General features: G+C 40.1%; 1 protein-coding gene across 1 annotated transcript; it reads right to left on the minus strand.

The window, feature by feature from the left end:
* Positions 1–6,377: 6,377 nt before the first annotated feature.
* Positions 6,378–33,716, minus strand: si:ch211-272n13.3 (ankyrin repeat domain-containing protein 26). Its single transcript, XM_061076817.1, has 43 exons — positions 33,315–33,716; positions 32,941–32,973; positions 32,356–32,644; positions 30,958–31,072; positions 30,680–30,853; positions 30,251–30,357; positions 29,589–29,726; positions 29,181–29,341; positions 28,546–28,582; positions 28,393–28,462; positions 28,263–28,314; positions 27,977–28,173; positions 25,210–25,390; positions 24,520–24,581; positions 24,336–24,435; positions 23,443–23,501; positions 23,294–23,363; positions 23,154–23,198; positions 22,164–22,412; positions 21,961–22,068; positions 21,816–21,886; positions 19,330–19,439; positions 18,573–18,788; positions 17,983–18,010; positions 17,743–17,884; positions 17,425–17,638; positions 17,118–17,301; positions 16,693–16,839; positions 16,017–16,479; positions 14,938–15,443; positions 14,680–14,832; positions 14,352–14,527; positions 13,688–13,781; positions 13,468–13,494; positions 13,008–13,085; positions 12,720–12,854; positions 12,321–12,433; positions 11,901–12,036; positions 11,504–11,794; positions 11,068–11,303; positions 9,882–10,125; positions 7,375–7,420; positions 6,378–7,289 (listed from the first exon to the last, which is right to left on the minus strand). Exons 3-43 carry the CDS (start codon positions 32,553–32,555, stop codon positions 7,159–7,161), a joined length of 6,066 nt encoding a protein of 2,021 aa, XP_060932800.1. The 5' UTR covers positions 32,556–32,644; positions 32,941–32,973; positions 33,315–33,716; the 3' UTR covers positions 6,378–7,158.
* Positions 33,717–72,089: the final 38,373 nt, after the last annotated feature.

Below are 72,089 nucleotides of genomic sequence, written 5' to 3' on the forward strand. Positions count from 1 at the left end.
ATGGTTGTTGGTCATCTAATTGGCCACTGTGTCAATTCATGGGCCCTGATTTAGAAACATCCTAGATTAACCACTGCAATCAAATGATTTTCCTGTAACCACCATAGAGAATCTGTCTGTTTGTTCAAGCTGAGCCATAAAAAAAAGTTTCCATGGGAGACTTTCAAACTGCTGCACTTTCTTCCAGTTTTATCAAAGCGCCTGGTGGACGACTCGTTGTTTATCATTGTGTTCATGTTGTTATCTCTATGAAGTGGTGCATTAAATCAATACAGTAGCCACACGTAATGCATCCTTTTTCATCTACACGCAGACATTAGCATAAGTTGTGTGCGGGGGGTGCATAATTTGAGCGGCTTAGCAGAAAAACGCCGGACCCCACTCCCCGGGGAATTCTGCCATCTCCGTTTCATTTACTTTCTTGAGTAAACAGGATAAAACAGCTCGATTTGCATGAGCTCACTGACGCTGTGCTCTGTGTGAGGATGAAAACCCGAGCCGAGCACCGGTGAGGATCGCGAGAGACGCACAATAACACACCGCCGGGGTTAATGTATGCAATTTCATGGGCACCTAATTTGGGTAGTGGAGCAATTATCTTGTGACAGCTTCTTCGCAGTTGTTGCTCATCACCAGCCGCCTCTGTGGCCCTTTTTATTTTCCCTGGAGGCTGGAACAAACCTCGGTGATTAAGTTAACACAATCACACTTGATCACCGCGGCACAGTGCTTTCTCTTTTAACTTCTGCCTGGCACAACATGCAAACATGTGAGAGATTAATTTAGGGTTAATAGAGTTGTTAATGTCTGACAGGCTTTTAGAACAAACGGCAGCTTCTTTTCGTGACCTCCAGAATTTGCAGCTAAATCTCTTTCCTGTCTCGTTGCTGCCGCCCCAGACACCTGCGTTCACCTGCTGCTGGCGTGCCTGTGGTGCCGGTGCTCCGTGCTGCTCCTGGTCCTGTTGGAGGCCTGCTCCTCCTGCCTCCACGCCCTCTGCTCCTCCTGCTGCCACGCCTGCGCCCGCTGCTGCTCGGCCATCCAGGAGGCGCCAGTAGAGGAGCTCAACTGCAACGCCCACTGCCACTCGGTCATGTTCCAGTCCTGCTGTGAGCCCACGGAGTGCCTGGAGTTTTGCATCGAGTGCTGCGAGATCTGCCATCGCAACTAGGAGACAGCTGCACCACCCGACCTGAGGACTGGAGTTTCTAAGCTACTTGTGGGAATCAACGAGGGATTGGTCCGAACACAATGAGACATCGTCAACATCATTGCTTGTTGTGACTCTCAAGTTGGGAACTGCACAAACAGCCATTCTTTGTGATTACGAATGTTTCTACTAATACTTTTACTATTTTTACACCACTTGCTGCTAAATACTTTCTTAAAACGTGTTCCAATCTACGTGATAAAGGGGAATTTGACTTCAATTCCTCAGATTGATCTTCAGTGAAGGGAATGTTCCTATTGGGACAACACAATAAGTTAGATTGTTTCTTAAAGACTTTTATCTTATTTGTTGAAATCTTCTTCACATCCCAGTAGCCAACAATGAATGAAGTAGTCTGAATCCCAAGCCGGACCGTGATAATCATGACAAACCATGTGATTGGTTCCAGATTAATTGGCGTATACCTGTCTGTCACTAACCACTCACTGCCTGTGCTCTCACTGCGTATGACCGGGGTCTTCAGCCTGAGAGACATACAGTCTTTGTGAATGTAAAAATTCAAGTAAAACAGATCAAAATCCGTAGTAAAGTGAGTTCCTGTCCTCCACAGGAAAGGAAACATGGTGCCTGAAGCTCCTGGTCAATAGTCAGACTTCTGAGGTATCATGATTTCATTTAAGGAGCTAAAACCAAGTGTTTCAGACAAAGGCTGAAAATAGGAGCTGCATCAGTGGAAACTATAGGAAAGTGTTTTCCGAACGTTGCAAGATGTCATACTTATCAATAGAAAATACACTTGCTCCCATGTGAGTGCCCATGGGTGAGCTGGTTGTAAAATGAGTTGTGATCCAGTGCATGTTGGCACATTGCTACATTCAGGCAGAGGAACAAGTTGTGCTTTCAATGAACAGTCTTATTTATTCAAAGGTCACATGATTAAGTTAGTAATATGACCACACTCTGGTTGTTGCACATAGATGATCTGCTCACGAGTAAAGTGAAACTGTTCCCTCTGCAGAGAAATGTTCTCTCTTAAAACCTAAACAATCCTTAGAATAAAAACCATTACAACCCTTACAATAGTTATCTTGGAGGATCCAACCACAGCTGGCATTTGATTGGTTTAATCCCTCTTATGCCTGAAACACCATCATGATTAGTCAAGTAACTCGATGCAACCGGTTGGAACCTATAGCTAATAACGGCTGATCTGCTGCTGACATTGATTTTGTCAGTGCTACAGAACTGACAAGAGAAGGAAGAAATTGAAAAAAATTCAAGAACCTTTTGAAATATTGAAATCCATTTACCAGGATAATTTATTCTGTTTGTTAAACACCTATGGATTGATCGGGTGGATAAAAGTCAGTGAGGGACTTTATCAGACTGTTTTTTCTTTAATAAAAAAGTACGAATCACATAAAAAAGACCCACAAGCATGAATAATGTGCACAGTTTTAAAGCTTCAGGCCTTATTCCACAGAAACACAGTTTGTTTGTTCCTTGTTACGTTAAACGACTCTGACCCAGACCCAGACGACTCAGCCTCTTTGCTGCTATTTGTTTGGGATCTTATGTCGTAAGATTGCTGGTTTGACTTCTCCCCGCTCGGCTCTTTGCAGCTGAGGAACAGGCCGACAAAAAACTTGTCAGCTCTCTCTTGAATCCCTTTTCATAATTTGTCATATAAAGCACTTAGAACATAAAAGCAGGCGCAGTCTCTCCAGATCTCGGAAGATTGAAGCGAGCTCCTTTGAAGTCGTCATGTGAGGCGACAGCAGAGAGGCAGAGTAAACAGCCAAAAATAAAGCAAAGCGTCGATAAAGACAACGCTGTCAATCTGTCCGGACGAGCCAAGAGGCTCATTTAAATCACGTTAGAGCGAGTAAATCGAATTTAAGTGTCTCTTTTGCCCACAACACATTAGGATTGTGCTCGTGACAAGAAACAGCGCTGATGTCGGATTTAGAGCGTGGCGAGCGCACACCAACAAATAATAAACAGCCAGGTTTGTTCCACTTGTCCCCCTCAATTTGTTCTACCCTCTACCCACACCTGATGTCTACCTCCACGCAGCATAAACAGAGAGAACACACATTGCTACATATGTCTCAGCCACACAGTCATTCACTGTCTGAGGCTGGATGAAGTTATTTACCTTAAGGTTTTGATACAAATTTCGCATGATTCCAGATTATACCCAAAGAAAAATGGAAGAAAACAAAACAATCTATTTATTTGTTATTTCTGTAGGTGATTAGACAACCCACAAACAAGTGATAATTAAACAATATATATCAAGTTATTTTATGGAATAAAAAAATTTGGACTGATGATGGTCTTGGGTTGGACAGACAAAACGACCGATATTAAATCTTCTTCAGCAAATTTTGATGAGAACTTTTCCCTATTTTTCATACGCTAAATAATTAGTTGAAAAATCAATAAAATAACTGGCACAGTAATGAATCATAATCATATGATACTATAACAAATAATAATAAAAATTCATAACATATATATATAAAGCGGTATTGACTAATTAAATAACTAAAAGAAGTAAATCAAGTCCACTAGTTACCTCTGCCAAAGAGGTGGTCTTCCTCTGTTTGTTTGTTTGATAGTTAGCAGGATTTCCATCAACTACAAGACAGATTTCCATGAAACTTGGTGGAAGGATGCGGTATCGCTCAGGGAAGAAGCCATTAAATCTTGGTGCAGATCAAGGATTTTTCTTTCATGTTCTTTAACATTGTAAGATGGGGCGTTTTGGATGACATTTTTATGAGAAAAACCAAGCACATTTAGGGAACTGATATCAAAGAGTGTGACACTTGCTGCAGCTTGATGCAGGAGGTTGTTGGGCCTTGGTGAAGGTCTGTGATCTACTGAGTGACATTCTAGAGTTGTCTTTGGAATATATAAGTGAAGACTTTCTCCATCAAAGCTTTATTTCCTTTGAAACCATATTCAACTGAAAGGGCACTCGGACATTACAAGTAAGTTAGTTAGACCCCAGTTGAACCTTTTATAGAAAATGGTCTAGACCTGCTCTAAATGAAAACTGCCATTCGAAAACTTAGCTAAGATAACAAAATCAGCTTTAATTTGGCACAATATAGATGAAGCTGATTTGACGAGGTTTAAAAAGACACATTTTAATTAAAGTGAACTGTTATATCAATAAATAATAAGTAAATAGATACAATAATGAGGAATAGAAAGAGGTATTTTTGTTTTAGGTCAAGTTTCAGGTTATTGATATGGTTTTACAAATGTTTGACTTTTCTTGTATTGTTATTTCGTGTCACCCTTTCATTTGGGTGTAAAGTGCATTTGCACATGTATCTTTGTATAAGATTTACAAACAAAATTCAGCCAAGGGAGCCTCGAGGTTGAGAACTGACACCTTGTTTTCGTGAACAGTTGTTGGACTGCTTCTCTGAGATAACAACACTGGGCATTACAGATGTGGGACGACCCAGCGAGGAACGGTTGGTTTTAAACCTGAGCTGCTTTTAAAAAAACAACCCTTTCAACACTTTTTTTTTCAGAATCTGTCTATTTGTATTCTCGCCTTCCTCCAAAGCTTCATGACAACGGTTGTAACCTCCTCAATCAAAGCAAGGTTTATGTGTAGCGCATGATGAGGCATCTATTGGAAAAAAGGGGAAATAATAACACCTAATAGTCAGTCTGTCAGATGTGCCCATCTGCTGTAAAGGAAACAAAAATAAATGTAACCAGATTTGAATATCTAACATTTGAGGCTGACGCCGGGAGGACGGATCAAAGGGAAGAAAGACACAGAGGAGGGGGGGGCAAATCATAAACACATTGTCTCATTTTAATAAGTGAGGGGAATGGTTTCTAAACCAGCGCATACAATCAAGTTTAACGTGTTTGGGAGTGTGAGAGGAGGAGGAAGAGGAGGAGGAGGAGGAGGAGGGTGGGTGGGTGTGTGTGCAAGTGTGTAAAGTGAAGTACATCAAAACATGGCTAATGAGGGTTGGGTTAAAAATGGGTGTGCATGAAATATTGATGTTCAAGCTGCATTTTTATCTTGAATATACGACACCTGGAATCTAGAGACGCTCTGCAGAACAGAATAAGGAGCAAATCAAGCACAACAGAGTTCAGGATTAAAGATACTGTGTAAAGTTATACACCAAATATAATAGTAAAATGCAAATGTGTAGGTTTGTGCGTGTTTAAACTATATAGTGTGTTGGTTACCACTCAGTCAGATACAAGGTATCAATTAAAAACAAGTGTAAATGCTTTTGATAGAAGCAGATTGGAAAAAGAGAAAGAAGTGGGAATGTACTTAATATTTCAGTATATGTACTATTTGTATACATATGTAGTGTTTGTGTCCAACATGCAATATTATTTTATCTCAGTAATTTAATGCCACATTTAATCTGATATCTGGACAAATCAATGTATTATTAATGTGCATTGTTTGTTGTTGCGTCTAGCAAGGAGGTTATGTTTTCACCCCTGTCCATATGTTTGTTTGGTTATTGGCAGGATAAAGCAAAAACTACTGGACAAACTTACCAAACAACTTTTCCCCCATTTTCCGAGGTAATAATTCATGAATCCTGAAGCAAAAAAATCTGGCACATTAAGGAAACTTATATCTAGAAGTGTGTGAAATCTGGTGCAGCTGGATTGGATCTAAGCGGACTCTTGGTGGAGGTATGAGCTCTACCGAGTGTCATCTATTTTTATGACATGAAGTCAAACTGCATTAGTCACATTTCCAGCAACATCTCACACAAGCAAACAACTGAAGTCTTCTTGGTTTCATTTGCACCACCGGCTGTTCACGTGCTTACGTGAAATGTACGATTGATATACATTTGCCCCCGGTAGCTGGCTAATGTTAGCTGGATAGTGTAATCTGATATTTCCCATTAATGACAATTGACCCCTTCATTTATGAAAAATACTTACATGTAATGTAATATTATTATTATTATTTAATGTAATATGTCATTTGGCATCCACATATTTTCTTGTTGGGGGGGTACCAAGGAAGAAAAAACCGTGTTTTCAGGTTCAATAACATTCTGAGATTAGCCGAGCATAGGAGTTACTACTTTACTAGTTTAGTGACGGATTCACCAAATGTAACCCAGGTGATTTGTCTTCTTGTTTTGTTTCCACTCCATATCCAAACATCAACGTCTCACTCAAGTTCAGGGTTTTTCCTGTTTTATTTATAACGTTAGAGTCTTCTGTAATGTACAGGCGTCATAAATGTTCATCAATATGTATAGTCTTACAATATTCAGGGATGAAAATGAGTGCATTTCCCTTTTGATAGCCCTGAAAACAGACCAAGCAAAAGTTGAAATGACAAGTGTACAAACGGAGTCACCCTGTTTCAATAACTGGAGAGTTTTCCAGCTCGTCTGATTCAAGTATATCACGGTCATAAAAAAAAAAAAAAGAATAAATAAGAGAATCATCAACACCATGCGCCAACAAATCTAATAACACCAAGACAGATATTGCACCATTTGATGGCACGTATCAAATGTAATATCTTGGTAAAAGAAAATTCATGATGCATACATCAAATACTTATAAATTTGAATTTAGCAACAGCAATATTCACAAACAAAAATCCAAACCACGGCTCTGTATATACAGTATCTTTTCTGCTAATCCAAACAAAACAGCAACAGATGAATCAGAATTAGTCAGAAGGAACAAATACTTTCAAGGTTCTCTCTAATTGTACCCATCAATAATGCAACACACATATATTTCATATACATGTATATATATATATATATATGACTCATGCCCTTCCTGAGTGGTTAAGTGCAATGTGCATTCTTTTTGATTTCTTTCATAAAAGAGGATACAAGGATGGATTGTTATAGTTGCGTGACGAGGCTGTGGCTCTGGCATTAAAGATGCGGCTTCAATGGCTGATATAAGAAGACTTTGAGCAGCTGTGATGTGTGTGTTCAGATCATGTTGTTCTTCTTCAGTACCTCCAAGTACTGCTGTGTGGCCCTGCTGAAGGGGTCCAGCTCCCCCCTCGAGACGGAGCTCACCGGGGACAACTGTGCAGAGGCGACGTCCAGCTCTGCTGTGGCTGAGGACGAGAGAGAGATGACGCCATGAGGCAGGAGCTACAGGTCACATCTCTGATAGCATTTCATCCATGAGACTTTACTCACCGTTGTTTAATTCCTTTGAGATGTTTCTGTCCAACTCACTCTGCATCTGGAAAAAAAGAAAGTTGCAGTTTGAACTGAAAACTGAAAAAAACATGCCTTCAAAATAAATATTCCACAAATCCAAAAAGATGCAGGGAGGATTCTTCATTACCAAACACAACACATGGTAAATGAAAACATTACTGCAGGGAAATCTGAATTATGGTATGCAACACAGCGGGACACGCCAAGCATGCAGGCTCTGCCTCAGTGTAGGATTATTATTTCATGTTGCCTTTAAATCTCACTGCAGGTTCAGTCCACGGTCAACTCAAGTCATCTGCCTCCAGTAATTACACACATGTATAGATAGAGAGCTAGAGACATATTCATACTGAAGATGAATGCTTTTCGGTGAATATAAGAATCTCACATTAAAGTGTTGATGTTGAGATTAACTTCTTTAGTTATGCATAATTTAAGTGTTTTATATATTAACTGATATTTGTTATCAATCTGTTTTCTTATCAGAACTAACCCTGACCCTTCACATTTCCTTTGCCAAATGTCAATGCCTGGATAATAATACATTTGAATTATGTGTGTGAAAACATGTCATGCCTCTCCTACATGCTTGCACAGTACAGTAGTGCATGTTTAATATGTTACTCTCCTGTTTCGTGTTAGAAGACAAATAACCGAATAGATTTAACTCTAGCTAGTTATTCATTTGATCTCAGCTGGTTGTTTTCTCCTGAAAAATCAGAACACACGCTTGTAAGAAGATGATTAAAGGAGACATATTAAGCTTTTTCAGTTTCTTTCCTTGAGTGTGTTATGTCATTTTCTTTGTGAATGTAAAAGTTCTGTAAAGTAAAAAAGACCAAAATCCGTGGTTAAGTGAGTTCCTGTCCTCCACAGAAAACACTGAGCCTGAAGCTCCTGGTCAATAGTCAGGTATGATGATTTCATTTCAGGAGCTAAAACCAAGTGTTTCCAACAGAGGCTGAAAAGAGGAGCTGCATCAATGGATACTATAAGGAACGGGTTTTCCCAACATTAAAGCATTTAAACCTTTTCAAGTAATAAGACAAAATTATGAAACTAAATGAGCATAATAAGTCTCCTCTAAATGAATCTGACTTGATTTATTTAAATAAAATACATACAGGAATGTGGGGCGTACTTAATAACTTAATACAACTGGCTGTGTTTGAACTTCACTGCTAAAATCAGCTTCAGAAGACAGCATGAAGAAAACCAACTGAAAGACTTAAAGAGGGTTTTTATAAGAAGTAAATGCAGAAGAAGTAAGAAGAAATACGAGTATTAGGCCCATATGAAGGAATAATGAGAATAACGTCATATTATTAGAATTAAGTTGTAATTCAGACGAAAGTCGCAATTTCAACAGAATAAAGTTGTCATTTAGAGAGAAAAATGTCATAATATTATTATTATATATATATATATATATATTATAAAACGATATAATACATTTATAATACATTTTAAAAATGTCAATTATGATACCAACTACAAAATACACAATCCAATGTTCCTGCAGGTTTCAGTGGTGAAACATTTTGTTGACTGTTATTGTTGAATTCTCAATTTATAGATTTGGCAAATTTGACTTATTTTTGTAATTTGGCGGATATGTAAGAGATGATAACTTCTTTATGCCGGCTTTGACATTTGCCATTTTAATTTTAAAAGGATTGACCACCAGGACTCAGCTCTGCATCAATAATTTGTTATAATTCTAACATTTGTTGAGTAGTTGTCATTATTTGACAAATAAATACATGCATCTAATTGCAGTAGTGGGAAAGCTCATGTGTTTAACATCTGTATTTTCCACTGTGTAAATCCTGAACGTTATTGTTTACACACACAGGGCAAATAATAAGAAGCTGATTCTGATTAAATGGGAGCAGAGGTTTAAATGGGAGGCCACCAGCACGGTGAAGGCAACAGCAGCCGGTCAGACACTGAGCTCAACACATCTACACACCTGGTTATGAGCCTGGCTGAAGAGAGGAGAGATGAGAGACAGACTTTTGAGCTAGAAGCTAGAAGAGTGAGAAATAGAAGACAGGTTAGAAGTAGAGTCCCGCTACATGAAGCCTTGAGACAGAGCGAAGAAGAAACAAAGTGTAGGAGGAAGAAAATAAGGTCAGGGATTAGAAATCATTTGGGTTTTGAAGGTGTTTTTGTAGAGGGAAGCTGGGCATTAAGAGACTTTAGAAAGCCACCTCATCAATTTCAAACCTGTTTTCTCACAATGTGAAATATTTGATGTGTAAAGTCTCACAGAATAAAACGTCTCTGCGGTGATGAAAACATAACAACACACCAACTGGTCTATAAAAAGCAACATCTTTGAATAACACGTCACCAGTTACACAGGAAAAACACTGACAACCATGATGCTGTGGAAATGAGAATGGCCCGAAATAAAGGAATGAAATATATACTTCAGTGAGCGAGCGAGAGAGAGAGTCGGGATTCATGACTGTACAGACCTTGGCCAGATAGTCCTCCACCCTGCTGTTCTGTGCATCAGTCACAGGGCTGAGGAGGGACAGGCCCAGGCCCAGGCTTCTGTTCAGGGACCCCAGTGTGGCCCCGTAGTTTGCCGGTGAACCCAAAGTGCCCACGTCCAGCGAGGGACTTCCTAGGCTACCGTTTGCCAAGCTGCTGGTGATGAGAGAGCGGCTGCGCTCGTTCAGCAGCTTGGAATTGGCTTCAGTGAGCCGACTGTTGGCCCTGCAGACAAAAAACACAGCGAAGGTTAATCGTGGATACAAATCAGGTTTGATGCCTTTGTCTAATTTTAATACAATAATGCATAATACAATTAGATTTGTTACTTTATCCAAAGGACAAATAGCACAAGCGACTCTTGGACAAGAGGCAACAGCAGTGGTTTTTACAAGATGATTTGTATAAAATCAGACAACTCCAATAGAGCTCAACAGCCTGGTTCCAAAAATCTGATTCATTTTCTGAATAGAGATTTGAATCATCAGCCAAGCTACAAGATTGTGAAGAAATGTTAAATGTTCCTGTGGAAGCCACAAGTTTGGATGATGTCGAACTGTTAAACGACAGATGTTTTTATTCACAGTTTCAAGGAGCAGTTCTACACTACCTGCAATCTGGAAGTTTCAAAGTGACGTCTCTGATTGGTGGAGCTTGCCATGTAAACGTTAACCACAACTACTAAAATCACTAGGTATACAATGGTATAGATCAGTGTTACATTACATTTACTACAGAGCAACCATGAAGTCACTTCCATGTTAATGTCTTTTATAAGGGAAAGAGTCCGAACAGGTGAAAAACAATTTAACATTAAATTCAAGAAGAAGCAATGGGAGGCATGGTACCTTAACACTTTTGTGACAGCCGTGTACCTTTTCCTTTTTCCAATATTATTTTTTCTGTGAATCAAATGTTTTCTGATCATGATTTATCTCGTAGCTCGTCGGCCTGGTTCCAGGCTTAAAAACGCTTTTTATAAAGATAAACTGAAATGGCAATGGAGTAAAATGAATGAGAAAAACTTCCTTCAGGAAACAGAGCCGTTTCTCAACTGAGCAGTCACTGTCAAACATTACTTATATTACAAAAAAATCAGTGATGGATATCAGATTTTGAATACTGCCGGACCTTCTTGTCCCTGTGGTGAGAACAAGCTGGTCTCACCTCTCTAGTTTGGCAGCCAGGGACTTGCTGAGGCGCAGCTCCTCGGAGTAGAGCTGGCGGTATCGCTCGAGCTCGTTGCGCGTGGACTCTTTTTGATTAAGGCTGTCTTGATGGGTGTTGCGGGCGCGGCCCAGTTCCCCATCCAGCTCCCGGATCTTCTGCTCCAGCTGAGAGCGCAGGTTAACCTCATTGGCCGATTTAATCTGATCTAATGCTTCTTGGGATGCTGCCTGGGACTGGGAGATAAAAAAACCACAATCATATTCAATCAGAGGTATACGATCATATAGTCGCTTCAGTAGCAACAACAAATAAGTTATTCAGTAAATTATCGTGTCTCTTATTACACATGGTTTCTATTGTATACACTATTTGTCATTACTAAATTTACTTAAGATTAGGGTAATTACCACATTTTCCCAGTTAGAATTGTTACCTGCAGGAAGAGGTTGACCTGCTCCAGTTTCTGTTGGATCTCTTGCCGGGCCCTCTCCTCCGCGTCACGGCGGTACTGCTCCACCTGGCTCTGCTCCATGTGAGCCGTTTCCATTTGTCGCCTCAGGTCCAGCACCTCCTCCTCGAGCTGCCTCTTGCTCTTCTCCAGCTGGTCGGTGCTGTGGCTGAAGCTCTTCAGGGAGGCCAGCTGATCCTTGAGCTCCCCGTTCACCGTCTCCAGGTGGCTGCGACGAGACGCTTCCTTCTCCAGCTGCCCCTGCAGATCGTCCACCTGGGAGAGGAAATGTTTGAGGTCAAAGGCTGAGGTATAATACTACACCTCAGTGTCTCTGCTACCCAGTGGTATTATTTGAAATCACAGTTTCAGGCAGTCAAACCTTATCTCTCATTCGTCCACCCTCCGCCTGGCTGTGTCTGCCCAGCTCCATCCTTATGCTGCTCATAGGAGAAGCAAAGTCTGCTCCACCGCTGTCCCTCAGTTTCTTCTTAGCAGTCTTTAATAGTGTACGCAACCTTAAACACATTTATGCACAAATACTATAAGTAATCAACAAAGTGAGCACAACAAAAACAAAAACACAAGACAAACACCAGAAATGAATAGTAATTTAGTTTAACATAATAAAAAATAAAAAAACATGTTCTCTTACACCAGATACAGACATTGGTGCACCACAGCCACATAAGCCAGGAAAGACTGCACTCTACTGGATCCTACTTTATGTCTAAATGGAAGGAGAAGGCGCTGCCATGGGTGAGGAGAGCCAGAGGAGGAGGAGGAGGAGGGTAGGAGTCACCTGTACATTTCTTTTTGAAGCTCAGTGTTTCTCTTCATCTCTTGGTCCAGACGAGTGTCTACGGCCTTCTTCTGCTCTGCTATCTTTTTGGCTTTCTTCTTCTCTATTTCCATCTGGAACATCAAGATCAGGAGGGATGGTTATATGATGTTAACGACTCATATTACAACTACTAATAAAAATTATTAGCAGTACAATAATTTAACTAAAGCCCCTTTTGTATTGTTCAAATAACACACTGTTATCTGGCTTTTGTTTGCAATGGGAATTAGAGGGAATACAGACCAACTCCTCCACTGGCAATGGGACAGGGGTCAATTGCCTATCTAAGCATGGTTATGCATGTTACAACACCTACGTACACCCAATAATTTTGGTCTTAAAGAGATTAATGATCACCTGAGTGTTCAGTTCTCCTTTTTCTTTTTCAAGCTCTGCCAGGCGCAGTCCTAATTTAGAACGACTCTTCAGCTCCTCCTCCCACAAGACCTGAGAGTCCTGGGCTGTGTGAGACAGAACACTTTGCTTCTGGACCTAACAAAGAGAAAGACAAGAAGTTTAATTATTATAAATACAGTTGTGAATATCTATATAAAAAAGAGGAAGTTCCAGTCAGATTGTTACTGTGATCAAATTTCAGATTGATCAGTTAGTCAAACATCCTACTGTTCTTTCAGTGCCACCAACCTCTCTATTGAGTTGATCTTCCAAAGTCATCTTACTGCTTTGGAGGTTTGTGACCAAATCCTCCAAATGACCTCTGACCTACAAAAATAAAGTAAGTCATTGTGCAAAGATAATAATTAAAGGTGGTGGGTTTTTGATACAAGAGACATATAAGAGAACATTTTTAGATGGAAGGAATTAAAGTGGATCATGCAGGAGGACATGAAAAGGAGGGAAAGACCCCACATACCAAGATCAGGCTTAGAGGACACATTTTAATGTCACCAAGAAAACCCCAAAACCTACACCAAGCTATTACTACTGCTAGAAGTTTGGATTCCTGGTCGAACAGCTTGTCCAAAAAGCCCACACCAAAAAGTGCTTTTCATTTTACTGCTACATAAAGAATGATTTTATATTTAACATTTATAAAAGAGGTAAATCCACACAGAGTTACTAAGTCTACATCCAAAATACCAACCCCTTCTCCAGGTGAGCAGTCAGATAGCTGGAAAAGATTGGATACCTTAAAATATGATAAAAGACTTGAGACTTTTAAAATCATAACATGTTTCACTAAGTATGAGAATACTGAGATATTGTAAGATGTTTTTGGTCAAACAGAAGTAGACATGGTACCGTGAGGATCCTGTTTAAAATATGGATGTCCATGTTACTGGGTTATGTATTCAGTCACTCACCATGACAGCTTCCTGAGCCCCTTTCTGAAGAACTCCAATTTTGTTAGACTGCTGCTTTGCTGCCGCCTCCAGTCTGGCATTGTCTATCTCTAGCCTAATGGGACATTACATAGAAAACACACATCCGTAAACTGTACATCAAAGTTTGTATACTCCTGACTAAAAAGGCTTTACACATATTAGCTCATGTGATTCTTTTGTTTTATGGTGTTAGTGTAGTTTATATTATTGATTTCTTGAATTTAACTGAAAAAATACAAATAAATAGATTAATCTTTCTCTGAAGTAAGTGTGTGTGGGTCTAGAATCTACGGAGTGAGGACCTTTTGAAAAGTGAGGACCTTTTTAGCCGGTCCGCACTTTGTGACCCCCCTTTAATGGACTGTTTGAGGGTTAAGACTTTTTAGTTTTTTTTTCTTTAGATCTTTCAAGTCTGAAGAAGGGGTCCCCAGCTACGTTTGGCTGCAGCACTGTTTACCCCTGAAACTCCAAATGTGTTTTGTGGACTCCATTACTTCACCTACCCCTCCATCAGCATAGTGGTGAGTAGATAAACCGTGAACCCTTTAAGGTTAGGGTAAGGGGCTGGCTATGCCAATGAGTTTCCTAAGATAGATGTACAAATGTGTGTATGTGTGCGCAAACGGCATATATTTGCAAAAACCTCTGCACAGCTTCCTCCAGCTGTTTGATGGTGGTATCAGAGGCTGCTGAGGCCGACAGCGCCTCCTGGAGTTTCTGAGCAGCAGTGGTGAGCTCCTTTTCCCTTTCATCGAGGCCGCTCTTCAGACTGTTAATACGTTTCTCAGCCTGCACGTGGTGGTCTTCACTCTCCTCCAACTACAGACAAAAACAAAAGAAAGCAGACCATCACAAATACTGATAACTAACTATTTATTTTAGGGGTTTACTTAACACTTTTTAACACTTGCTGGTATCAGAGATATAGTGACTCTACGTTGCCACAAGGTGTCACTGCTCCTTTCCTTTACCTTTCTCTTTAGCCTGTCAATGTCTTTTAGGAGCCGAGTCTTCTCCTCCTCGAGGTCATTGCGATAGCGCGTGTTGACCTCCAGAGAGGCTTCGCTCATCGACAGCCTCTTGAGTGAGTCGGCGAGCTCCTGCTGCAGCTGCCTGAGGTTTGTCTGTGTTCAGGCAGAATCCAGAGAAAGCAAAGATTTATTAGATGTACAGGGAGATCCTCTACTGGCTAGTTAGTTAATTGTATTACCCTTCAGTCTTTAACTTACCTCTCTTTCATTCTTCTCTTCCTCCAACTTATAGATCTGATCTCGGAGATCAGCAGCCTTACTGGCCAGCTCCTTATTTCTCTCCTCCACTAGTTGTACCCTCTCCTCGCTGTCAGAGCGCAGCTTGGACAAAATGTCGCTGAAGCGCTCTTGGGCATCTGTCACAGCACGGTCCTTTGCGACACCTTTGTTCTGGGCCTCCTCTATCTGTTGCCGCATTAACATACCCTCACTTTGGGCTTGGGCTAGCCGCTCCTGTGTGGCCTCTTGGCGAGCTGTGGAGCGGCTCGCCAACTCCCTCTCGGACTGGAGAGACGCTTCTAGCTCCTTGGCACGTGCAGTCGCCTGGTCCTTCTCCCGCTGTAGGACATCCAGCAATAGGCCCTTCTCCGTCAGCTGCAGAGTGACCCGATGCACTTCATTCTCCAAGCTGTTCGTAGAAGCCTCTGCCTTTCCCAGCTTCTGGGACAAGCAGCTGACCGTCTCACGCTGAGAGGATGCTTCAACTGTGGAGAACATTTATTAGGAGTCATTTAAAAGCTCTGACTTATAAAAGATTGCAAACAAAAATATCACACACAGCCAAATAATCCAACAGACCATCAGGCTCATTCTGCAGCCAGTTGCCTGCTTGCATCAAATACTATGAATGAAAAACAACAATGGTAAAGCTAAGAGAAGAGATTTGTTTTCATAAAGAGGTGGAACTGTTATTGACAGTAAATGTTTACAACATTTTGCCAAACTTCTCCATTGTAGGTGCTTGAAAACTCTGGAGTAGCCTTATGGTTATGGCCGTCATGGTAGAGAGTGATACTTCCTTTATGTAGTTACACTCCAAATGGGTTTGATTTAAATACAGTAAAGAATATGCCAAGAGTGGCAACCATAGCAATAGTTGACTACGTCAAATCTGTTTCTCAGTGGCAAATAGGTAACTTTTAAATTTGATCTTCCTTCAAATGGATCATAAAGGAATGAAGCACATTATATAATTTAACACACTTTGGATTTATGAGTGTTATTAGTTATTAGAACGTTTAGTACGGCATTACCCAGCCATCTAATCTGTCACTAACCTGTGAGTTTGTCTTTCAGACGCAGATTTTCCTCTTTCTCCCGGAGCAGAGTTTTCTCTGTGTCTGCGTGAGCTGCCAGGCAACGCTCAGCCTCCTTTACTGCCCCGGCCAGTCGGGTACGAGTAGACTCCAACTCTACATCCAGAGTTTCCCGAGTCTGCCGCTCATTTTCCAGGCGGGTTGTGATCATAGCTAACTCAGACTTCAGGGTGGTCACTTGGTTATTGCAGTTGTAGACAGTTTGGGTCAGGGCGTCCCTGTTTAGTTTGAGATCTCGTCGAAAATCTTCTAGCTGCTCCTTGAGAGCTTCGTTGTCCTCCAAAATGTGGCTCTCTTTGAGATTGCTGTTGGCCTGCGACCGCTCCAGGTCAGTTCTAAGGTTGGTCAGCTGCTCCTGGAAGGTCGCGTTCTGCTGAAGCAGCTCCCTCTCCCTGTCACTGGCTTCAGTGAGCTGAGACAAGGCCTGTTATTGACAATAGCAGAAAAGCATGTCAATTTTGCCTCGAGTTGGCTAGGTTCTCTTTAAACTTTTGTCTTCAAAATACATTATTTATCCCCGGAATTTTAAAGATACTAATATGAATCTTCTATCTTCAACACAACACTGTATCACTGTTATTTTACGATATACAGGATGTTACAAATTGATGTATAACACGATGAGTACCATGATTACCTCGTTGCTTTTGCGTCTATTTCTCTTGTTCTCCTCCTCTATCTCCTGCTGTTTATGCAGATGACTGTCGAGCAGGTTCTTCTGCAGCATCCTTGCACTGCGCTCCTGAGCCAGCAGTCTCTGGGTCTCACTGTGGTCCTCTTCAAGCTACATACAACATAACCCATGGAAGAATCACATATACTGTATGGACAACAAACAACACTTGCACAAGATAACATACTCCAAAGCATCATGGTGTATTCTAAATAAATGATGTAAGGAGTATTACTTAATGTACAAAATACATACTGATTGTATGAACTGATCTATGAAAGTATCTTAAGTCAACTCAAGATGGGCTCTTCTAACATTCATACTGATTGCTATCAAAATGACACAAACCAATATTATTGCAGTGAAAACAGAAAAATGTCACACTGAACCTGTTTCATGTTGTTGACCAGTGTTCTCATCTCCAGCTCCAGGTTCCTGAGAGTCAGCTCTACCTTCTGTCTCTCCTGAACCTCTAACTGATGCAGCTCCTCCGTCCTCCTCAGCTTATCTCTGGTTGTGTTGTACATCATGGTGGCATTGCGGCGATTTTCCTGCTCCTGTTTCAGCTGAAACCTGTCGCACGCAAAATACAAACAGGCATAAGAGTTACAACAAGAACTGTAGGTGCGATGCAGAAAATATGAGGAGAGACCAGGACAATGTTTCAAACTTTGGAGGAAAGGAAGTAATTCTCACTTGAGGTTTGTGACTTCAGTTTGCAGTTCCAACTGATTTCGCTCCAAGGCAGATTTAAAATCTTTAACTTCCTCGAGGGCGCTCTTCAACTCGGCTCTCTCCATTTCCAGCTGGCTCACCTTCTCTGCCAGGTATCCATGGCGACTCCTTGCCTTTTGGATGGAGCGCTCATATTCGTGGAAAATGTTCTGCAGCTTCACCATGCTCCTCGAGTCTGTGATATGATATATTGAAGTTTTTTAAGGAATCTTTAAATACTTTATCTCTTTAAAAAGGCACAACCATTAGAATTTGATTGTATTTGACCTGATTCAGTACCTAAAGTAGCTGAGTCAAGCTTCTGAATGAGGACAGATGCATGACGATAGCCTGAAGTGGGAGAGTCGATGTCGTCAGTGGCTGTGTCTGACGACTGAGTGAGCTCATCAAAGTCTTCAGCCAACTCCTCTTCTTCTGTGTTCTGAATATGAAAACAAAACATGGACTTAATGTTCCGTTTCTTTGTATTGTGTACATATGTTTAAAAAATGCAGTTACTAGGTAGAATTGGAGTTTTACCTCATTTTTTGGTTTTCTGCTGGTTAACCTTAGTCCATGAAACACAGTGAAGAGATACAGGGGTTAATTTGGAAAAGTAATGTGCATTTTAAGAGCTGGATTAAGAAGCTGCTGGAAGAGTAATGGTATAATGCAGTATACAGTTCCTTTTTTAGAAAATCAGTGGTTAGTCATGCAGTTATGTAGGAAGATAGTCAAAATCAATTAAGATTGCAGCCTAATCATCACCCACCACCGACATTGTAAAGGTCTGTTCAGACTGAATGCAAAGCCAATTTCTATCGGATATATATATAATATCTGTAGTAGTGCAGACCAGGTCTGGACCACTAGAGCGTGATGTAACTTACCAAAAACTTTGTTTTCTCCAGTCTCTTATTTTTTATATTTTCTCTATTAATTCATTTAATCAGGTTTTGAAAGGTTTCAAATGAGCATTAACGATTTGTTTGCATCGAGTCACTTCTTTCCATTGACCTTCGAAGCACTGGTGTCAGTACATTTCACCTTGACTTCAGCCTGAACTCTCATTACAGGTTAGTGACAAAGAAGTGAAACTGGTACACAGACGTGGCATACTGCATATATACCTTCCTTCATCGTCCGACACGTCACTTAAAGTGCTATCGTCAAACACAGAGAGAGGATCTCCGTTAACATGGGTGTTGGTCTGAGGGGCTCTGCTGCGCCGGGCCCCTCTGACCAGCTCCAGCTTTAAGGTCTCTTCTACAGCCTGTCCCTCCTGTTTGTTGCTACTGTGGCTCTGCTGGAGCAGGAGATGTGATTGCTGTGGTGCCTCATTGGTGCTAAAAAGAGCAATAAACCTGATAATCAGTGAGTTGTGGCACTTATAAGTATTGCTGATAAAATGTCATGAAATATGGTTTAACCCAGTAAGACCTAGGGTGTCAGATAAAAACGCACTAACATTTCAGCATTAATTAAGCATTAATGTGCCATTGAAGAATAAGTTAGAGAGATCACACACATGCCCCTTTTATACAGAGATCCCTTTATATTGGTATTAGAAGACCCCTTGTTGAGCTTCTTTACACCGAACCATGCAACCATATAATGCCGCCCTAGTGAGTGATTGTAGATAGAATAGTGGCTTCCTGGAATCAGAGGTGTTATGTGTAAAACATAATGAGACCGTGAACAAAATGAGTAATAACCTAAAAGATTAAATCAGATTTTTAAATTTGATAGAGTTGTGGAAGTTTTGTTTATGAAATTATAAGGGGGATACATTTAACATCAGGGCTAACAAATGTACAATAGGAAGAAAAAACTGCAGGCTGCTGTTCCTGCTGAATTGCTCCAGTTATTCTCAACAGGGATCCTAACCTGCTCTCCGGTTTCTCAGTACCCGGCTCTTCCTGGGTCATTCCACCAGTATCCCTGGAAGCACTGGATTTTTGCACCTCCGCTACAGTCTTTGTCATCTCTTTCCCAACCTGAAAAGACAAAGGCAAATATTTGATAACTCGACTTGTGACACTCATCCTAACTGGAAAGAGTCGGGGCCAGCCTTTTAAGATGCAGTTTGTGCGTGTACTTGCCCACTTTGTCGTGCATAATTCAGTGTAACCCCTCCCATCTGAGACCTAACACCCAGTGTGCTTACTCTATTTGACATTTTCAGTCAGTCCCTAGGACGCACAATTCCATACACTGCAATGCTCGTGTCAATCTGTTAAACTGAATTGTGCCATGTGAATGGTAAGACACAAAAACTAGATGACGTGGAATTCAAAGGTTATTTGTGAATTCCTTGTGCCCTCAACACTTCTTTAGAATTAGTTGTTCTCTGTGCGAACAACTAACATGTCAAATCATGTGTTTCAGCAACACTCAAAAAGCTGGCAAAAATCACTCTTGTCAATTTTAATACGATGTGACTCACTTAGTCACATCATGCATTAATAGAGAACAAATCACAACTGCACTTCTTTCAAAGGCAAAGAAAGCATCACCTAGTTTGTACAACATAAAGATACATGCAAAGTCCATGCATAATGAGAGACAAGTCACAACTGGAGAACTCGCAAGACTTTCTGTAGTTTTGGAAAACAATCAAGAAATACTTTTGTTTACTACAAGTCAGTACCCAAAAGCTTCTTGAGCGCAGCTCAAATGATCTGCAGCAAGATTTAAACCCAGTTTTACATGTCTTAGTTATGGACACACAAAAAAACGTAAAGAGAAACATGCAAGATTAGATCTTCTACTTGAAATCAAACCTAAAGAAAAGAAATATTAAGACATGACTGACAAAAACAAGACAATGAACTTTTAACATGAAAGTCATGAGGTGAGGGGATGATGCTCGGTCAGTTTGGCCCTTTGGAAACAGCTGATAAAAAAGAAATGAAATTAAGGACATGAATGAAAAAAGAAAAAGAGAAAGAGGTGATCTAGAAGGGTCTATGGGAGGGGCGGCCATCGTCTACCTCTTTCAGGAGTTGGGCCTTTTCTTTCTCCAAATCCATGAAGACAACCTTCAGCATCCCTACCTCAAGTTTAAACCTCTCCAAGTCCTCCTCCAGCTCCTCGTCAGAGACACCAGGAATAGATGCTGAATGCCTTCTTATTAAGGGGGCGCAAGAGCTAGTGGCCTCCTCACGATCCTCTTCTGAACGTGCATTGTTCACCACAGCTCCCTTTAGATCAGCAGTTTGGTCCTTTGAGATCAAGTCCAAATGTTGTTCGTGGAACGGCCCTTGTTTGGTCTCGTCCTTTAAAAATGAACCACTGGTAAAAGCTGTGCTACCCTGATCTCCATAGCAATTTCTCTGTGCTGTGGTGAGTTGTGGTGAAGGAGACCTGCTCTCCTCCAGAGCATCATCAGTGAGTAGCTCTGGCCCCTGGTGCATGCTGCCGCCACTGACCGGAGGCGGAGCAAGCTGCATCCCATCTTCACACCGAGAGTTGCCAGGTGAGTCTGTCGGCGAGTCTTCCAGTCCAGACTCCCTCTGCTCAGGTATGGTGAGAAGGATAGTACTTCTTGCTCTAGCTGCCGGGCGCACAATGATTTCTCCTTCATCTTCATCACTGGACTCTTCTTCTGAAGAAGTAGATTCAGCTGTGGCCTGCTCTTCTTCTGCAGCATCCTCTGCAGAACATCTTGAATTAAACAGTTCCCCAAACTTCTCTTTTAATTCACCAGCCACGTTCTTGAAGGTGGATTTTACTTCCCGTTTCTCCACCTCTACCCAGAGATTCTCGTAGCGTTTCTCCCATGGGCAGTCTTCACCTCCTCCTTCAGGACTGGGTTGATCTCTTAACTCATCACAGTTTTCTCCTACACGGCCTGATGGCCATGGTTTATTTAAACCTAACTCACATGTATCTCCTGTATCATCTTTCTCCTTTGATGGCATGGGTTGACAAGGAAAAACACAACACACACAAGACAAAAACGCAAAAACCATGTTTTGATTTTAAATGACATACACAACAACACTGACATGAACGTGAAGCCATTATCACTTTCTACTTTCTATGTTAGAAAATTAAATTACAGTATTATTTTTGAAACACATTAACCATTGACCACAACAAAAGCTAATCATCAGAATTATCATTCAACAGTGAAGTCAAAATCTATATTCACAAGCTGCAACTTCTTTGGCAATAAATGCTTATCCCCACATATGTTATACTCACATAGAAGTATACATATTTGCAAATACATACGGTATGATAATGAATTTGTATTTCTCCTATGATTGGAAAAGCATGGGAGATGCTGTTTTGCCTGGGCCTGAACTTGATGAGGAATGAAAATATGTTAAGATTGTGATACACAGTATTTTTTTTGCATTTCTCACCTTGTGCTGAGGCCCGTCCAGCTCTTTATCTGTTTGTCTGTCTCTTGCCATTGATGAAACTTCAGGAGAACCTAGGGAGACAGAGTGTCTTTATTAGAGGGCATGTGTGCGCAAAGGCAAATTTAAAAAGAGCTGTGAGCCTTACCTGGTTTAACTACTGCCTGATGTTCAGATGTGTATTGCCACTGATTGTCAATTTTGTCCGTGATGGTAGAAGCAGAAGGTGCTACATCTTCTGGTTCCCAATCTGATTCTGAATGAGCGCAAATCAATGAGAGGAACAGAAAATGTTATCCTATGTCTGTAAACTGATAAAATAAGAACATGACAGGTCTTACTACACTTTACCTTCTTCACTTTCTGGTTTCTGAGGCACCATCTTCCTTGCCCGAGGTTGAGGATGGGGTAAGAGTCGCTGGGGTGTAAGGCTGATGCTCCTCTGTGGTGGTGGGGGCGCTGCCGCAGTAACATCTTCATCTTGCTCCTTCAAAGCTGGATGGGTGCATTCCAGGAACTCATCGAGGCCAGGGGAGGCCATTTTACGACCTGGCAGTGTTCTCTTGCTTGCCGTACTGGCTGAGTCCCAGTCAGATGCATCTGTGACATTAACACAAGAAGATCCTGGTAAATAAACGTAGAGTTTTGGTAGTCATTACCAAATGTGACTGCACTGACTCTAGTACCGGATTTGTGCAAACCTCCATTTTACAATGCACTTGTACACGACGATGGGATGTGCTATAAAACTATTGTCGTAAACTGGGGTCTCAAAAAAGAACTACAATTAACAGTAAATAAAAATAAAGTTCTATTAATCTAATCAGCTAGTTTATATTTACCAACCTGGTTTTACAGCTTCAAGACGTGTGATGAAACAAACATACAAACAATAGAATGGTCAGGCATGCAAGCAAATGTATAACTCCCATCAAAAGCTTCAAACAGTCAGCAGCTCCTGCGTATTTAAAGGTGAAGCTTATATTGAGTAGAGATGTCTTGTTTATGCTTATTTTTTATTGAGATTTAAAACTAGTCACTTTTTTTAATGTTTACGCTGTTTACATCTAAATCTCTGGAGGTTTTGAGCACCTGAAACCATTATGGTGTAATTGTCTGACTAGCACCTCTGCTTGAATGTTTCCTCGAACAAAATTTGATTTGCTGATGCTTCCAGTGCTGCAAGAAACTTCAGCCATATGCAGCAACAGCATCATGATGCAACGAACCACAATGCAGTTGGCAACATGTCAGAGCTAAAAAGTCTGAATGTGTAAGCATGGCTGTAAACCGATGCCGAATCAAAAACCACCACCCAAAAATTAATAAAACTTATTTTACCTTCAAGATCATCAACGTCACCCACACCAAGCTCTTCCATCAAGTCTGTAAAAGAGGAATACAGTACTAAGAAAAAAACTCATTCTTTATGTAACTTAACCATTTGGAACTATACAAATCTTGATTTTTTTTTTATTTACCTGTCTTTCTGCCATTATTTCCTTCAAGTTTGCTCAGAACACTAAGTGGTTCCCATTTTGGCTTTTCACTCTGGTAGACAGAAAAAATATTGCTACTTTATTTGAACAGATCACAATTTTCTTTCATTCCATTTAGTTGCTGAACTTACCTCTTTCTGTGTAATTTCCTCTTTAGCATCATGTTCTTTCCCAATATCATCGTTTGCAACTACAGAAGAGAAAAGACATGTTAAGTTTGAGACGACACATTCAAAACGATCAACTCCTTCTGTGAGAAACGGAACATCAATGTGATGAAGTTATATGAGTTTGCCAGAACGTTGTGAAAACAAAGCATTCCCATGCAAATGTGCTCATGGGTTAAACAGCATCATGACAACAACATGGTTAGACAGCAGACGAGCATTCGGGTTCCCGTGTTCTGGTTTTATTGGGACACAAGTTCAGCATCAGCCAGGAATTCTGAAAACACTTGTAGCCATGGGTTAATATTATTTAAGCCAAAAGATAAAAGAACCCCAAAAAAGCTGAAGTCAAACCTGTGGCCCTTTACCGCCCAATTTTGGGAGAATGGGGTTCATAGGTAGCAGGAGGAATGGAGTGGTGTGTGCTGCATGCATTTTCTTCTAATGATCATGAAGTGATAGTCAGGCCTCTGGTATGGTCAACATGCGGTTCTTCAGACCTTTGAGTCAAGACATGCATTTACCCCGGCTGCCTCTTGGCCTGTCTACACTCCTCCGGGGAACTAGAGCGACCATCTTACTGCCTCCTTCTCCTCTTAAAAATGAGGGGATATAAAACAAGTCTACAAAAGAAATGTAACATATTGTTCGCAAGGGTGTTTCTATTATGCATTTCAAATTCTACATATTTGCTGTAAACAGAAAGCTTTAACCATTAACTACTGATAATATTAATACATGCATTAATGCAGATTTTTTAAGTTTAATAAAGGTCATTGTTTCTGTAGCATGAAATGGTGCCTGGAATGAGTTGATTGCTTTAAAAAACAAAAGGAATTAAATCAAATGCAACCTACTCTCTTTATTTGCTCCTTCAGCAGTGGACGTCTCTTCTTGATCCTGAGTAGGCAAGCTTTGTTTCTCCACATGTGGCATATTGGTGTCTTCAGAACGGGACTGGAGGGGTAAAATAGGTCTTAATGACAACACATGTGTAACAAACATTTAATCCTACATGGTGATTAGAAACATGTACTGTACCTCAGAGTCCCAAGAATCGTGCTCTTCTTCTCCCTTCTCTAGACCCAGCTCAGAGAGGAAATCTATTCAACAAATGTAAATGAAAATGAAACTATTGAAAAGTAATGCAAATCAGTCCATTATAGTTAGACAGGCACAAAAGCTTCAGAATGAGAAACTGCAAGGAACTATTAACGCTATCTTTTGGATTAATAATATTAACGCTGAGCCCCTCAACTTTTGATTTGACTTAAAATCCTGGGGCTACAATGAAATCAATTAATGTCAAAATAATTATTTGATGTAGTGCAGTGCTGATTGTAAAACTGCCTGTTTGGAATGGGCGGCTTGCTTGGTTTGTGGTAATGGTGGTTGCAACTTTCACTCTGAAACTATAAAAGGGACCTGCAGTAATTGAGCTGCAGCATTTAAAGACTGGCTGCATGAGACAGATTAGATTAGTTTATTTTTTCGTTGATAATAGAATTAATAAGAGGAATGAGGACTGGGTAGTTTTTTCAGATTATGTTTGATTCAAATCATAACTTTACTGCTCAGAAGGCAGATATTATTCTCATTCAATTAAATTATGTAATTTTACTAAATTATCTAACAACGCATCTATGTGTCTCAGTGCCACCATGTTTACTGTTGTTATTATATTAGTAAACACAACAGCTTTTCTGTGATGATAAATGATTTGCCACTGACCTCTTTTCTTATCTTTTTCTGTCTCTGGAACAGTTGAAGCTGCACCAACAGACTCTCCACTCTCACCAGGCTGATCGTTTTCATCTGACATTTCTCCTTCCTCCTCATCCTCCTCCTCATCATCTCCCACCTGCTCTTTGTCGTCATTATCATCATCCTCATCATCAGTGGACTCTTCGTTCTGTGTTAAAAAACATAGTTTAAAAATCACATGGCATCTCTGATGAACAAACCAACAATAACCATCTGAAAGAAAATGGCGATGACACAACTACATTATTTTTACAGTCCTCTTCTAGCAACCACATTACACTAGATAAACTGCTACTAGTACTAAAAACAACCTGTTGTATTCCTTATTTACCTGAGAGACACTGTTCTTAATGTTTTTGGACTGTTGATGTTTCATGCCTATTTTCTCTGCTTCATCAGGCGAGTCTAAATCAACATCGTCAATGTCAGTCTGAGGTAACACTGCATCAAAAAACGTCTTCCCGTCATTCCTTTGGTCAGGAGAGACCTCATCATCTTGATTTTGCTCTCCATCGATGTTGTGTGATGAGGCTCTTGTCTGGGAAACACAGGCACTGTTGTCCTCTAGTGGAACATATGCCGTTAATCTGGCTGCGTGTTCCTCATCTGACTTCTCGCCTCCATCAAGCACGTTATCAGAACCGTCTCCCGCGTCAGACACTTTGACTGTGGCGCTGGCAAAATCGTACTGCAACCGCTGGTCCAAGCTGCCAGAGTCCTCACTTGACTCCTCATCCCTGGGATCGCTTTTTATAACATTGACCAGCTTTTCTTCCTGGGGTCTGGTAGACTCATCATTTCCAACAATAACACATTTTGAATTTTCTTCATTGTTTTTATGTCCATTACCTACTTCGGTTTCTTCCTCTAACTGCTTGTCCATTGCACTTGTAGGCCTCGATTTGGGTGACCTCGCACTGGCAGGGGTAGAAAGATTCATCTTCAAAAAGCCGCCCCTGTCCTCAACTTCATCCTTTGTCTTCTGCTTTTCTGACTCATCACTTTCATCGTCATCATCCCAACTACTGTCATCCCTTTTCTCTTTGTCCAAGACTAATTTTCTCTCCATTTGTGAGGACTCAAGAATTGAATCGCCATCATTATCTGGTGTTTTATTTCTAGTTGTGTTTTCATCATCGGGTACAAGTGACACTCCATGGGGGGGACTATTTGAATCTCTCTTATGACTTCCTTTATTTCCTTGCCAGGAGCCATCAGAATTGTGCTGCTCTCCAGTCTTGTTCGGTGTTACATTTGCTTTAGGAACTTTACCACTAACCCCTTTACCTTTAGTGCAGGAGCCAGCATCATTTTCATCATTTTCATCATTTTCAGAAGAAGAACTCCACTCTGATACATCTACTGGTGCTTTACCTGGTCTGCTTTTAGACTGATGGACTCCTGGAGAGGATTTAGGTTTCTCTACCATTTGCTTTGGCGAGACGCATTTAGTAGATGGCACCACATGTGATGAAGAATCCCAAGAGGTATCCGCATGGTCTTCATTCGACTGAGTTAATTTACTTTCCTCATTCGGTGCTGCTGCTTCTTGTTGTAAATCTAATCCTCGAAAATCACTTTGCTGATCGAGCATCTCCTTCTTAACCTCATCTTCTTGTGGGAGATCATCGTCACTGTCCTCTAATGAAGACCCCCAGGACGACCTGCGTTTGTCCTCTTTGAGCACTCCTTCTTTTAATCCTGTATCATCAGAAGCATCAGAAGCATCATGTGTATTTTCTGCACAAACCTCAGATAAAACATTTTTTTGATTAGCAAGTACAGTGTTGCAACCAAATCCCACTGTTCGATTATCCTCGTCATTGTTGCTGTTGTTCCTGACTGTATCACCACTGTTGTGTTTATTGCTCCAGGAGTCATCATCAATATTATCCTTTTCCATTTCTCTCTCCAACTCTTCTTCCTTAATTTTGCAAGGTGACAGAGTCTCTGTGCCATGCCTGGATGGCATACGACCTCCTGTTGAACCCAGGAGTAAAAATTTGTTTTGGTCTGATGACCCAAGGCTGTCATCCTCATCAGAGAACTTAGCCTCGACCCTAATGGCTGACACGACACAGTCGTCTTCTACATTTAATGTTTTTAGCATTGCAAATCTTGGAGTTCCAACTGGGCAGACAAGGCTGGTATTCTGAATATCTGTTTTGGCATCTTTCTCTGAGGCATCTACTTTATCAGGAGTAGTTCCATCGCTGTCAGAGATGTCAGTGGCAGGTACCTTCTGACTATCAGCATAGTCAATAACGTTAAGGGCAGAAGCAACGGAGGGTTTTAAGATGTCTTCATATTCAGAAGTGTTGGCCTGGACAGCAGCCACACAGTTGCTGTCATCCTCCTCACATTCATTTTCTTCTTCGTCCTCTTCATCATCTTCTTCATCACTTTCTTCATCATCTTCTTCTTCTTCTTCATCATCGTCTTCTTCCTCCTCCTCCTCTTCTTCATCCTCTTCATCATCGTCGTCATCTTCTTCTTCTTCTTCTTCTTCCTCCTCCTCCTCTTCCTCTTCTTCTCCAACTTCCTCCTCAGAGTCCTCTGCTTCAGGGCTGCCCTCAGGAAAGTCTGATGTTCCTTTACTGCTTGATGGTTGCTCTGAGTCTTTGCTTTTCCCCTGCTCAGCTACGCTGTCTGCTTATTTTTGGGCATTCAAGACAAAAGGAGAGAAAGATGTCACAGAAACGCAACACGCAAAACTTTAACAGAAATATTTTACCTCTCTGTAGCTAGGAAGAGGGGTGGAAGTCGTCTTGGGTGCTTTCGAAAGGAAGGAAATGGGAGTGGGATCTACAGGTTTCTGCAGAGAGTTGCTGGATGGTAAGGTTTTTGGGAGGGATGGGATTCTCTGGACTCTACTTTCGCTCTCTGGATCAGATTCTGTACCGCTCAAGGATCTGTCAAGCAGTGCAGAAGCTATAGGGTAGGCAGGGACAAAAGATTACTATATAAACTACTGTGTTGACACAGAACAAAAGAAGTGAATGTTGAAGGATTATTTGTACCTTCGCCCTTTTTAGATGCAATCATTCTGCTTAGGTTTACTTTTTGTGGTTTCTGAAAGACAGCACAAGTGATGGTCAGAACAAAATTTTATGGGTAAAAAAATACTAGGAAAGGGCGGGTAGCACCAACCTTTTTGTCTAAAACCAATTCGTCATCATCTTCAGATGAAGGCCATTCATCAGAGGCACTTTTTGAAACCCTTAGGAGGGAGCAAGAATGGTTTGAGCTGGGAAATCAAATTTAATTGGAAGTTGCAGATCAGAAGAACAAGACTGTGCTCACCGACTTAGTGACTCTGACTGAGAATTGTCTTCAAAACCTGAACAAAAGAGGAATTAAAATCAAATCAAAAAAACGGCTTCTATTAGTTTTAAAACATTCAATTTGCGACATCTTGAGAGGATCTCAATTTTAAAAAGATGAAAAAGTATTGGACACACAGCACTACAATCTAGGCCACATATAAAAGTATTTCCTAAACCAGTGATTCTCAACCAGGGGTCACCACATAATTTCTAAAATTACATATTTTGATCTGTAAGTTGTTTTTACATTGAATTAAACTGTGGGTTAATAATTATAGTGTGGCCAAAAACCCCTTCCCACTTCCCCATCTGATCAGATAGGAGCTGAAGAACGACAACAGTGAGTGACAAAAAAAAAAATCTAGATTCAATAGGTTCATTTCTGCTGACTTTACTGGTAGGTTGCAACTCAGAAAGGTTGAGAACCACTGTCCTAAGCTCATCTACATCAAGTAATACCTCCCCCTGCTTCATTTGCTCCATGCCCTAGATCCAGTCAAGAGGTAATGCATGAGGAATGAATGAAATAATCAGAGTCAATAATGAATAGACACAATAATATCCTCACACTACTGGCATTTACTGTTACATGACAACAACTTGCACTCCTACCATCTTTGTCAGTGGCTGGCCCTCCCAGAGAGAAGCCTGCTTCCACATCTTGGAAAGGACTGCCAGACGCCCTTTTCTTCTTCTTCTTGCCCGGTGCTTGGTGTGACAGGGAAGGGCCATCGCTCCTCTGGGTGCCATGCTCAATGATCAGGTGGGAACAACTGCAAGATAGAAAAGACACTGAGGATGTCGTAATGTCACATGCCTCCATATGCTGCTGGGATTTCAGGTGTGTAAATGTGATAGTAATCTGAGAGAAAAATGCGATGAATAAAGCTTAAAAAAATTATTCCTAATAACAATCATTGTTTTGTATCAGTTTAATTTTCCAATCACACACCACTAAAGCATAAATTGCAAAAGAAATGCCACTCCAAGAAAACAAGTGCAGAGAAAAGAGCAGCTTACGGATGGTGCCCATTCATTCCTGCGTAGTCATCAGCTGACCATCCTTTGGTATCCTTTAGTGTTGTATTTGCGTTGAACCGCAAGAGGAGTCGCAACATAACGATTTGTCCATTGCCAGCAGCTATCATTAATGGGGACCTGCAGATAAAAATCAATGATAGCAATATATACAACTGTGAATAAGAGACCATCTTGTGTTTGGTCTACGAGAACAACGTCCATCTACATGTTGACATTCTGACCCAAGAGTAGTAATTGCAACCTTGTTACATGATTAATGATGGATAAGACCATAGCATTCTTCAACCTCTGCTTTCATTTTGACCTTAACTCAGACAAACAACTGTAAACATCTGCCCAACTACTCACAAACCCACAGATAGTACACCGTTTCCTCTCCACTTCAACAGTCAATAAATGAGATAGTCTTCACTTCCCAAATTGAAACACTTAACACTTAACTTATATCTACCGACCAAAAACCATCACTTTGCTCAAATGAGACAGGGGACAAAGCGTTTGTCCCCAATTCATTGGGCTTTAGTCTAAAATTTGTCCCCAAGACATTCAGACAGACACATCCGCGAAAACCAACCCCGCTGTCACTGCTGTTAAATAGTTACTAAGCAACATTCAAATCATTAGATGTTTATAATCGTTACCTTTGGTCTTGGTCCAGCAAATTCACATCAGCACTCTCGTTGAGGAGAAACTCAGCCATCTCAATATGGTCCTCGCGGACTGCCACAGTCAAGGGGGTAAATCCTTCCTAGAGAATGTATTACAGTCAACAAACTCATGAAATGGAGACGTGTCATCAGAATAGCAATACCTAATCCTGCGTGGAATGAATGAATGAATGAATAAATACATACAAATATACATACATACATACATACATACATACATATACACACATAAACAAAACATGTAGATTGTTTTTCTGAATATCATTCATTTACAATACCTTACAGAAGCCTCTACTCAAAATTCAAATAGTTTATCTGAAACCATGATATTAACTGTGACTCTCCTAACGTATGACTTATAGCTGACAAATAGAGCTGTGTTGGATAGAAAGACAGAAGCACCTTGTTTGGGGCGTTGATGTTAGCCTCATGCTGCAGCAGCAGAATTGCGAGGGAGATGGATGGGATGTTTGCTGATAAATGCAGGGCTGTATTGCCGTTGATGTCCACCAGGTTCGGGTCGGCATGATTCTCCAGCAGCATGCTCACACATCGCTCATGCTGGCCCTGCACTGCCTGATATGGTCAGGAATCAACACGAATACAGAGTAAGGCGGATACAGCTTAACACAATGTAGAAAGATGATCATCAAAAATATAGTATCATCATCCAGGATTACCTTCATTAAGGCAGATCTATTTTGATTGTCACATAGGTTGAGCTTGGCTTTGCTTTCGACAAGGAATTGCACCACCTCCACATGTCCACTGGCACAGGCGATATGTAGTGCAGTTCTGTAATAGTAAAGCAGAGAGTTTCTTATATCCAAGTATTCAGGCTCTAACTAAAGCACTTTCACTGACAAGGATCTCCTGTCCAAATTATATCCTGATTTTAAGTTATATTACTTCACTACAGAGTTTGACATACTACAGTATTCATAGGACTTCTTCTTTGATCATGTTGATCATTGTGACATTATATTATATTCATATGACAGACACTTTTCCCTGAAGAGACATACAATTAGGCCATTATTTGAGCCAGAACCCAGAGATGACTTGAGTGATAGTTACTGGTATACAATGCTTATAAGTAGTTACAGCAATCACGTTATAGAACATGTATCGTTTAATTTGCAAATTAGTTGATTATATATAGTTATATAGGTATACAGATTCTGACATGTTGAGCACCTATCATCTTTTCCTTATAACAAGCTATTCAAAAAAATTGCATAATGCACTTCACTTGCAACACTTGATTGACATATACTCATTGTAAACGGTAACTTAACCCTATACCCTGAAACGTAAGTTGAAAAGAAACAAAGGGGTGTCATTTACATTTGACTCATTTTGCTCACTCAAAACACCTGGCAGTTCGTTTTTACATTTTACTGCACAACAACCCAGCTATATTTTATGAAACACTGCATACTGTAAGATATACTTAACAATTAAACTTTTTTTTAACCTTATCAATATTAATATTTCAAAAGTGCTAGAAATAAAGCAACATATTAGTATTGCTGTGTTCACGTGTGGGGGACAATTTGACTGTTTATTTTTTCTGCACAAGTCATGGAACGACTTTAACTATATCTCTTGATTTAAGGGATTTATTTGTCTGTTGTGGAACGCAAAAATGGATTTGGATTTTATATAGCGCTTTTCTAGTCTGATGAAGACCACTTAAAGCGCTTTACAGTACAGTTTCACATTCACCCATTCACACACACATTCATACAGTGCATCTACTTGCTGCACTTTGTTATTCTATGGGGGGCTATTTAGGGTTCAGTATCTTGCCCAAGGACACTTCGGCATGCAGATGGTTCAGACTGGGGGTCGAACCCCCGACCTTCAGGTTGGAGGACGACCACTCTACCCCTCAGCCACAGCCGCCCATGCATGCCCAAAATGCACTGATACAACTTTAAAATAATTTATACAAGAAAATTAGAGATAAAACAAAAGCATTTCATAAAATATCCTGTATAGATCTATTTTAAAAGAACTATTCACATAAGACCAACTTCGAAGGAAGTGACAACAGCTGCTTTAATCCCACACACCTGTTCTCCTTGTCAAGTTGATTGACATCGTTCTTTTTCGCAAGCTGCCTCAGTTTTGCCACGTCGCCCGTCCAGGCAGCCTTGTGAACCTTCCCCAGGTCCTTCTCTTTCAGTTCATAGCCAAGGGAAAGCACACTGCCGCTGTCAGGGGTACCGGACGGGTGTTTCTTTTTCTTGGTGAAGCTGAATATCTTCTTCATCGTGCACAGCAGCACAACACTGCCTCAGCACCTCCACTACCTGCCACTCATCTGGGGCTGGAGGATCACCGCGGGTGGCTGTCCCATCCCTAAGAATAAGACGTGCAAAGCGGATTAGAAGCCTATAAGGCTGTGCAGGGGGCACTGCGGTTTGCTATATACAAGATAGAAATGAGGACCAGCAATACTGATCTCTACACGGCCATTTAAACTGACGTAATGATGGTTTTAACCCACACAAAAACCATAGATCTGGTGCATGTAAAGGGAAGCCACATGCATAACGTTGGAGTATCTAATTACTGAAGGTGAACACAGCTGTCATGCTAACAGCTGTGTTTCAGTGCATGCTAAGCTACACGTAGCCTGGTTTTCTGGACCATACCTCACAAGTCGTCCTCTTCCGCGTCTGCTGCTCCTGGGTTTGATAAAACATGTCAGCGACTCATTTCTTCAGTGTTTAACACGCACAGAGCCGATTATGTCCACATTAGCTACCGATCACACACAGCGTTGTTCATATGCACGTAGCGTTATATCTTGTGGCGTTGTTACCATGGTAACTGAATGTATAAATGGCAGGCTAACGTAGCCAGCCTGAGGTTCGTCCTCTTTGCCGGTGTTCAGAAATGTGTCAACATCGTGTTGTGTAATGAACAGACCCACATCTAATACCACCGTGTCGAAGGAGGAAGACCCCGAGCTTGGGTCAATCATCCTTATATTTACGAGTATGTGTTGCCTAGCAACATCACCTACCTTCGGCTGCCTCCGTGCTGCGCCTCCCACGTCGTCACTTCGCAACCGACGCAAACCGCCACATTTAAACAGGACTCGCAGCAGAGCCGAGCCCGACAGGCTGAGACACCGCGGCTGATCTACAGGAGACTTTAACTCATGGACATGTGTCCTGCTCCTCCGGGGACAGAGCAGCGGCCCCTGGCTAACCTCGGTGGAACGAAGTAGCCCTGCTAACTTACTGCTAATTAGCACAGGATTTAAATCAAAGCTGAGCTGGCTAATACGTTACTCAGCAGGATACGTTTGAAAGTCATACACATAGTGTGGAAGTATGCTACCACAACTCGGGCTAGCACTTGTAGTCTAACAAACAGCAGTATCTAAACTCTAACACCGACCTGTTGATTGTCAGAATCACAGAAGTTTCACGGGGCTAAAGCTAACGAGGATTCGCTCAGAAGAAAATCATGCTAGCTGTTGGGATTTCAGGGAGCCAATCAGAAACGGGTTCCCGCTCCCGGCTGCTTAGCCTGACCAATAGGAGGCTGCGGAGGGTTAAAGGTTGGTTGACGGGACACAGTTGTCTGTTTGAGATGAAAGAGTCCAGGAGAAGAGTCACAACTTTACCACTTGATGGAGACATTTGTCTTGGAATAAAAAGATCCCCGGCACCAATTCACAAGTCTGAGGCATAAAGAAGAGGAACTTTAATATGATCAGTGTATTATGAATTCAGATTGACTCATTCATAGCAAACATACAAAATGCAAAAGGCCCAATATTATCGTGGTTGTGGCACAGTTTAGACCTTTGACTTCAGCTTTTTTTTGGTCAACAATAAGTCTATAAACTACAATATTATAGAACACGAGGAGATAACAAACATATATAAATAATACCAACTGGCAGTATTGGGCTGGCAAATATCACTTTTTCCTCAATGATCAAAGTTTGCCAACAAAATCTAAGTTTTGCATACTGTGTCTTCATACAGTTACAACAATACCATTTTAAAAATTCAAAGATGATATATGCTTCGAGAGTTTTCTGTGTTCAGATATTTCAGGCAAACGTTTGCAGAAGCAAGTTTTGTATACTTGAAATTTGCACATTGCCTTGTTGTTGCCTGTTAATTCTTCTTAGTGGACATTCATTTGATTAAAAATGGGCCAAAGTTATTCCTTGAGATCTTTTAATAGTCTTATATATATAAGGCTTATGAAAAATCATCATCTAGGAGCCTTTCATTATTTCCAAACAAAGAGAGTATTATTGACACCAAAATCTATAGTTACCAACAGAAAATTGCACTGCATAAAAAGAAAATAGATCTTCTTGTTACTATTGGGAATACAATTACAGCCCTCACAGGATGAATGCACTGTAAATATTAATGTGACTGCTGTGCATGTCCACTTGCAACAGATGTTTCAATTAAGGTTGATGATTCCAACTAAGTGTCTCACCATCTCAGGATCTAAAGTAAAAACCAAACCTTGTAACTGGCATAATTCAGGTATAATGTTATGTCTTAATGAGAATCATAGCGGTACTGGACATTTTGCTAGACATCATTAAACTGGCATTAAGTTATTTTTAACCTCCACTGGAACACAGCTGCTCAAAATGGCGTTGTACTGCAGCAGACTATGGTTGTGACATGATTGACAGAAATGTAACTTTACGTTATCATCATGTCTCTGTGTTTTAAAGCTTCAGAGGAAGAGAGGGAACTGATGCGGTAGATTAAACAAAACAGAGAAATATAAATTAAATACAAAGATATTAAGATAAAGAAAACAAATGCAACAGATAAAAAATGTAATTCCTTTTTTGTAACACACTGCCTAACTTTCTTATTAAATAACATAAGAAGGATTTTGATCTTGCACGCAAATAAAAGGACAATGCAAACTGTTGAGGCCCACTGTGATAAACCAGCTAGATATTAAAGGTGATATCTGGAATCAACACTCAATAATAACCTATGCTTCTGATGTTATTTCTGGAAGCAGGGATATTTTTGATCCAGTAATCAATGAGTCAGAGTCAATTCAAAATGCCAGACGCCAGTGACCAGCGATCCATTAACCAATCTTTAATGCCAGACACATCATGCATGCAATCAGATTACACGATAAGAATAGCAAAATATATCATTTGGATTCTGCTCTGTTCTAAGCCAAACGAGAAAATGATTCACAACCATAAAACGTATGTTAAACCCATTGTCAAGTTACTGCTTGTTTTTATCTTTTTTTAAATCTACACAAAATGGTTTGTGGGTTAAGGATGTCTCAAATTAGATTAGTAGATTTACTCAAAAGCCTCTGTTTAATAATCGTTCATTATCATTCTCCATTTAACACTCTGACAACTAATGAAATTCATTGCAATACATTTGAGGTTATATGTCTTTTGTGACTTAAAAGACATCCATGCTATCCTAAATCCCTCCTCCACCTGAACATAGGCTACAAATAAGACAGCCTACTTCACCAAAAAAGGTTGTGTTTGTATCATTGACTGCCTGGTTATGTTTTCTTCAGCTTTTAGTTGTTTGTCTGCTATTGAGTGAGATTACAAAAAATTACTTCACGAATTACCAAGAAACGTTTTTGAAGGATGAAACCATAACATTTTAGTGTGGATCCAGCATTTCTGTTACATTGCATGATAGGAGATTTAGCAACATTTTCATTGTTTTCTCTAAGAATATTTCATGGATCTTGTTAAAAAAAAACAGACATATTAAATGGACTGATATTTATGAGTATGTTCAATTTGGTGCAGATCCAAATACAAATGTGGATTTAGTCCATTTAAATGTTGATTCATAAGGAGACTGTTTAAGGGCCCATTCTAAGGAACAGAAAATAACGTACATTTGGATTATTGCACGCTGGTGAAAACATCTCTATCACGATTATTTCATATTCAATTTCTGCCAGTAGATCCTTTTCACAATAAATCCAGCTCCCTATACTTTATAACTATGTTCTCAAATTGAAGTTGGCTTGTTTCAGAGCCATCCAGCGCTCACCTCAGACGTTCACCTTCATCAAAGCTTAGTGATTTGAAGATATTCATCTGCCCCTTTAAAGGAACTTAAATAAGGAAAATTACCTAATTGTACCCTATTAAAAGCTAGGATGAATTATACCTTAATTAGGAAAACCTCACAAACTGTTGTTGTAATGTCGGCAACAACCCAGGATGATGAAGGAGATATTATGAGAACCACACGAATCAGCCTTCCACTCTGTGATAATAATTAGATAATCCACAATATGAGTTTGTGTAGTTTGAGGATGGCTCTGTACCTCCAAAGTCTCAAATTATTTGGATGACTCCATCATGTAGTGTTGTGAGTGCACCATCATCTCTGTTGTTTGCCTCTTGCGGATGATTGATTTTATTTGTTAACATTCCCATTTGGTCCAAATCCATAACAATTATAAAAAAAACTTCATGAACTTTACAGCTTGATCAGGTTATCCAATATTCTTCATTTAGCATAAATATGGCTTTATCTTGTTAGTGATTCATGTTTATTTTTTTGTAATAAGGCCAACGCAATATTTACTAACTAATTCTTAATCATTAAACCCAAACATGCACATTCTTACCTCCTCCTCCATCCTGATAAGAACTTTGATCATCACTCACTTCATCATTGTATGGCTTAAATTTGAAGTGTAAAGTACAACCAGACTATAGAAGTCTCCGAGGCTGTAGGGCAAGGTCAGTACTCAGATAGTGTTTTGAGATAAATGTTAACATCGGCCTGTTAACATCTATCATACTAACTGGTATGTTTACAATGTGCACCATCTCAGTTTGGCATGTGCGAATTTTAACACATGGACATTAGCAGAAAAAAAAAGGTGCGGTTAAGATATGTGGTAATTTTTGCAGATATTTCCACGGCAGCTGGTGCGATCATTAGCACCGTCAGCTCACAGCAAGATGACCCCAGTTTGACTCCCAGATCTCGGCTCTGCCTGAGCTTTCTCCAGTTACTCCGGCTTCCTCCCATGCAGACAAAGATCTCTCTCTATTGGCCCTGGTCCTGTCCAGAGAGTGAAACACCTCTCGTCCCTCAAAGGATAAGCAGTATAGATAATGGTTGGATGGTTTTACACAAAAGTGTTTGAAATATGTCAACCCTGACCTGATGATGGCACTGAGATGAGAAGTCAAAGAATGAGCAAAGTCATTTTGTGGGGGACATGAATGATGCTATGGTTTCACTGCAAATCACCCAATAGTGGAGCATGGCTCAAAGGTAAATATCACATTACTCCTCTACTGTCTGATTTCAACACAGATTTTAATATGTGAACAAACTTAACACATGATGTAGAAATTCTGTTCAGTGTTCACAGCTTTGCATTAAAGCAGGACAGGAATTTATTATGTCAATGTAAATTTGATTTGCATATACATGCAAGAGGCTAAATGAAAAATAAAACAACCTCATGCCATCCCATTTACCTGACAGCGTTTACACAGTGACTGCTTGAACATGAATTTAATATACTTCCATACTGATCACATCCTGTGAGCACACACACTTTTCCTGTCAAAACACTGGGGCACTGATGGAGCCGTGCGCTGCCTCACAAGACTCTTTCCTCGCAGGGAGCTAATCAGCACCACATCTAATTGACTGACAGTCAACAAATGTCCACTCGTATGGAGCTGTGAAAGGTGGTAGTGTTAATGGGGGCTCTGAGCCTTGCGGGCGGGAGAAAAACAACATTGACTTATGAATTCTGGATCAGTAGCCCAGCCTGCATTTGTGGCAGATTGTCCAAGAATACATCTCAAAAATAATTTCTTCAATTGAGCTTTAATCTTTCATATTCAATGTTAATCTTTACAACATTTATCACACTGCTTTTTCTCCTGCACAGAGACACTGACTCTCAACTTCCCTCACAACTAGAGTCATAAACATGTCATATGATGTTTACATTTCTTGCGATTTAACGGTCTGTGACTTCACTACATGCCTGCATTTCCTTGGTGGCACATGAGTGTGACAAATTCGTGACCTAAACAGGGGCATAATTGTGGGGCCGTGGATTTCTCTTAGTCTGAGGCGAATGGGTGTTAAGCAGGAGGACGTCAATAATGTCCTTTATCAGCTTTGCATTAGAAAGGCATTTTGTGGTATGGTTAATTTAAACAACTCAGGTGGCTTCAGAGTAAGGGACACTTCATTTTTGGCTCAGGATGGAGGAAGCATTAAGGAAGTGGATGCAGAAATATCCCCTTCCACAAATTGTTTCTTATTCCTCTAACCCTGACCCAAAGAATGCATGGAAGGATATACTATGAATACTCGTGTATATGACATATGGTGAAATTCAGGGCAAAGACTCATCTGCAGGGCATATTGTGAAATAAAGAAAGTAGAGCAGGGTCCTTCAAGGGGTAAGCTACATCAATGTATCCAAGGATATGGTTAAATGCTCTTTTCAGTGTCCATGGTTTAGACTTGCTGCATTTAAAATAGTGTGGATGTGTTAACTGTAACTGTACATGACAGAGGAGGAAACGTTTTGACTGGAGTTACCACATCTAAATTGTTTGGGCCCTGACCCTGGCTCAGTCATGTTTGTGGTTAGAGGCTGTAAATAGTTTCAGAAATCTGACTCGTTCAACTCCTTTTACCACTTAAACTGAAGTGGTACTTCACTTGATTTTACTGTTTACAGCACAAAAAGCACTTTGAGCTCTAATTTACACCTGACACAAAGTGGAACTAAGCACTATGATAGTTTAAGACTCATGCACTTGTGACTATTATGTCCAGAGGTGACAATGTTTGAATAGCAAAGTCTTGTGTACCTGTGTGTATCGTTGGTGCATTGCCATCTTAAAACACAACTGACCAACAAATTGACCAACTCCATCCTTTTTCCACAGTATAAAGCTAGGTTTGGTAATCGTGTGAAAGCTTTGTTAATGCTTCACTTTTTTAACAAAATTTAACTCATACATCCCACCACCCCCCTCTCAAATCAACGCCCCCAAAACAACTTTTCCGTGACTTGCTCAGTAACGTCTGGCTATTGCCTCTGAATCAGTGGTGTATGTCTCTCCAGTTTAATACAATTATATGTAGTGAGAGTGAGATTTACCAATCCTAGGTTTAAGTATCAAAACTGGATATGGATACACCACAAATGCCCTTTGGTCCCATGCACTTTAAAGCTCATTTATGCTAAAAGTGAGATACATATATAGAAATGGACGAAGCCTTCTGGCTGTAATCCGCGTTCATTTTATCTGTATTTGTGCACGTCATCTGAAAGCTTACAGATACAGACAAAACAGAAGAAACAAAGCAGTAACACTGTAAATCTAGGGGGCAGGGTAGCCAGCGGAGCAAGTGAGACAACCACAGGACATGAAGAAGAAATTTCCACAATGTCGGAACTTTACAAGAAGAAAGGTGAAAAACCTACATGATCACAACCTCCTCCACCATCGCCATGTATTGTTGTCAGAAACTCTCAACTCTGCTCTGGCCTCTAGTGGATGAATTGCTTGAAAACCATGCTAACTTAAAGGGCATGGACGTATGTGGACACTGACATATAAATCGTTTGAAATTGTACGCAATGGCTGCATAGATGAGCCTTTAGGCCTTGCACTTAGATTGAGCCCTTCAACTGAAAGGAATGCTTGTAGATCCTTTCTCACTTAAACATCAACGCTGATCTCATTATCATTTATAGTGAGCTGCTATTTATTTAACATCAACTGGTTTTTATGTAATTACATTCATGTGAATTGTCTTTGACCAGTTAATGATCACAACCCCTTTTTGTGACCCTGTTACCTTTCCTCTTGCCCTGACATTACCCAATCTTCAGTATTGACATCACAAACCCCTCTGGCCGGGTAATGACACAATTGGTGTTAATTAAGACAGCTATTGACTCTCGAGACCCAATCACCATTCCATCAGTTCCATCACCAGAATACCTTTCAATTCCCTTTAAATGAGCTAATATGAGATGAATGCACAAAATCTGCTGCGTGTATGTATGAAGCCAACATGAAGACTCCTGATTTCCTTTATATGAATCAACCACTTTATCTACTGCTGTATTGACTGGGAAAATTACAGCATAACTGTGGGATATTATTGCCCTCGCTGCACTCTACCGAATCAGTCTTGTTCCCTTTATAAGATTGATTTTTCCAGCATGAATGCATGATCAGAACATAAACACTTCCTAGTTGATGCTCATATTTGTTGCATTGGTCTGAGCAAAAACATTATCATCCTTTTTCTTTTTCATGTTGAGGTGTTTGTAAAGAAATTAATTGATTATCTTTCGCCGGTCAGCTTGCAGCCAAAGTAACAGCGGACGTACGTCAATGGTCGACCAAACACATTAGATTAAAAAAACGTAAATCAATAATTATTGACTGTAAATAAAAGTGGGAACCTGCAGTTGGGAAGAATCTAAGAATACGATTCGAGATTTAACACTACAGAAAATGTAATTGTATAGCAGCAAAGTTTAAACCTGTAAATATTATTTAACTCACTTTAAACTTGTTCTTATTTGTTCACATCCTTTTCATAGTGACAAGATTTTTAGCTGTTTTCACTGTTGTTTAAATAGAAATGTAGAGAGTTGAAGGTTAAGCTTCTCCAGCAGCAAGGACATTTAACCATGAAGTAAAGGGCATGAGGTCTCCTTCAGGTTGTGTAAGCCCTGTAAACCTTCAACTGGCCCCCAGGTATCATCCTGACTAGATGCCCACGCCACCTCAACTGTCCCATTCAATGTTAAGGAGCAACAGTGCTATATTTCGAGCTACCTCCAAATATCCGAACTTCTCACCCTATCTCTTAAGCTTAGCCCAGCCATCCAACGAGAAAACAAATTCTTGTCACTGTGGTCATTTGTGTTTATATCATATTCACTGATTTCTTAGGTCCTATCAGACAATTAAAATATATAGATACAAAGAGAAACACTCATGACTAAGGTCAGGAAGGCCAACCACTGCTTTGATATTTCATTTCAGGAAACCCTGCTGTGTCTTATAGTTTACCAGTTAGTGAACGGAATAACACTGAGCGGCTTGGAGGTTGAACATTGTGCTGGCTAGGCTGAATTGGTGTCATGCAAACAGAACGGACGGTGTTTACAGCATGTGTTTCTGGGTTATCTCCCTGAGCTTTAGCAGCCTTTCCAAGGAGTGATGATGGAAACCAGTAGCAGAGATGCTGGGTGGTATGAGGTGTTGTCTTCAGAGTTAAGAGATGCGATCACATATTTTGACCCTCCGCCAGGGAATTCCTGTCGTGAACATCCTGACCGAAACCCTGCTTTGTATCTACACAGACTTTGCTTTCTTGCACACAACATTATAAGTCGTTACAACTTTTGTGAAGCTACTCAAGGAGTGAAAAGGTTATATGTATATTTACTTTGTGCTTCACTGTGTGTGTACCCTGTCTCCTCCAATTTCTGATAACAGAATTGCAGTTTTATTATTTGCTCAGAGACCAAGAGACCAGTACGACTATGCTGAAAAAAAACTGCAAGATCACAAGATTTGTGTGTTGCAATTAGTCATAGCACAATATCAGCTAAAATGATAACATCTCTTTAAAGTTTGAAGTTCATTGGGATGCTGAGAAATTAGTCCCACCACAAGGTTCATTAACTAGCTATTATGGAGCTTTTGATCATATCACATTATCTTCATCAGCAGGTGGTGTTTACCCATTTGTTATGGAATTACCTTTTGTTCCAAGCACTTCAGCCTACTTGTACATTCTTGCTGAGGTTCACTGTTTATCCTTGAGTTCTGTGCCTTCTGGGATGAAGATCATGTGATATGATCAAAAGTACAGAAAGCTACTAAATTGACCTTGTTATGAGAAGAGGCTTAAAACTGTAGAGTTGGCACATGGCTGTCCAAACGTCAGGGTCACAAAATGATCCCATGGTGTGGGACCCACCTTAATTGATATTGTTCTTCAGTGCTGCAAAATCCCTAACACATATGTAACTGATCACTGTACCAAAACTCACTGATGCCCTGCCAAATTGGACATTTTGGGGGCTCTAGCTATCTAGCTATAGGGCAGATGGCTGCTTTTGCATTCCAACCTTAATTGTAAAAACACAGAATAACTTAAACATCTAATCAAACATCGCATGTGTGTGTCAGACTGGGTCACCTTGATCATTGCAAAGTTATTGAAAATATACAGCGAGGTGGGGTCCAGCGAACTCATCGTGTGGTCTCAGACTTTTGGACCCAACTATAAATGCATAATGCAGAAATAAGTACATAGCCACAGCAGGTGATAATGATTTAGTCACTCCATTAACGCTACAAGCAATCAAAACATCTAGCACCTGAGTGGTGCCGACTATGCAGCCAAGTTGGAACACATGCGGCTCCTCTGCGTCTGCACATGCCAGCTGTTTATAGGGATCAACCAACATTTTTTTTTTTTAAAGCCTGTGGATTTTACAGTGGAAGTTGGCAGAACCACTTTGTCTCGTATTAAGCATTTCAATCATTTTTGCATCACATTTATATACAGGGGTTTTTTTGGGGGGGATGTCATTTAAAGAAAATTATTAAATTGAAAACCTTATGCACCCTTGCTTGACAGGAGACCAGCGCCCAGCATGATCGAGGTAGGAAAAAGCTGGACATAGCAAAGACAGCTGGTGAGATGTCCTGAGACCACATGAGCGAGAGCAACGACATCTTACGTTTATTTTCCTATAGCATTGGCGTGGCTTCTCTCTTGAGCCTAAAACAATATTCCTTTCATGCAGGGAAAAGGCTGAATCTGATCAATCATTAAGTCGTTAATATATAAACAATGTGGGCTGCAAGAAAACATTTAAGCACTGTGCATTTATGGGGTGCTGTTTCAAACTGAGAGGTATTCAAGGGGTCGGTGAGTGAGGTCGCAAGCGTGGCCGTATATTTTCACCACCAACCAGGGACACCAGGGATGCCCCCTGCTGCTGTGCAAGGAAAAGAAAATCATCGCTGGCTTTCGGGACTCCCCGGTTGATGAATGAGGGGCCACTGGTCAGAACATCTGGAAAGGATTTGCCTGTTTCTCATCGTATTGCTCGGCTGGGAACCTTGGCGTGCAGTCAGGAAAGCGCATGTCACATCAGCTGAGAGTCAAAGTTGTGGGAAGCGGCGCATGGGTATGCATTACTCTACAGAACCGTTTATGTTTAATTAGTCAACATTCGACCTTGAGAAAATATATTAATCACGACGAAGGGCCGGCGTCTCCCAGGAGTTACAGAGGCCGTCCCTGAACGGGATAAATGAGGCATCAGTCTTTTGAAAAACACCTTGCAAGCTTAATTGCGTCCAGGCGGAACAATTAAAATCGTTCAATCACTTTATGTGAACAGGCTATTTGTGATTGTACACGTTTACCTCTCGATTCCAGATGATAAATCCATGTTGATGGAATTACAACAATTTGGAAATAGGAGCATTAGCTACGTTCAGAGAACTGTGCATCCAAATTAGGCTGACAAATATTTATTAAATAATAAAATAATCAGTTCACATCTTATCTTAATCTTAAAAGGCTATAAAGATAAGATAAGGAAGCCAGATTATTAAGTACACACAGCTTCAGTAACTACAACTAATGTTTTCTATGTAACAGCAGAACGATTAAATATAAATGAATACTTTATGTTAACATTCTGTTTTTTTGAAGACTGTAATTTGTAATACTGAATTATACAGAGAGTTTTTTCTAGTATGTTATCCATTAATATCAGCGAGGGGAGAATACATATTTGAATCTTTTCTTTCTCTTTTCCCTTTCTCTTTTTTGCCTTTTTCTCTGAGATGGAACCAAACAATACCGAATGGGCCAAAAAATACAAAAACATGCATATCATGCATAAAATTGTTTTGTGGGGGGAATGTAACTATGTGTATGTGTTCCAACCCCTGACTGATTCCTAGAAACAAACACAGCAGATCCCTGGCAACCAAAACATTCCAAATATCCTCATGACATAAACACATTTGATGAAGTCCAACTGCTTCCACCTGTTGCGTAGTGTTCAGGGAATTGTTCATTTCAGGAATTCTGGCTCGGTAAAGTTGTTGATCCACCGATTTTCACACATGCAGGCAAGTTTGCGAATCTGTCTGCCAAAAACAAACCTGATCATATGGAAGAAAACAACAAATCTGTTAGCAGATGGGGATACCGAGTGAAACTCCATGAAATTACATGAAGCATTTACACATTAAAGTTTCCCTTGGCGACAGTGGAAAGCATTGATAAACATTAGATAAGTGCAAGTAAAACTCTTTTAAAAAAGTTTACATACATCAAAAACCTCATGTAAATATTGACTAGATAATTATATCCCAATAAATGTCATACCCTAACACCTAAGTCTACGTTGCATCATGTTTTCATACTTGTAATGTATCCATGCCGAGTACAATCGACTTAGCTGAGATGGTCCTGTACACTGCCTGTGAGAGACTTTGAACGTGACGCAATGCTGGAGCAAGCTGAGGAATGGTGTAATGTGAGTACAACAAACAGAATCTAATGCTCAAGCTGTTGTGTTTGCAGGTTTTGGAGAAACCAGTGGCAGAGAGAGCAGAAACTTCCAGTGTAATCTGTGTTTGTTATAGTTTGGCCTCTTTGTAATTAATTTGACCTAAATAATCCATATGATCCAAGCAGATTGTGTAATTGTGTAATATGATACGGGCCATGTTAAGATGCATAAATTAAGTAAATCATTACAAGTCTCATCATGCATTCTATTTGATAACAGCGTGCAATGTTATTCTGGAGGCCTAAGGGAAATTATTTAGCAATTAGGAAAGTCTGATCCACATACATGATTACTTGTGGTCTGCTTCCCCTACTGCATCTCTGACCACAGTTCATGTTCTCCATTTCAATAGCCTTACCATGATGTACAACGGCTGCTTTAGTGGTTAACACAGTGGCAGGGGTAAATCATCAAAATTTAATACTGGGTCCATTGGCTGGGAAAGCTAAACTTTTCTTTTTCCTCTTCTTTTTCTTTAAGTGGGAACATCACAGCTCCGCATGGGAGGATGTGACTCATCCAAACAAATCAATAGCCCAGACAGGTTCACTGAGTGGCCAGGCCCATGCTGCTCACCGTCAAAATCACTCCCCCACTCTCAGATAAAACCTGAAAGTGCACAGATGCATTCAAAAGTCACACAAAATGGGACAGTTGGTGTAAAATGTGCTTAAATATTATGCATTTTGAAATTGTATGTTATTCTCCACTAACAATCAGGTTTCAGAGTTAAAAAAAACAGCTTCAAAATCATTTTGATGGTACACAAACTTAAAATTGGGAAATCGATCTGTATGTTGAAAACAGCTTTTTCAAACCAAAACAATTAACGTGCACACAAGCGTTTTAGCTCAGTATCAATTTTAAGTAATAAACAAACCTGAAAATGCACATCAAGTGAAAACTCAAATACCCTGGGCAGTTAAATTTGTATCTAATAATCTCATCACAATCAACACCTTGATATGTAAATTAGTCTTTAACAAATTTAAATGTACTCATTTGCATACACGTCACTGGAGAGGCGGAAGCCTGCAGCCCCTGCTCCTGTTGCCTGGGCGCCCTTGCGTGTTATATTCCAGCATAGAAAACCTTGATGCCTTTGTTGTTGCTGCTTGTAAACACAGGCATGCTGTTTCTAAAGAGTTCTTTAATTGTGTTACCTTCATTAAATCATTTATCTTGATATGCACACGTGGGACACACACAATTTCATAGATAATTGTTGAACAGTATGTTGACACACAGTAACTTAGTAAAATAACATTTATTTTATGATGTTTGATTATTTAGTTGCATACTGCAGGTCGTGGACTCTGAGGCATCACTCGCCTTTAAAATACACAGAATGCACTTTGATTACTTATTCAATGTGGTGAAATGTTGTTTAATTGTTATATATTGTTATAGGCAAAATACTTTCCCGGGGGCACGTATACCTTTTTAATAGTTTCAGGAGGGTGAAAATAATAGGAAGTGGGTTGGGGGAAGTTTATTCAACTAGTATGTTAATTAATAGTATTTATCTGAGATGGTTTGGTGGGTAAATATTTGTTAATTGTTTATGCATATTTTCTGTAATGGTTTTATGTAAATATGTATTCCTTTTTTTTAATCCTGGGTATTATGTGTGGGGTTCTTTGAAGATGGTTTGTGCCGGCTGAATGAATTGACAGACATCTCTATATAAGGCAGCCAGTCGGAGAATGTGTGTGGATGCTGTATCACCTGTGCACCAGGGTGAATGAAATTGCTCAAGCCTGAACCAAACCCTTACCGTGTGTTTGTCCTCTGCCGGCGCCTCGACCCCTCGGGGCTGCTCACACTGCTCTTGTGATAAACCTAGTGAATACAAACAAAACACCGTCTCTGTGTGAACTGTTGAGTATTTAATTGTGTGATTGTGAGGGTATTAAAATAAATGAGTAAGTCAAAGATGAGCAACTATATTTAACTTTTTGTTTTAAAACATTATTTTATTTTTTTTTATAAATAATTATGATAACTTGCACTGGTAGCCGAGGCTAATGCTGGTGCTATAGCTAGAGGGTAGTGTTCTTCTGAAAGAGGTCATGTGATCGGACCCGGACGAATCAGTGAAGGCTTCGTAATGACCAGTTAGAACCAATCAGCAAGTGGTTGCCAGTGTCTATTTTGCTCCTTTACCTGTAAAAGTCATGGTATAGTCAAGCTGCAATCGTTCTACCTTCTCCTTCACTTGAGATAAAAGTTCATGTTGATTCATGACTTCATTGCCATTATTAGATGTTCAACCCCACAGTGCAATCTCCAGAATACACAATGGGTCTGGAAAAACAAACGCATGTAAGGCAGCTTACATACGTATTTAGCTTGTGGCCAAATACTGGGAAATGGGGCTAGGGAGATGTGTTTCATGTCAGTGACGGGGGAATATCTGCTATGACAGGATGGATTGATGAGATTGTAAATCTGGTTTCTCTTTCAGCAGGCTGTTCTGGGGTTAATTTAGTAATAAAATGAAAAATGGGACATTTAGAGTTCAGACAAATGACTTAATAGTGGTTCTGTTTCTTACTCAATGTGTTGTATATGCAGATAATTCAAACACTTCTCTCGTTAATAAGAGCCTCTAAATATTATTGAGGAAAATTAATTGATTCTTAACAATAGCAATGGCTGTATTAACATGAATATCTACTAGAAAGTTTGTTTGCTGTTGTACTTTATACTTGAACAACAATCTCAGGCAGGCAGAGGTAATTGCACGTTTGGTTTGGAGTATATACATCATTCACTTTAGTCCTACAGTATTATAAAAATATATTTAACACTACGTATGTCTTGCACTAATTTGCTTGTACAATGTTAGTTATCAGTTAACAGGACTTAATCAACATAATTGCACAATATTGACGTAAACTGGATACGACTTCATCTTGTTTGCTTCACGTAACTGAAAGTAAATAAAAACAGCCGGTTTTAAATATTCAAGAGCTAGTTTTTAGAGAGACATTTCTTGAGACCCTAGGATTTCAGCGGAGGCCTCTCTTACCTCGAATAACACTGACAGCTTGGCTAACTCTGTGTCAACAGCTAAGAGGCACCGCGAGAGACCGACAGGCATCAGCACTTCTAGATTAGATTTAACCACCCTCATGTGATTGGGATTAGGACCAAAGAAAACTGAAGGAGAAAACGTCAAAAGAGATGAGCCTCAAAAGTATTGGCACACCCAAACATTACACCCACGTGTCAATGTTGTCTCTCATCCTCAAACCGTTGACAAAAATGTACGATGATAGCCTCCACTACTCCGGCGAGGCTTTTGGAAGCAGGCTCCGGGGATATGTTTTGTTCTGGTCCAGCCATAACAGCATGAGTGATGTGGGGCATGAATTTAGGGTGATAAGGCCTGGCTCAACTTCGGCCTTCCATTTCCTCCCAAATGTGTTAGACAGGGCCCCATGCGTTATCTCTACCTACTGCTTTACCTCAGCAGGAGCAGCAGGGGACTGGAGCCTATCACAACTCAGTCTGACACTCACGGCCATGAACATGGAAACTCCACACAGCCAGACCACAGACTGATCCTCTACTACACCACAGTTGTGGTTTTTACTCCCAAAAATTCTCACTAAATCTTTTTTCTGACTGTGCAAAATATAACTTTTGTTCCGCATTAAGTCGTCACTCAAGTGAGGCATCCGATTCACCCGGAATTATTGGAGCTGCAGCCAGAACTCACATGGAGCTGAGCAGCCTTCTCTGTTGTTTGTATTGTTTTGCCAAACTAGGATATGTAATGGCAGGACACATTATCCTGTTTCTCATAAGCAGTTATCAAAATTTGGTCTGGACATTTTCTGGACGTGTTCACAAAAACTGAGGCATTTATGGAAAATTCACAGTGGTGGCGTCTGGGTAGACCACAGAGGAGGCAGGACACGATCACATCAAGTTTTTGTTAACAGCACATCGACAGTGGCTTCGGCCCTTATTACCAGCAAGCTCCCAAATGTCCTGTTTTTCCAAGTTGATATCTACATCCGCATCTTCCATGTGTATAGCACTTTTCTTTCACCCGGTGATATTTTTATTCTGATTATTTTTTCAGTTTAATCTCATTTTCCCTCTGCATCACCACATGGGGGTCACTCACTTTTGTTTTTCTCACTTACAGCCCCTCCAGATAATTTCAGGAAATTGTCTGGGGTACAGTGCATGTCTGAAAGCAACTTTACAAAGAATTTGGAGTGAAATCTTGAGTGACTGCTTCTACAACCATATAGGTTTCTTTATGTTCCGGTGTTTTGAAGTTGGGCTGGTGTTTCTGCTCTAGTGTTTCAGATGCACGGAATGATGGTGGACCCTGTATCTCTGTGTCAAGTGACATTAAGTTCAAACAGCATTCCTGCCTGTTTCTAATTATAAATACACACGTGTTGGTGTTCCTGCCAACAAAATGACTAAACAGTGTGAAATATCTTCTACGCTCACTGAAAGACCAAGACAAAAGTGAAGCAGAATTGCAACACACATGGATATGAAGTTGCACGAAGGGTTGTGAATTACAAAAGTTCAACCTTTGTGTCAGCATCAATTTGAGTCGTGAGCGGTTGAAAAACATGTGGTGGCTCGGGAACGGCAAGAAAAGATTTACAAAGACACAACAGTCTGGTATTCGCTAAGGGGCAGATCTCCGCTGTGAACTGAGGGCTGTGAGTCAGACAGCCCAGATTTTTGTCTTCTCGGAAAGAGTTGTTGTGCATACATGCAAGAGGAAAGAAAACAATGAATTATCACTGGAACAAGCTGAAACACTGACGCTACAGAGGAAACGCACAAACATGTGAGATCTGTGCAGCCATCTATCAAGTGGTGGGAACAGCAGAGCAAGAGGTCAGAAACATATTGCTTCCCCCAGCATCGACCGACCTAATAAAAAAAAAATGATAAATTATCTTAACACGCAAAACCTCAGCAGGTAGATGCAAAGTTGAGACCTCGGTGACAAATGACTGAAACAGTGATCAATAATCCTTCCACCCCGGAGCAGCAGAACACCGATAGATCAGACGGACTCAGTGTTTTCAGACCCTGCTGCGGCTTTTCTCTTCCCACCGACATTCCTCACATCTGCTCAGCTGCTCCAACAGCTGGTGAAATGGGAAAGCCCGACATGTTCATTGAATCAATTCAGGGTTGAAACTGCAAGCTCCAAATCGTTACCCTGTATAATCTGGAGCCCATCCATGAGATATGAATTGATGTTTGTTTAATGTTATTGCTTGCTATATGCATCTGTAATCATCTGCTCCACTGGATGTCTGACTTCAATGGTCCAGTAGTTGACCCCGATGGAGATGGGCAAGTATGGATTTAGCCTACATCATAATTTTTTCATCCTACAAAAACATCTAAGCTTTTGCATATTTTTGTTTTTCTATCAACCCAATATTCCATTTAAAATCATCTATGTAAGGATGCAAGTGACTTTGCCTTTAATTAACCTTGGTAATAAGATCGTTCCCCTGGTTCTACTCTGGAGTTTAGGCAAACAAATGCATCTTATTTATGTTTATCTAGGTGAAATAAATTTACACCACACAACTTGTGTATGTCAGTAGACGACCTGGAAGGGAATGAGGACGGATGCCATCCCGTTTTTAAACAAAATGACAAAGAATTCTGCCCCCTTGATAACCTGCAAATTCTGACATCATACTACCACCACCTCACAGCAATTCCACACTTCCCCTCTGCATGTACAGACAGATCATTTTTCTGGGAAGTTGAACATCCTATTGTTGATGCTGCTAACTAAATGGTGGGATCACTATTCGTTTCTAAAAGTTAATTTAGTCAATGTATAACAAGCACACAGTTCTCTACTGCAAGGTCGTAGTCTCTCACACCCCCAACACCTCCAAAAGACAAGACTATCTTCCCTTATAAAAACTAACAACCAGGGTTGTTATGAAAAGTAAGAGTTACACTCAATCTTACAGTAAATGTAAGCGACAAAAAATGTAACATGAGCCAAAATCAACATAGCCCTGCCGAGGTGTGTTTATTCGGGATAGGCACTAACTGACCTTTTTATGACTGTGACCGGGGGCATTATGATTTTCCAGTTGCCGTTTCCTTTTTGTGAGCACAATATCTCAGAAACACCCATGGGAATTTGGTATAAACGTTCACTTGGATTTTTGAAGGTCAAGGTCATGCTGACCTCACACATTGTTTCTCTTGTGAATGTGACATCTCCAGGACGCCTTGAGGTGAATCCTTTCATATTTGGCACAACACATCACTTGGACTTAAGGATTAATTGATTTGATTTTGGTAGCAAAATGGACAAATTATGTTAATGTTTTTCTTAAACATGATATCTTAACAGGATAAGATGGTGTCATCCAAGTGTTCATAAGTCCCTGCATTTAAATTCGACTCAGAAAAAGTAATTTACACAATGTTTTTAGCCGATTAGATTTAGGTGCCTGGAGGTCATAGGGTCATATTCACAGTGACGTTCCTGTGAATAAACATCATGATATGCCCTTAGGAAATGTCATGATATTTAGCACAATTCACTCAGACTCATTGATTACCTGAATAGAATTTAGTGGTCAAAGGTCAAGGTTAAGGTCACTGTGACTTCTCAAAACATTTGATTTGCAATGAGAACACGGTATCTCAGGAACACCTTGAGGGAATACTTTCAAATTTGGCTCTCATATTCACGTGGACACCAGGATTTACAGATTTTATTATGATGGTCGAAAGTCTTCACAAAGCATGTTTTTGGCCTCTTGAATGTGAATTTCTTTCACTTTTGATCAGCTACCACTTGGACTCTAAATTGAAACTGATTGATATCACTGGTCAAAGGTCACCATGACCTTTCCCTTTGACCATCAAAATAAAAATCTATTAATGAGGAGTTGAAAGTAATTTGACAAGTTAAAATAAACTTTAATGGTTCCAAATTTCCTGCTATCTGAGTTCACAGAGATCAACAGATTCTTGATGTCCACCTTGGTAATGATTTACCAGATCTGTACTCCAGCCATGTTTACTTTCTGTTGTTTTTGGAGCCTCTACTCTCCAGTCTGATCTTCAGCATGTTAAAACACATGGTGACTGGTTTTACCAGTGAAAATACTATTGCTTTTATTATTTAAAATCCAAAGTTAACATCTGTATGTTTAGGAATTTAGTACAAGTCCTACAGTGTTCACCCATTTTGAAGGCAAAAAACTCCACTTAAACCAGGTGTCAGGATTGCAATTGATTGAACAACATTAACAGGTGGAAATCCACCCGAGACACATTGAGGACAGGTAGATCTATCAGTCAGGGACTCATTGTGACAAGTATTAGGCCCTAATGCTAAAGTAAAGTGTTCCTGCATGCAGAGACTTAGTAAATGTACTTTGTAAACCTAATGCTATCAAAAGATATTTTTATTGGAGGAGTGGGCTCAAAAATATTGTATACATTTTAGTATTTAATCATATTGGACTGTTGAGGAGGCGTTTTTTTTAATGAGGTAGTTCCCTCATCTCTCCCTGCAGATCATGGCTAAATGGGATCAAGAGGTCAAACTTGGCAAACAGACAGATGTAATATATGATTGTTCTAGTTCTTGCAAAACATTGCTGAATGCTGTAAATCAGAGAATGATACTAGAAACTCGGCAAGGAGGCTTATTGCAGCTATCATTGAAAAATACTCCCACTTTTTGGTATCGGTTCATCACTTATTGAGAGAAGGAAGAAAGGAAAAGACAGAAATATCTGAACACACATTTAGTTTTGAAAGTATGATACCATGCACATTCTTCAGTGACTCAGCGTAAGTGACGGCTGATCTCTGCTTTTGAAACAGCGTGTCAGGTAACTCCCATCACGTCATTACCTCCCACTGAATCAATTTATGCCAATCCAGTGCCAAACCTGTCCGTGCCTATTATTTTCCCTTGGCCTCACTGCATGGCCTCTGCATGTTTCCAGTGTCATTGAAGAAAAAACTCAAATTATCATAAATTATCATTCAGAAGAGAAGAACACAAGTATTTGAAAATCCCAGATCAAATCCCACTTTAACTCCATTAAATGTCTCTGTGGCTCTCTCTTTGCAAGTGCATTTTTCACAACTAGCATTTAATTATCATATGAATGAGGCTACATTAACCACTGTGGTAAACAGGGGAAGGTAATTTGCATGAAATCTTCCTGATGATAGAACCTTAAAAGCAGAGCCGCTCGCTGTAGCCACATTATACCGAAGACAGCTCATTTGGAGTGATGCTTGATCATAGGAGGCTGGGATTAAGAAGGATTATGAGGGCAGAGGTTGGCATGCCAGTTTGGGGTCCATTTCATCATCTGAGTCATGTTTCCACTTGGCCTGGCCTTTCATCTGACACTAACATAAGTGCACCACAGATTGTCTGTCGCACCACATGTAAGGTGAAAGTCCTGCATATTGTTACTGTAAATCTATCTGAACACCATACGATTTTTGTTCGTATTATCTCCAAATCTAATGTGAGTATAAATCTCTTCCATACAAAGGTCAAATAATATGTAGTATATAGGGAGGAAGAGTTGGATATATGGTACTTTTATTAGCTGTAGTTCTTAAAATAACTTAGAATGTTAATCAAAAATTGTTACAGGCCATAGAATTATAGATTTTTCACATAACTTGAAAATGACCTTTGGAAAAATGTCTCACACCAACCATAATCAAATAATTGATGCAGGTATAAATATATGTTTTTTACAGGCCGTGTTGATTGATGTGTGGAGAGTACATCTGGAGACATTTTGGTCCGTAGCATTACACTTCAGAGTGAGCATTCCTTGCTTCCATGCTGCTCTCCAGGGCGAAATCCCTCCACTACCTCAGGTCGTGCTGTCTGCTTGGTGAGGACGGCCGTGACGTGACGGGTGCACAGCTGTGGACTTGGATCCAGGGTGAGTCGGGGTAAGACGGCGGCAGCTGCCTGATCAAGCTCCTGACATTTATCTTCTGCCCTCTGCTCAGAAGTGGAACATTTACAGCAGAAACTGAATTAAAGTAGTCTTTGGCTTTTGTTTGATTTCAAGCCATCTCTGAGTTCATCGGCTCTTTACTAATGGCAAATTCGTCTCTCGGGGCAACAGCCAATATTTTGGGGCTTCCGGTGCACAGCTGATATTCGGTTCAAGACATTTTGGCTTCTCTCTGTTAACAACTATCTACATATGAAAACAGATGAATTAAAAAGCTTGACAGCCAATAAATTTCTATCAAAGTGTTCTGGAGTCTGCAAAAACTGATTTCAAATCCATTGTTATGATTGTGTAATGAATGTTGCGATACTCCAGTTTGGTCGCGTTGGGGCCGGGCTATCATTTTATTTTTTTATGATACACTTTCCTGCAATCAGGGATCACATTGAGCTTTGGTTGGGATCGGACACAGAAAACAGAATGCCGGTAAGGTTCGGGTCTGGCTTGTGTTTTAGACAGAAAATTACAGCCCAAGGCACATTCTCAGATGATGCTATCACCCTGATAGTCCTTCCAAACCCAGTTAAAAAATCTGGTTGTTAAATAAAGCATTTTTTAATAGTTTAAAAGCAAGAAATTGCCGTAAATTGAACCGCAAAATTTGATTTGACTCACTATATGGTACAGCCTTAAAGTGTATTTACACCGCTGGAAGTTGGTGAACAATGTATCATTTAATATGTTTAGACAATTTAAGAGAACGAACAGTACTAACTGACCTCATCCGATGTGCATTTGCTAATGATTAATAACAGAACTTAAATGGAGATTGATGACAGAGCTAAATTCTTGCCCTCTGAATGAAAAAATCTGTTTTTGATGAAGCATCTCTTCTGTCAACAGTTGTCAGCAGATCGGATCCAACTGTGCATGCTGATGTTCCATGAGCATCTAGCAGGATGCATCAGTCAAAGAAAGCCTGAATTATGATCGCATTTTACAGTGGCTTGCCAGAAATATATCCGGGAAGATTTTCCGATGATTATTTTCAGCCGTGAATGAAATTCAATATGTATTTTAGGCATTTTATTCATTTGTAGGGCCGGGGCAGGTGATACAAACATTAAATGCAGAGGAATAGGGGGGTGGTACACAGGAGACAGCATGTGTGGCCATTAGGTGGTCTCCCTAAGCATTTAGGGTCTCCCCAAAAAGTGCCTACATCTGAACATGTAAGAGCAAAGCTGCAATGAATTACACTTGTCCCGTAGGAGTTTACAAGATGCATGGGTGAATGTATAATAGGATTGTTTGTCTATGTAGCAATGACGCACAGCTGGGACCTCTCTGAAGATGTAACTTGGGTCAAGCTTGTGTGTTCAAGATGCCAACGACAAAATATAGCTTGTATTGAGAAACATCACCAGATATTTCTGATTTCCTGTTTGGTCTCTGCTGTACAATATTTCAGCCTCTCTCTTCAGTACTGTGACATGCTGCCAGACACCTGTGGTTTCTTTGCAACCCGGGGGTCGGTGTAAATTAAAGCTTGCTTCATGCCTCGTCAAAGGAATTTATTTTGGGTGTACAGATGTTAATACTTAACAGGAATGTCTTTCTCCAAACAGTGACTATTCAATCATGCAGTTGTTTAGTAGACAAATAAATTGTTCTATTTCATTGACGCATTTGTAAGTCCTCATCAGTGTCTTTTATCTTTCCAGCCTTCCCAAAAACAAGTGCAGCTTCCGTTCTGAACCTGCCTGTTTGGAATGAGCTGTTTGCTTGTCCTGTGGTGATGCTGGTTGCAGCTTTCTTTCTGAAATTCTAAAAGTGATCTGCAGCAACTGAGCCGCGAAAAGTAAAGACCGGCAGCTAGACTCAGTCCACAGACTCCTGAAGCTGACCAGCTGCTGCTGCAGAAAAAGCCGATCACTCCAAGTTCTGTGAAGCTCGACTTACTATGAACCTTGAACAAGAGAATCAGTTGACATTATTGTGATTGCGCAAATCTGAAAAAACAGACAGAACACAATTATCTTGTGATGAAAAAGAGCTACACGTAGAAGACACGGCTGAAGTTGTCACCTTGGAGAGTCAATGAGATTTGTGACAATCATGAAGTTAATGTGTGAAGACAAACTTATCTCAGACCTCATATTAGAAGCATAATGAAAAGGGATTGGATCAGTTACAGGACCAGCACTCACTCATCAAAGATACAGATCCGCCTCTACCTCATCTCATCATGGTTGTTTGGTGAATGCATGTCCTGAAATAATAGCACTTTAATGACAGCAAATGAGACGCTGTCAAAAACCTGAACCGTGGCATATGCATGCAGATGTGTGGAGGAGAAAAGACTACATTTAAAAAATACTGATTAAAAAAACATGAAACGATTTACAAGGGTACTTTTGTCCCATTCCCCTGGGGCGTCCTCCTTTCTTTTGTGTTATGCCTTGATGATTAACACTTGCTGGATGAGAGAAAGGAAACTGTTGAAGAAAAACAATTTCTTGAAAAGGTCACATGCAGCTTCTCTTTTTTCTCCTCATGTGTGAGAGATGATAAAAGTCGAGGCAGGTCAGCTGAAAGACTCCCTCTACCTTTTAAGGTAACAATACATTTGAACCTGTCTTATCCTCTCAGTGTGTGAAACACACACCACTGAGCATTAGGATGTATTACATTTCCACAGCTGCCGTTTAGCATGTATGCATTTCCGTGATGCATGATATTTTTTGGGGCTTGACATCAAGGAAACCAGCCTGAAGACAACCACCTTGTTACTTTTCAATAGCAAATCAATGTAAAATCCAGTTTACATACAGGAAGAGGTGCCATTCACACACAAATACACACACACGCACACATATATCCCCAGAAAAAAACAAACTGTTCAATATCAGAGAAATTTACCTTTAACTCTATGTCCTATCGTATGTCAAACTCTTCCTTAAAGAGGTCATCAAAATATCGAAGCGCCTTCAAGATTATAGTCCTCATAAACACAACAGAACAAGCCAACACACACACACACACACAGATGAGCGTAGAGTAACACAATTTTCAAAATAATAAGAGGTCAAAAACAACAAAAAAGGTTCATCCTTCTAACGTGAGTCTATAAGCATATTTATCTTACTGGACAGAAATATTAATGTTGCTGCCTTTCATGTGGAACATGCCTCGTCCACCAGGAAACTCTGAGTCCATCGTTCCCTAGATAAGTAATTTCACAGCCAAAAAAGTAACGCTGTATTCTACACACACACAAAGATCTATTATGAGTAGCCTACTGAGTGCTGTCTTCATTGCATCGTTTTATGTAAACCTTGAATGAAAAAACACCTGACCTTTAAAGACCTGCAAGGAGGTCAGACGGGAAAACGTGAGCATGTGTGCATTATTCTACGATTACACAACACGAATTCCAGGAATTTAAAGTGGAAGTATTTCCGCCAATGTACATCATACGTGGATCAAGACAGCCAGTCCCTGAGTGAAGAGAGGTTTTGTATTTCAGCCTTGATTATTGTCCCTCCATTCCCATTTGCGGTTAAAGCCATTTGGTTCCACTTATATTTTTGACTGCAAGAGCTGAGAACCAAGAGGGACGGATGTGTGTGGGATATGTGGGATATTTCATGAACTTGTCACAGCCATTAAATGGAGCGAGATCCCTTGACTCCAACTAATCAACCAGATATTGGCCAAATGTATTGAATGTGAAGAAAAAGGGACCCCAGGGGAATATAAAGGAAGATATTTTAACATATATACATTCACACCTTATATATATATATATATTTAGAAAGAGAGAGAGAGGGAGAGAGAGAGAGAGAGAGAGAGAGAGAGAGATATAAAGAGAGAGAGATTTTCCACATGTGATGTTACTATTCCACACATAAGACATATTTGATTGAACTGACGATAACTCCCTGGTTCAGTTTACATTTCTGAAATGTTAGGAGCTGTTGGGTCTCATCACATGAGCAAGCACAGGTATTCATAGTTAAACACTTGAATACAAACACTTCACTTGTTATGCCAACACATTTCAGGGGATTTAAACACCAGATCAGATGGATGTGGTCGATGAAGGTGGTTTCCAACAGAGGATCCAGACAGACGTGATGTCATTCTTACAGTTGTACTTATTCAGTGCATGTTTATCTTGAGTTTGGTCGTCGTTGTGTGTTCCCGAGGTAGATGTCATCACACCCCCTGTAGCACGTACGGCACATAAAACATATTCAATATAATATGAAGGGTAGGTCACAATTTCTTCAAATACTAACATCCCCTGAACTCAGTGTCCACTGGGCATAAACTGCAGGATTCATACTGGACCTAGAATGGCAGGCAGAGAGTGCATGCGTCCACCAAGCTCCAACAGTGTTGTGCAGTTTTGATGTGCAGTTAATAGGTAGGTAAGTAGTTTCTGTGTTATCCTGCTAATTAACAGACAATGAAACGCAGATGAAAACTTGACCTCGTTGACAAAGAGGATTTCAGACACATTTCAGAAAAATGTCTAAACATGATAAGGTCAAGAAGTAATGACATTTGAAGGTTAAAGGTCAAATTATTTGACTTGCAGGAGCTCACCCTCATCACTTTCTCTTCATGGATGACAAGCAGAGAGGTTGTTCTTCTGGTATCCACCACGAAGCCACTGGTTTTGCCTATATGGAGCTTCAGGTGATTGACACCATGTGACAAATCAGTCCTCTGTCTCCCTCTATCAAAAATACTCAGCATGCTTCTCACTGGAAATTATTCACCAGATCCATATGTGCCAGTTTAATGAAAACTTCCCTTTTGGCCAAATAAATATTAAATAAAAAGATGAATTAACAGCTAAGTGGTAATTGTAGTTATTATTTGGACATGATCTATCATTCAGAAATTTTGTTTTGTAGAGAAAGAAAACATATAATGCATACAATACTAATACATACTTTGTACGCTTCACGGTGTGCAATCCTGTATAACTGGATTTTTTAATAACAAGGTTTTTTGGAAAGTTTGTATGTAAACAGACACTTCATGAAGTGTTTGGACACACAGCTGTGCTGCAGTTCTTTCCTGTGGCACCTTCAGCTGACGCACTTTAAAACGAGGCAAATGATGCAGTCCACCTCTCCTTGTGTACTCACAATGTCAACACTGATTGACATAATGTATTTGCACAGGATACACGCCTATGGAGAAAATGGGAACACTGAATAAACACAAGGTAGAAGTGTTCATAAACTTTTATATTGTAATGTCCGGCTTCCACTGTTACATCACAGATGGTAGCAGCTACGTTTTGTACTTCTTAATATGGTACTAGTCAATTACATTGTACTCATTCTGTATAATGAAAGTGTGTGCACTACTGTTTGTGTTTGACCAGTGGAGTCAGGAAACCATTAAACTCTTTATTTTTAATGACTTTTAAACTACCGGGTGAAACAAGTTCTCCATTCCTCCTGAGTCTGAAGATCATTTGGTTTGTGTCAGTCTATAAGTAAGAGCCAGAAAGGAAATTCTACACAACAGCACAGATTCTCAGCACTGAAATATGGGCTACTTTTAGTTAATTAAACATATTTGAGTCTGCAGTGATTATAGCGTGTATTTGAAGTTGTTTCACAGGACATGAAAGTCCACCATTGATTATTTTGTTGGTTCTTGCATGCTGGTTTATTTGTCAGCAGGATTACACACAAAACTACTAAACCAATTTTCATTACACAAAGATGGGGCCTGGACTTGGGACCCTTCCGACAATGGTGTGGGCGTTCCCAATTCGAGGCCAGTTGGAGCCACTCTGTCTGATCAAATAAAGTGTGAGGGGTTTAAAAAATAACGCTTCCAGTGGCTCCCCGATATATATTCGTATAACGTCTTTGACATTTACGATAATCTGCTCCGACAGAATACTGAGCATAGACCCGCAATAGCCAATGAGAGCGAGGTGACTATGAAGCGTCACAGACCGAGTGTTGCATAATTAAACCACATCTGACTCTATAGCAGCTCAATGCCGGCAACAATACTTGCAATGTTTGTCAACTCATCATTCATTTTGATTTCCATTCTCTGGACCTGGACTTGTGCACGTCACAAAAACAGGGATTAAAGCTAGGGTTGGTAATCCTGGAAAATATAGAAAGAGCAGGCAACACTTTGAAAATATGCAATCGATATATCCCACTGCCTTCCATCGGCCCTGTCATCAAAGCAAAGCGCTCAAAACACATGAAAGTGCATTGACTAAACAACTGACGACTTTATTGATAGCCATCCGGACCTGACAAGGATTTTAATAAGATCAACCATACCTTTAGTTACCTATCTTGTTACTTTTTTGTTTAGCTGCCTGTGTAGTATTCAGCAGACTATAGCCTGGGTTATAAGATGCGTTCAGTAACTGGGAATTAAAACAGTAAAGTTTTGCCCCGCAAAACCAAAACTATAAATTGAAAGACCCTTACCTGCTCCTATATAATTTTGGTGACTTCTTTGTGGAGGTTTTTCACTATGAGCAATGCTTTTCACTATATATCAACACATTACATTACTAGTGGTGATATTTTCCATTCCTAAAACTCTATGAGACTGTAAGGAAAAAACTGTATAATTGCTTTAGCAGAGACCAAGGAAATGGGCACAGATTAAGGACCATTAATCTTAAGGAATCTATAAATCTGTGGTTCAAGGTCTTTTTATTTGTTCATGCGTGGCCATTAAAGGAAACATCTATTTCATATAAACAGCACATTTTGGCTAAACTATGATATAATTTTAGCCAGACCCTTTATTGTGGATGACATTAAATGAAATTCTGTTGAACTAGTTGGACTTGCACCATTTGTATCACCAAATCTATATTGCATCTAACTAAAACAGATTTTCTTCAAGTCTGAACCTGATCTGGTCTCAGAGCCTCACCAGTGTACATTATAAAGTTTGTACCTGTATAAACCTTTCACTGGAAATTTATTTAATAAAATAGGCTTTATAATAAGAGCTTAAGTCAATCAGGTTAGTGATACTTCTTCAATTTTATATAAATCCATTAATCTAAACTGATCAAAATTTGGCATATCTCAGTGTGTGTGTGCACAGATCCAGACATACTGTGACAAGATAAATATCCCTCAGTCTGCTCCTTTTATCCTCAGATTATCTTCTTCATATGAAAAACCTGAAGTTGTGTTCCTCTATTCATATCAAATTAGTGTATGTAGATTCAGCTGCAGTATTCCTTCCATTGACCTTGGACATTTAATCCTCCTCATTCTATGATCCATTCAATTAATACAAATCCTTGAATAAACTGTGTCGAGGAACTGATTGTGCACTGACACAAAAGGTGCATTTTCGCTGTGATTACATTGTGTTTGTTGAGGGATTTGATGTGATAATGCAATCTTATCATCGTATGTACACACAATTTGTATTTCTAACAACTGTGTCGGGTGAAACCTATTTGTGAAAGCATTTAGCTAATAAAGTCTTTCAACCTAATAGTGTTACCTCAATGGGAATGCCTGACATGTAGACGCCTGATTTTGAACCCCTTTCTTTTTCAAGGCCCTCTTATTTATCATATATATATTTTTGCACATTGCTCATTAAGCTCCTGTAACGCCTCACAATAGTCCAGCCATTACTTCTTGGTAATCATTATGTCATGTGCCCTATGCCCAACATTTGCATAATGAACGCCTATAGAATATTCTGACACTCCCATTAACCAACCTAGGTAAAGTGAGAAAGGATAGCCACGTTTCCTGCATGGGCTACAAGTGGTTAACCAATCACAACAAAGTGGGCCAGCTGGCCAATCACAGCAGAGTGGGCATAATCAGGAGGAGGGGCTTAAAGAGACAGGAGCTTAAACCAAGTTTTCTGAACCTTAGAGGAAATTAACCTTTCCAATTAAAATTGTGAAACAAAAAATGAGCAAAACATGTCTCCCTCAATAACAAACAAACCGGTGGTAAGACATAACAGTCACAACAACAAACCACTTGCACCACTAACCATTCTGAAATGAATGGTACAAGATGAAAAGTCATGAGGTCGCCAAAAACAGAAGGACTCTTCAACTGGCTATGGTAAATAGTCTGTATTTATATAGCGCTTTTCTAGTCTTGATGACCATTCAAAGTAATATATAGTCCAGTTTACCCCTTCACACACATCCATTCACACACACATTCAAACAGTGTATCTCCTGTAGATGCAACACTTTCTCTTTAACATGTTGCCTGCACAGCCACTAGGGGCAATTTCGGGTACAGCGTTTTGCCCAAGGACACTTTGGCACGCAGAATGGAGGTGTTTGGAATCTAGCCACCTATCCTCTGGTTCGTGGATGACGCACTCTTGAGTCACAGCCACCCACATATGGCTACCATACAGGTTTGTCGAGATATTTGAATCTGGAACAAAGTGGTGGATACACTGACACAAAGACTAAAGATTAACAATGCCAATCACAGAACACAAGCATTGAAAACCCGTGAAGAGTCAATTGCTGCATTTGTAAACAGACGTGTCAATGCTTGCATGCACAACAACTTATAGTACAAATACACATGATCCATGCCTATATGAATAGATAAATACAAAAGTCATTATAATAGTACTCTTTTAACCATGACGCCTGGAGAACCAGGTCACAAATGTCTGCCACAAAAGGAGAAGATGATTAGTTGTGCCTCAGTTGGCACAGGAACAGAGACAAAGAAGAAAAATACCACAGCAAACTTTACTGCAAATTTATGTTCAGGAAGTTGACGTAGCTAGAAGAGAAGCTTGGTCAAACTCCATTTCTCATCTTTCCAGTTCAGACACAGTAATATATAGTACTTAGAACTAACCTGGTGACACAGACAAAAACACACACACACAAAGTTCCACTGTCAAAACGTTCCGATTACCCATCGGCTTTTCTTAAAACTGTCAGTACTAATAAATTGTCTAATACCTTTGTCACAGCCAAAGTAAAGGAAACTGCATGAGTAACGGTTAATGCGCTGAGGGAGATTTAAACGCTTACATGAACTGAATATTTTGGTAAGGCAAAGATTATAATGCTGTGGAAGTGTTTGCAAAAGGATTGCTAAAAAAGTCCAATGAGTTTGGCATTTATGTAGACATGGCACATACACTTTTCTGTCTGAATCATTAATAACTTGCTAAATGGAGTTTGGTCCAGATTCTATGCAAAAAGGTAATCTGTGTGAGTGGTCCATCAATGAGCTAAAAAAGCAACATTCATGCTTGATGGGTTTTACAGACTTGTCGATCCATAACTTTCGTTGTTAAAAGCTTATAAGTAATATTTACAGGGAGACCCCTCCAGACTCATCTATGAGTAATATGGTGGTGTTTCTTTTTAAAAAGCTTTAAACAAAAATAGCTTTCCACTTCTCCCTGATGAAAAGAAATCCATAAATGAATATATATGTAAAAATATATAATGAATATATGAAAATATGAATATATAAATATGTAAACATTTATTTCAAGTGTCCTGAATTGAAAAGTTCATTTTAAGATTATCTACCCTGGAGACTTACAGTTGCCATATTACAATTTTGTACGCACGATTGAGACGTCATGGTTGAGCAGAAATGAATCCTTTAAGGTGAGCAAAAGCCCTTAGAAACAAAATGTACTTGACACTAAAGAATCTTTTGCGGCCAATTGTCAAAGTCGGAACATACATGATTATGCACAGTGAAGGTCAAACATCTGAATGATGTTACAACAGGCATAAAGTCTTTCGAGTCAAGGTTTTAGTTTACAACTGATGAATTCTCAGCCAAAGCTGACATAAAGGTGGGGTCAGCGATTCTCAGCAATGACTATTCTTATTTGAACCTTCTCTGGTACTCTTGAAGCTCCACAACCCTTATTCATGCATGGACATTGCCAAGTTGAACCACTAATCTCAAAAATGTGACTTAATCCCCACAGGCAGATGGGACAAAATATAAGTAAAAATAATCAAGTTGAAACAGATCTCAACGTTCTTCATCCCTTTTCATTGCTTTCAACTCGGTTGTCTCTCCAGCGTTGAATCCCCTTACCGATTTTCACTTGGGTCTTCACCCTTTTGTTATTTTGTAACCTTAAAAAGTAAATCGCTTACCCCACCTTAAATGTAAAGTGGTTTTTAAAATGATCACATTCTTACCGGGGCTTCAGGTCTCTGCAGCCGCCCAGGTTCCATTCCGGCTTGGGGCCTTTTGCTATAAAAAAAAAGGCCAAAAAGCACAACAAAAATACATACATAATGTCACACATCAACATCTGTGTAACAATGTTCATACCTCACATTTAAATTGTATTCTTTGTATATTTATCCTTATCACATTCATCGCTTTACAGATTCTCTTCTGTCTCTCTTTGCCTGCGAACGTTGCTTCTCATTAGTTGTTGCTTAGTTGCACTTTTTCACAGCATGCCTTTTTATACAAATGCACCACCCTCCTCCACTGAAGACGTCTACTCAAAAGACTCTACTGTACGTATGTGTAAGTATGTTGGTTGTGAAAATTTCAACTTAATTCCGGGTGTGTCAACCGCAATTAAGTGGTTCTCATTCTGTGAGCCTTTAGAGGTGGAGGTGCTCTACACTGTGTTTGGGTCGAGTGAAAGGTTTTAAAGCGTTCAGCGTCCTCTCCGCTCAGTGCTCCTGATAGATAGATAGATAGATTACAGCTACATAACGTCGTTAGAGCTTCTTTCCTCTTCACCCTGAGGCAGTCTGTTCCCAAAAGATTATCAGTGGCTTGTGTGTGAAAACACTGAAACTGAACAGAAATATGATTTTTCCTCCCTTGATGGCAAGAGCGTTTATACTTTCAGTTTTTTATCTGAGTGTAATGATTTGAAGAGCCTCTTTTCAGAGCGGAGATGGCAGTTTTATTTCCTCTGCTCTAAATTGTTCTTTAATGTCAGAAGGGATAGGAAAGCCGTTTTAATGAATGAGATTCCGGTCAGTATCTCACTGATATTAAAATGGCCCTGGGTCACTGGCAGAGACAAGCAGTACTTATTATATATATATATATTGGGTCACTTCTCTTGATGACGGAAGACCCCCAGACGAGAGTGTGAATCTTGAAGTTTTTATTTATTTTTTCTGCAGCTGTTTGGTTAATTTACAGCGATCATACTGTTATTCAACAATGATCTCGTGCAAAACAGAAACTGGGTCTTGAGCATCGAGTCAAATAAAACTAAAGTCAAAATGTATCAACTATCAACTCGTACATGGATATTTAAGTCTGAAATATTTAAAGAAAAAGGGGTTTAAGGGGTTTAAAAATATGCCTAATCAATCAAGTTGGAAGAGGGCTTGATTATGACTTAATTATTTTTCATCATTTTTTATATAATCATGGTGAAAGCCCAAAGAAAGTATCAATAACAGTGGGAAATATGAGAATCAGCCCCACATCCAGCCCAGCAATTCTTATAGAGTCCCCTAAAGCAGCAAAGATAAATAGTTGTGTTTCCTGTATGGTGTTTGTTTTAGTATTTTACATTTCTTATGCAAATTCATTACAATGCAATGTAGGTTTCACTTGAAGGATCCCCACTCTCTTCTAACCTATAGCTCTTATACAAAGAAACAAGAGGGGATACATGATTTTTATTTTTATGCATCCAATCTCATTTCAAAAGGGCAATGGACTCTTCTCCCATTTCCAGTAGAGGAGTTTGTCTTTCTGTTTTTTCCACTGGTGCATGTTCGACATCACGAATGCATCGGAAACTTAGATGCTCATTCACCTCTCTGTCTTGCCAAATTAGTGTGTTCACGTGTTCCATCACTGCTGAAAAAAATATGTAATTTGACCCATATTGTATTCATTCCTAATGCAGACAAAAGCCCAATGTAAGCGGGTGTTGTTGTTTTTTTGACCAGTGGACAACCCCAAAATGTATAATTTTTATTTAAATCCCTCTTCCATACTCTCAGGTAGGGTCAAAATGATTATGTATCTCAGAGAAACGTTAAGTGCTGAGACACTGGGCCCTTTTACCCATCTTTCGCAATCACAGTTAAAGCAAATGCCTTTTATTAGCTGTTATTCATAAAGTATCCAGTGCTTTGAAGTAGATGCTGATGATGCTCTGAACTCTGTCTTCTCTTTAGATCATGGAGCCAATAAGTTCACTAGAGACAGTAGACAGTCAGCCACATTCTGCTGTCTCCCTGTCTCCCAATGTTGCTCCTGCACTGAGAGGTGCTGAGAGTTACCATGTCTTCATTAGCTACAGCAGCTCTGACCACCAATGGACCCACTCCATCATCAGCCAGCTGGAGTCCTGTGGCCTGTACGTCTGCTACCACGAGCTTGACTTCACCCCCGGCCGCACCGTGCTGGAGACCATGTCCCGGTGCATCCAGGAGAGCCAGAAGGTGCTGCTGGTTCTCAGCCCAGAGTTTGTGAGGAGCCTCTGGTGTCTCGTGGAGGCCAACATGTCTCTATTCAGAGACTGTCTGGAGAGGAAGCCCATTATCCCAGTGCTGCTGCAGCCGGACGTCTCAGTTCCTCTCCACCTCTGCCACCTCACCTACCTGGAGGCCAAAGACCCCGACTTAATGAGTAAGCTGCTCAAAGTGCTGTGCACCCCAAACCAGCAGCTTCAAAGCTCCACTGTGATGCCCTTCCAGCCTCCCTCTATCTACAATGGGAAGGCCCTGCAGCCTTTGATAGCTGCCAATGATGAGGGCCTCAAGAAATGGGATTGTGGTCAGTTCAGTGACATGGAGGTGCCAGACCAACTGCGCCTGATCATTGAGGAACAAGAGAAGTACCGAGAAGCTTTGAGGATCATCTACAGCGTCTCTCAAGATAAAGTGTGGCTCCGTCCACTCAAGCTTGGAGCAGTGATTTACATTATTGGTGTAATAGTGTTTTAAGGCCTCATAGTTTATTTTGTATACGTGACATCAGTTATATATACAGATAATTGTATCACAAACCCAGGCCCATCTCCATTATGTTTTGTCAGTTAAAATAACACCAATTATCATGCACTCCCTCCATAATCCTGATACACCGGTCCCTGCCGACTTGCAGAGTGGGTGGAGTCAGATGAGCCACTGAGAGCTGTTAAAGGGGAAGTGACCTAAGTCATGTAAGAAGCCCTTGGCACAGAAATGATTCGATCCCTTTAACTAAACCGAAATTAGAACAGATGCAAATTTTTTTGCTGCACCTCCTGAGTTTAAGTTCGATTTGTTTCTCATCCACACAGTGCGACTACTCTTCCTCGCTGTATCATCAATTGGTATGATTGTTCTTTACTCTGAACCGTGGGCTGTGTTTTTGTTGTGTTTATAGTTTTTAGTCTCTAAAAGGATGTGTGGGAAAGTATTGTTTGTTTATTTTTTCATTAGACTTTTCAGTAAAATCAGTTGAAGCCTGAAAGCTGAGACATCCCAGAGCAGTTAGGACTTGAATTTGCTTCAGTGACAAAGCTTCATATTTGTGTGTGTTTTTTGGACTTTGTAGTTCTCAATAACGTTTCACTTTAGTTGATTTGATTACAAGATAACAACCACACATCTTTTTGCCTTTTCTGGCTATTAACTCTATGTTTAGCCTCATTGAATTGACTGAGCACTTTTTATTCTGCAGCAGGCGACATCACATTTTACTTTAAAGATTTTGAAATGTATTAATTTACTTGAAATTAAATGACCAAACTTGTTGTCTGTGTTTTGTTCTTCAATATATTGTGTTATGTATAACCATCATTTTAATGACAAACGTCACGTTTGCCATGAAGCTTAACTTGAGAATCTTTTGTACTGTGTTACATGAGGAACTAACAGAATGACTTTTTACTTTGATATTTGTGTCTGATTTATATCTGTTTCTAAGGGATTTGGACATTACTCTGTATCATATAATATTAACAATCTGTTTATACCAAAATCCAAAACACAATGAGCTTTGACACAACAGTGCATTCTTTAACAGACCACGTCTTTTACACAGCTCTTATTTCCACTTCAATTCATTACTAAATGTAAAACTTATCTGTAACTTACAGCACAATTAAACTTGAAGTAATTTCATTGTATAGCAGCATGATCACTGAGCATCTGGAAATTAGTTATTTTTACTCTTGGAGTTACTCATATAAGACAACATGGGTATAAGAAATATTGCAAAAGATGAATTTCATTTCATTTCTAACTTAACTTTTCTTCTAACTTTACAGTTTTCCATAGATCATGGAGCCAATGAGTTCACAGGAGACAGTAGACAGTCAGCCACTTTCTGCTGTCTCACTGTCTCCCAATGTTCCTCCTGCACTGAGAGGTGCTGAGAGTTACCATGTCTTCATTAGCTACAGCAGCTCTGACCACCAATGGACCCACTCCATCATCAGCCAGCTGGAGTCCTGTGGCCTGTACGTCTGCTACCACGAGCGTGACTTCACTCCCGGCCGCACCGTGCTGGAGAACATGTCCCAGTGCATCCAGGAGAGCCAGAAGGTGCTGCTGGTTCTCAGCCCAGAGTTTGTGAGGAGCCGCTGGTGTCTCCTGGAGGCCAACATGTCTCTGTTCAGAGACTGTCTGGAGAGGAAGCCCATTATCCCAGTGCTGCTGCAGCCGGACGTCTCAGTTCCTCTCCACCTCTGCCACCTCACCTACCTGGAGGCCAACGACCCCGACTTATTGAATAAGCTGCTCAAAGTGCTGTGCACCCCAAACCAGCAGCTTCAAAGCTCCACTTTGATGCCCTTCCAGCCTCCCTCTATCTACAATGGGAAGGCCCTGCAGCCTTTGATAGCTGCCAATGATGAGGGACTCAATAAATGGGATTGTGGTCAGTTCAGTGACATGGAGGTGCCAGACCAACTGCGTCTGATCATTGAGGACCAGGAGAAGTACCGAGAAGCTTTGAGGATCATCAACAGCGTCTCTCAAGATAAAGTGTGGCTCCGCCCACTCTGTCTAAAAGCAGTGATGTCCATTACTTTCATAGTAGTGCTTTTAGGCCTCATAGCTATTGTTACATACAGGACAGTAGTTATAATTCTAGATAATATAGGTACTCGTATAACAAACCAAGTCCCAGATGCCTTATATTTTGTCAGTTACTTTAGTATCATCAGTGTTCTATTGGGGCTGATTATTCTGTTCGGACTCTCGAAGAAGGATTTTGAAAAGTACATTGTGAGAGAGATGCAGAAAGCTGTGGGTCAGGCAAACACAATCCTCGGTAAAGAGAAGCTGTTAATGGGCTGTCGATCAAATTCGAAAATCTACCTGGTGTATGTTTCTCTAGATGGTTGCAAAGATGAGTTTGCAGAAACCTTTTCTGAGCAGGTTGGTGCTGAGGACATGTTTCACAGAGCTATGACCTTCTTCTCATCAGGTTACGCCTGCTGCCTCGCTAAAAGACACTTTCCTTTTCCTCATCCCAGCTCCACTGGTCACCTGGAGGGAGGAGTGTGTTTCTGCCAGTATGTCTCCCAGCAGCTCAGCAGGGGAGAATGGACATAGGGAGGAAGAATTTACAAAGATTTCAGCATGCATTAATTGTCCAAAATATGTCAGGTAAATTGTCTCAAAAAATCTCATTACTATTAAACACCAATTATGAGAGCTGTTAAAGGGGAAGTGATGTAAGAAGCCCCTTGGCACTGTGGAACTGATTCGATCCCTTTAACTAAACCGAAAGCAGAACAGGGCAAATTTTCTTTTCCTGCACTTCCTGAGTTTACGTTCCACTTGTTTCTCATCCACACAGTGCGACTACTCTTCATTGCTGTATCATAAATTGGTATGATTTATCTTTACCCTGTTCTGTGGGCTGTGTTTTTACTGTGTTTATAGTTTTTAGTCTCTAAAAGTATTTTGTGGAAAGTATTTTTTTTTTGTTTCCAAAAGTTTTTTCAGTAAAATCAGTTGAAGCTTGAAAGCTGAGACGTCCCAGAGCAGTAAGGACATGAATTTGCTTCAGTGACAAAAGTTTCATGTTTGTTTGTGTATTTTGGACTTTGTAGTTCTCAATAACGTTTCACTTTAGTTGATTTGATAACAGCCACACATCTTTTTGTATTTTCTGGCTACTTACTCTGTGTTTGGCCTCACTGAATTGCCTGAGTACTATTTTTTTCTGCAGGAGGCGACATCACATTTTACTTTAAAGATTTTGAAATGTATTAACTTCCTTGAAATTATTTGACCAAATTTGTTGTCTGTGTTTTGTTTATCAATAATTGTGTTATGTGTAGCCATCATTTTAATGACAGTCACGTTTGCCATGAAGCTTAACTCTATATGAGAATCTTTTTTCTGATTTATATCTGTTTCTAAGTGATTTGGATATTACTTTGTTTCATATGATATTTACAATCTGTTTATACTAAAATCCAAAACACAATGAGCTTTGACACAACAGTGCATTCTTTAACAGACAACATCTTTTACACAGCTCTTATTTCCATAAGAACTTTCTTGAAGTTTTTATTTATTTTTTCTGCAGCTGTTTGGTCAATATACAGCGATCATACTGTTATTCAACAATGACCTCTTGCAAAACAGAAACAGGGTCTTGAGCAGTGAGTAAAATAAAACTACTGCCAAAATGTATCAACTATCAACTCATACATGGATATTTAGAATCTGAAATATTTAAAGAGGGTTTAAAAATGTCCTTCATCAATCAAGTTGGAAGAGGGCTTGATTATGACTTAATTATTTTTCATCCTTTTTTATATAATCATGGTGAAAGCAGAAATAAAGTATCAATAACAGTGTGAAATATTAAAATCAGCCCCACATCCAACCCCAGCAATGCTTATACAGTCCCTAAAGCAGCAAAGATAAAAAGTTTTGTTTCCTCTATGATGTTTTTTTTGTATTTTACATTTCTTATGCAAATTCATTACAATGCAATGTAGGTGTCACTTGAAGGATCCCAACTCTCTTCTAACCTATATCTCTTTTACAAAGAAACAAGAGGGGATACATGATTTTTATTTTTATGCATCCAATCTCATTTCAAAAGAGCAATGGACTCTTCTCCCATTTCCAGTAGAGGAGTTTGTCTTTCTGTTTTTTCCACTGGTGCATGTTCGACATCACGAATGCATCGGAAACTTAGATGCTCATTCACCTCTCTGTCTTGCCAAATTAGTGTGTTCACGAGTGTCTCTGTTCCATCACTGCTGAAAAAAATATGTAATTTGACCCATATTGTATTCATTCCCACTGCAGACAAAAGCCCAATGTAAGCGGGTGTTGTTGTTTTTTTGACCAGTGGACAAGTACATTTTTAAAACTTGTTGATCAGCAGTGTTGTCACAGAAGGACTGTGAGTGTATTTTCTTCACTGGTTGTTGTATGGTTTGGCTGAGCGCAGGTGAATCACCTTCACCTTTTCTCCTTCCCACTGCACAGAAAGTAACCCTGTTCCAATGTCTCAACTGATGCACTAGATTCGACTGGACATGTTGAAGCACACAAACCCGACACAGGCTGAAACATGCAGGGTGATGTGAAGGTCACATGACTTTACAATTGTTGTAGTTAAAGGTGCAGTCATTGTATTGGTTTCACTCATGTTACAAACAGTGGCGGTTCGTCATACAGGGCGCTGGGGCGCCGCCCACCCTACAATTTTGAGATGAAAAAAAAAAATAAATAAAAAAAAATGACATGTCAAAAAACATTATATATCAAATAATTTAATAAGAAATGTACTGTTTTAAAGCGTTAAATGTGTGCCGGAGACCGTAAGCCCCTGTCAAAAACCACTTAATATATTATATTTGGTAATATATTTGCCATTCGTTATCACTGGGAGAGAAGCCACTCCTCCCTGTGGGCGCCGGGCAAGTGGAAGTCTATGGAAGCCAACAAAAGGGGCAGGAACATTTGAGCAAGGACAGCTTCTCAATGGCGGATGACAGTTCGAGCCATGGGCGCACTTCACTTGCGCCTACAGCCAATGAAAGGGTTTCTTATACATCATGCTGACAGGACTGTCCAATCAGAGACCTTATCACTGATCTACAGGAGCTGCATAGTTAGCAGATACTTTTAATCTGCACGGAGGTGCAGCTCCGGTCCCGGAGCACTGAGTGAGACAGGTAGAGGACAGACAGTGGACAGATAGAATCAT

Source organism: Limanda limanda, chromosome 8, assembly GCF_963576545.1.
Source record: "Limanda limanda chromosome 8, fLimLim1.1, whole genome shotgun sequence".
NCBI lineage: Eukaryota > Metazoa > Chordata > Actinopteri > Pleuronectiformes > Pleuronectidae > Limanda > Limanda limanda.

Excerpts from the sequence above, each read along its gene's own strand:
- si:ch211-272n13.3 (XM_061076817.1), bottom strand. The coding sequence starts at position 32,555 with ATGAAGAAGATATTCAGCTTCACCAAGAAAAAGAAACACCCGTCCGGT. Across the intron at positions 28,463-28,545 it reads CAGTCAGAGTCACTAAGTCG|GGTTTCAAAAAGTGCCTCTG; the intron begins GTGAGCACAGTC and ends CTCCCTCCTAAG. Across the intron at positions 15,444-16,016 it reads TCTGAAAGACAAACTCACAG|TTGAAGCATCCTCTCAGCGT; the intron begins GTTAGTGACAGA and ends TGTTCTCCACAG.